Source organism: Ylistrum balloti, unplaced genomic scaffold (genome assembly GCF_031769215.1).
Source record: "Ylistrum balloti isolate Yb309-2 unplaced genomic scaffold, AGI_CSIRO_Ybal_v1 Utg370362, whole genome shotgun sequence".
Lineage (NCBI taxonomy): Eukaryota > Metazoa > Mollusca > Bivalvia > Pectinida > Pectinidae > Ylistrum > Ylistrum balloti.
The window spans coordinates 61,687-114,540 of NW_026782256.1; the positions used below are offsets into that span (position 1 = coordinate 61,687).

The window sequence follows — 52,854 nt, forward strand, 5'->3', positions numbered from 1 at the left end:
GTTTAGCGTGGGGAAGGGGAGTTATGATAATGGCTTAGCGTGGGGAGGGGGAGTTATGATAATGGTTTAGCGTGGGGAAGGGGAGGTCTGACAATGAATGACTTATGTGTTGTTAAGTAACAGAGACCTAGCATTTTACAAGATAACTTGATATCTTATAAACCTTTCAGTTACAGAATATCAAATTCTGATTATTAGTGAAGGTTTAAGGGGTCAATAGGTCAAATTTTACAACTTCCCATGTTTTTATAAGGAATAATCATAGGTGAATTCTATACATTTTCCTGATGGTTGTGTAGGTAAGGAGGTTAAGGTTTGTGAGCCCCTCTAACTTTGTTCTTATTAAAGAATATCTGAGAGAGAAAATTACATAAACAATTTACAGATCTTAAAATATCTTATTATAAATAAGATAACAGAGCATGTTTCTTCAGTGTTTTCTACACAAACTGAGGTAGATATTTATTATTATTTTCTTTGGGACGTGTCTGTGATTTACTGCTGTTTATCCAAGTCAAGTGAATAATTTTCTGGGCAGCCTTCAAATGTGGAATTGCTGTTTCTTTTAATCTTAGAGACATGTGCAAACTGATCTTTTTAATCAAACTGTTGTAAGACATTACTCTGATCAGGTATAAAAAAAACCTGCATGCTATCTGGTGTTCACCAAACGATGATACGATGATACGCTGGGGAATATTTACGACAGTAACATTGTAAGTCGTATTGCCTGGCACAGTCTTGTGAATTTGTCAGATAAAAACCCTGTTGTAGTGGTACTGGCATTGAGGAAGTAGGAGAAAAATAAGCAAAAGCTGGATATGTTTTGCACTGTGATGATAGGCAAAGCAGATAGCTGGAGTGTGAAGTAGAGACAAGAGCTGTAGCTCCTACAAGTAGACAGCCGGGACAAGTATTTAGAGTGTAGACAGCTGTACATAATGCTTCTCTATAATTGTCATGTACTAGAGCCATCACTGCTTCCGACTCTGATTATGTAGCACAGAACCTGATTGGTCATTTAGAATTGGAAACTTGTCATTCTGAATTTGATTGGTTTATTGTCTCATATGATCTGTGCATGGAAAACATGGAATTATGTTTTAATTTGTAGTTATACATTTAAAACATGGATCTTCTCTGTGGAAGGCAAGATTGATGCATTAAAAGTTCCATTATCAAATATTTTTTACTACAGTTAGACAATATAACTAATCTTTGCTACTGTTATTATTAGGACATCAAAACACATTGTCATTGCCTGTTCTAGGATCACATTCTCCAATGTCTGCAGATGTGGGATTTCTAGACACACATTCCCCATTTACCATAAAACATGTAAGGCATGATATAAAATTAAAATGTTATCAGGGAACCAAGTGAATAGAATATCTTAGGTATTTAACACTAAAACATCAACTGTCAAGTTAGCTGTTCAAAGAATAAAAACATGTTCCATATGTAATACACACATGTCTGTTTAATTAAGATCAACCAAATATAGTTTTATAAAAACTTGGATGAACAGATTGCCTGTTTTCTTTCTATGAGAATTTCTGTTGGCATTTCAAGAGTTTTCTCAAACTTTTCTCATTCAGCATACATTACACTTGACAGCCGCATGTCAAAGTGTTTTTTTGTGGCTTGTTGGATTGGAAAGTAGATCAAGGGAAGCAACTCCTACAGGCTTAGAGCACTTCAGCTTTCTTGTTTCATTAGTGGTATTGAAAAAAAAAAGTGAAAAAAAAACTCACTTAATTCATTCAGACTGTCATCTTTGATAGCGTGCCAGACTGCTCTATCATTATATAAATATTCCTATATATATATATGTGTGTGTGTGCGTGTATGTTATAATGTAACTAAAAGTCGGGCAAATGTTGAAATAAATCAGCTCAAAGAAATCGGTTTCGTCTATCAGCGGAGTCTGGCATTTGATGTACAACAAAAAAATTTGTAGTGCCCATTATCTAACACTTTTATAATTTTACTGAAACTGTTTCTTATTTATTCATACAAACATCCTCATAAATATATCACACATATATCTTATCCTTTGGACAGTTCTTGAAAATAAATCACTTTTATTTTGAGATGGAAATGACTTTGATGCTTGAGATCTGTTTTGTTACTGTGGGATTCCTACCAATGATATCAGTTATTGATGTGGTCTGTAGTGTAGTCAGTGAGACATCAGATGGTTGTCGAGATCTAAGTTACACTCAGATTTTTTAAAGTTATACACAAAAGGTCAGACTTGGTTGTAATTCCACTCTCAGCAATAGTGATAAAATCTCTCTGGGATATAAGTGTTTGTTAACATATCAAACTACATATCCAAAAAGAAAAAGAAAGTTGTTTTTCTCTGTGTAATAATTGAAGAATTGATAAGTTGTAAAGTGTTTATTGTGAGAAGTTTTCAGTTTTATCATTCAGAGTTTTGTTGTGGGCATGATGTTGATAACAGTTGAGCAAGTTTTATCAGTATTAATGGTAAATCAGTGAATGTATTTTTACATTATGAGTATACAAATTAAGGCAAATGATAGTTTAGATGATGCAATGCAGTGTTTCATGATAAATTATTTTTATCAAGTTTCAATGAAATCTTTCTTATTCTCTAATTCACTCAAAAAATGTTAATTAATTATGGGCACTTTTCAGCCTCCCTAGATTCAATGAAATCTTTTTGATTTTCTTATTCACTAAAAAGTGTCAATTAGTTACAGGCACTTTTCTGTCTATTTAAATGACCCTAGATATGAATGTTATTCCCAATTTCAAAATTTTCCGAACTTTACCCAATTCAGACAAATTTGGCCAATCAAACTGCCAAATTGGTAAATTTGCTTTCTGTGATTTGTAAATTTCAGCCAATATATCACTAAATCTACTCAATTTGCACTTCAATGTCAATTCCCAAAATGACCAGGAAAGTCACTGAAACGTTTGTTAAAAACATCAGGAATATACAGCTTCATGGATTTATCTTATCATTTGATCATATAAAATGTTTGTCTTTCTTACTAAAAAAACGCCCACTCAGGGACTGAAGCAAGTCTAGAAGAGTGGGGGTAAGTTAGTGTAAAATGTTTGTTTAAGTAGTAACTAGATATATTAGTTGTTAATTGGAAACATTTGATATTAAAGTCCAGATTACTACTGGTGATGTAAGGCTAGGGGTCTGATAATAGTGGAGGGAGGAGGGGGCTCTCTTCACATAGATACAGATCTCACGGAGGCCTCCAGGAGTTGTCTATGCCAGTCATAGTGCCATTACTGTGTAGCATTATCTCTGTACCACGTTCCCTGAAGGTCAAACAAGCATGCATTCTAACAGTGGATTTTATACCTGATTCCTCTAGCGCATTCCCCTTACCTGACTAGTGCGTGTCCTTCTATTACACGACACACTTTCGAACTCTTCTACAAACTTGCTTCACCAGTAAGTGGTAAGTTGTTTTAATTCATTATAGAAAATGTCTGAATCACTTTTTATGATCAACATGATAATATTTATGAAGAAGGTTGGTTATTTTTAGACTCCTGGCAATGTGTTTCGGTAATGCTACAAGTTTTAGAACTTTTCTGTGGTGCTATCCAGTTCTCTGATGTACCTCTCATAGATCAATAACTGTTAATATTACACAGTTTTCTGTTTAGCTCCATAACAGACAGGGTCAGAGGAATTGGAAATTATCATCATATAAGTGTGTGATTTTAGTCAGGTTTATTCTAATTATTTCCTGAACTTTCTGTATCTTTTTTCTCTGGAATGAAAAATTAAGGCTGTTCATACACTTCTACTGCATAGAAATATAATTAATTTGTTTCTGCACTTGGAATTTAATGATTCAGAAAAAAGCCCCAGAAAACCAACCCAACCACTTCATGTAATGTGATTTATACACCAATCTTTACAAACCTTTGAGGATAAGATTTTTTGTACAGAATGAAGATACAGATGTAGAACTTAGAATATTGTGTGATAATAGAAGCTGTATTGGTTACTTATCCAGGTGTATTGGTAGGTAAGTGTGTGAATGTATGGGTTGAAGAAGGTTAGATGTCTTAGCTGGCTACTGTTGAGGTAATTATCATGTTCTGTAGGCATTCTCCTTAATTAACATGGCCAATTACCGCTGGCCAGATAGTCCTTATCCTACTAATGTGTGTTTGGTGTAAATCTATACTCACAAACACACTTCTTAGGGTGGGAACTGAAGGTAATAGATAGATACAGGCAAAGCTATAGTAACACTGAAGATGGGAACTCAATGGTAAAGGGTACTGACCGAGGAACTGTAGACAAAAGTCAAAGGTAAAGACTGAAGATGGGAACTCAATGGTAAAGGGTACTGACTTAGGAACTGTAGGCAAAAGTCAAGGGTTAAGACTGAAGATGGGAACTCAAGGTCTTGGTCAAGGGCACTGACTGAGGAATTGAAGGCAAAAGTCAAGAATAAGAATTTGACAGTGTAAGACCTGAATCTGGTATACAACGGTGGGAGGGTACATTATAAAAACAGTTTGACTGTATTACAGTGTTAGACCTAAATCTGGTATACAATGGTGGGTGGGTACATTATAAAAACAGTTTGACTGTATTACAGTGTTAGACCTGAATCTGGTGTACAATGGTGGGTGGGTACATTATAAAAACAGTTTGACTGTATTACAGTGTTAGACCTGAATCTGGTATACAATGGTGGGTGGGTACATTATAAAAACAGTTTGACTGTATTACAGTGTTAGACCTGAATCTGGTATACAATGGTGGGTGGGTGTTAGACCTGAATCTGGTATACAATGTGGGACCTGACATAGACCTGAATCTGGTATACAATGGTGGGGGTACCTTATAAAAACAGTTTGACTGTATTACAGTGTTAGACCTGAATCTGGTATACAATGGTTGGTGGGTACATTATAAAAACAGTTTGACTGTATTACAGTGTTAGACCTGAATCTGGTATACAATGGTTGGTGGGTACATTATAAAAACAGTTTGACTGTATTACAGTGTTAGACCTGAATCTGGTATACAATGGTGGTTGGGTACATTATACAAACAGTTTGACTGTATTACAGTGTTAGACCTGAATCTGGTATACATGTGTTGGTGGGTACATTACAAAAACAGTTTGACTGTATTACAGTGTTAGACCTGAATCTGGTATACAATGGTTGGTGGGTACATTATAAAAACAGTTTGACTGTATTACAGTGTTATACCTGAATCTGGTATACAATGGTGGGTGGGTATAGTATAGTTTGACTGTATTACAGTGTTAGACCTAAATCTGGTATACAATGGTGGGTGAGTATAGTATAGTGTGACTGTATTACAGTGTTAGACCTAAATCTGGTATACAATGGTGGGTGGATATAGTATAGTTTGACTGTATTACAGTGTTAGACCTAAATCTGGTATACAATGGTGGGTGGGTATAGTATAGTTTGACTGTATTACAGTGTTAGACCTAAATCTGGTTTACAATGGTGGGTGGATATGTTTGTTATCATTATGCTGATCTTTAACAGATACATCCTAGGTAATGGATTAGTTCCTCACTATCCCTAACATCTATACTTTGTTTACTTACACCAGTCCTTGATCAACCATCTGCCTTTATACACACTACTGTCACAGCCAACTTCATATACCTCCCTACCACCTTGTTCTTAATCACAACCCTCTGAAACCCACTTCCAGTACCCTGTCCATAGTTTTACCCCTTCTCCCATCACCCACTCCCCCTCCCAGTACCCTGTCCATGACCTTACCCCTTTCTCCCCTATTCCTCCCAGTACCCAGTCCATAACCCTACCCCTTTCCCTCCTCCCCTTCCCCTCCCACTACCCTGTCCATAACCTTACCCCTTTCCCTCCTCCCCTCCCCCTCCCACTACCCTGTCCATAACCTTACCCCTTTCCCTCCTCCCTTCTCCCTCTCAGTACCCTTTCTGTAACCTTAATTCTTTTCTCCCCTTCTTCTGCCAAATACCCTGTCTGTAACTTTACCCCTTTCTCCTCTCCACCTTCCAGTGCCCTGTCTATAACCTTACCCCTTACTCCCCTCTCCCTCCTTGTACCCTGTCTGTAACTTTACCCTTTCCTCACCCTGTAGGTAACCCAGCCAATTACCTATACCTTGTCCCCACCATATTTGTAATAATAACCTTTGTACTTTTGTACGGAACAGTGAAGGGTTGGAATTATACAGTTGAGATGAAGAAATGGTATTGACAGAATTAGGGCAAGGTGAGATATTGAAGGGGGTTGATTTAGATAGGGTAGGGGTATTGTTAGTGAAAAGAAAGGGTGGGGTCAGATTATAGAGGGGGCTGTCTGTCAGCCAGTACATTTAGACAGGTGAATGAGACAGGTGTCTTGCCAGTGGTATGTTCAGCTCAATTCTCTCACTCCATAATGAGGCTGCTTCTCTGGTAGTAAGTGTTCCTGAAATTCTTTGGACTCAATTTTGAATTCAAACTTATGTACATTGTTATCTATTTCAACTTATTTGAGTTCAACGGTTTTGAATTTTTCTGTTAGATTGACGTTCCAATAAAAATTACATGATGACAAAATAGTAGTGCTGGTAAGTGAAACCTGTTTGGTTTGAGAACATCTACCACACCAGCTGATGATAGTGCTGTGTACTGGCAAAGTTTGTTTATCTTCCTCCTTCTGGGAGCATCAGCTTACATACAAAATGTTCTTCCAAAAATGTCCAATGGAGGCCTATTGAAGGGAAGTATTGAAATAGTGCAGGAATTAGTCACAGTGTTCAAATCTGTAACTACAGGCTTTGTGTACTGGTTCCTGTAAAGATCAGTTAATTCTTACATCTAATTTATACGTTTAGCTTGTATTTATGTGATCAGATTGAGTTACGACTTCAAATCAGAAAATGAGGCCTAAGTCTGGTACTGTTTTTATGGTTTCCCTTTATGAGCCCTGTAATGAATTTAATGTAATAATGAAGAGGGATGCTTTTGATTTATGGGAAAGTGATGTGTAGTGAGAGAAATAAACATTTATGTGTTTATGTACACTGCATTCAGTGACTTGAGTTACTACAAAGATACATTATATATTGACAACCTGCTTCCTGAATTAGTGTGATGACAAGAGGGGAAAGGACTGTTACTTATAGTACACACAGAAACCTACAGTAACCTGTGTGATAGAAACATACAGTAACCTGTGTGATAGTATCTTATAACCTCTGTAATAGTTCGTACAATATGGAAAATTATCATAATAATGATTTTAAATCTGACAATATTGTTGTCCTTGATGCAATACAACATCACAATTGAATTTCAGAATTTTATAGTTTTTGTTTTAGAGGATCCTGGTCTGGATATAAACTGGAGTTGTAATAAAACTTTGGGATATATTAGCATAGAAGTAGGGCAGCTTGTAAATACATATTGGTGCTATATTTACTGGATAACTTGTGCTAAGAAAGTAGTACAACTGCTGATTTAACTTGTCCTAACCCAACCTTTACTAGCCTTTAACTGCCTGATCCATTCCTAGTTAACCTTGTAATTTGTTTATTAACTTTCCAGTGAATGTTCTGTGTAGGGTATAGACAGTGCTGGTATGGTAATGGGGTTATAATGAGATTACTTACCTCAGGCCTGTCTTAGTCTGTAGGAAGTCACATTACCATGGCAACAAGATGTAAACAAATTCCACACAACTATATAGCTTCCTTACCCTAAGTAAAGAGCAGAAAACTGCTCACAACCCAATGAAACAGATTTACATCTGTACTTAGTGGTACTATAAAAAATGTTTGGTAAATTAATTACTTATCTTTTTTTTGGTCATGATGTTTGTTGGTCATTCAAACATGTACTTTATTGTAACGAAACAAAAATCAAAGGGTTAAGGCAAATTACTTCATACAACTTATGATGTCTTTTACTTAAGTTTTTACTATGGGTATAAAGGATTAGGGAGAAAGACACTCTTGTTCCTTTTAACGGGTCCGTAACCCTTGAGAATTATTATTAGTGATACATGTGTTTGTCTGCTGTCAAAACAAAACACAAGCACTGAATGACCTTGATGGAGATTAAGTAGGTCACCAGGTCAAGATAGCTACTTATTTTGCCTTGTGTTACATATTGAGGAATGTCTGACACATGCACATACTCCAAACATCTCTTAAGACTGACACATAACTTTAGCTGACGTAATTACCAAAGTTTTAAGGTAAAAACTTCAGCTTACGTATTTATCGAACTTTTGGGGTAAAATCAAAGTATGGGTGGTTTTCTGTTCGGTAGATTTTATGATGTGTGTGCTGAAGAGCAAACATAGAACTTATAATTAATCTTATTGAGCTTTGAGAATACATTGAAACAGAAAACAATATCTTAATAAAGAAATGATGTCATCCTCTCTGAATGATTATAACAGTCTTTTAAGATGAGAATGTAAAACAAGCTGTCATTATGTAAAGGTTAAATAAAGACCTCCCCCAAAAGGAAAGACAGTATTTGAGGTGACACTTCAGCAAAACAACAATGTCATAATCATTCACAAACATAGATGGGTGACAGGTGCTTCAGAAGATAATTACCAATCTCTGTGAACCATCTCGCTAAGTTTTTGAGGTGCTTTTTATTGAACGAAGAGTTGTCAGCTGAATCAGAGATCTTACCAACTGTGAGAAGAAAAAGCAAGATTTTCAATAATTTGTATGTGTAATCAGAGAATTTATTGTGTAAGTCACCCCCCACATATACAAACCTAATGCCAAAGCCTTGTATTCATTATACATTGACAAAAGGAACAACAGAGAGGTGTATGCTTATGTGTGATCCATCTCTGTCAGTTTGTTTTGATGGTTTGTACCTTGGTCATTCCGATCTCTATTCATGGCACCTCTGATGGGCACCTGAGAGTGTAGAAGTTGTTTTATAATAATGTTTGGCGTCTGAGAAATGAGGAAGATGTAGGCGGATCATTGTTTCTGGTCTGGCCTGCAGGCTGGGATGTGTGAGAAAGGACGGCTATACACACAGCTAAACTACAACACTGACAAAATCAAAAGAATAAAAATGAAATATTATGCAATTTCCATGCAGGCAATAACACGGAGATTCAGTTTACAGAAGTTGTGTGTGCGGAGATTGTTGATATGCTTAATCTATACAGTAATGGTTTTGGTTATTACAGGGTGTAAAATTGTGTAAGACTAATGATAAAGGCCTTGTATTTCTTGGCATTTCACAACAAGGTATATGATATAGAATATTGGCTTCAGCTGTTGTCAACAAAACCATCTATACAACACTGGGAATGTAAGGGGAGTTTCTTATACTGCTGTTCTGAGATGTGATTACTTACTGGTCATATATAGAACCAAAACAAGTCTGTCAAATTCAATCAATCAATCAAACAGAAGTTGCTCAAATATTTTTTGGACAATTTCAGTCGCAGAAGGCTGTGTTAATTAAAGTTGTATTCATTGTAACAATAGTGACTTTATAAATGGAGTTGACTAGGCCTGAATACTGATTAAGCACTGGATATGATAGAATACCCTCCACTGTGGGGGGTTGGGTGGGTTTGGCGGTTTATATGTAGTAATCACTTTGTGTATCCATGGTAACCTCATGAACCCATAGACACATATTCATGTAATTCATATTTATACCATGGCATCATCTTACCAAGGTTTACACCTTATTAGATTATGGTGATCACTGGGTCAAGGTTAAAGGTCAAAGGTCTGAGATATTTCATGAACCCAAGGATAGATTTAGTTCATATCCACATCATATTAGCAAGGCCTACACTTTTTTGGTGGTCAGTGGTTGAGGTTAAAGGTCAAAGGTCACCATCGATCGACTTTGAAATAAAAAGTCTGTGTGCAAGATATCTCATCTGTAACAGTTTAATCCTTCAATTGATAAAGATGAGGAGTAAAAGATAAGGGGATGGGGGATATATCTAAATGTATAACCCTGCATGCTCACATTGTCTTTATTCTCTTCACAAGAGAGTAACAATCAACTGCCTGTCACTGTCAGTAACTGTTCATCAGTATTCTCCCAAACCAGCTTCTATCAAATTTGTGGTTTATAGACTGGTTGCTGTTAAGAATCAGTTTAACCGTGTGTGGAGGGAGTGTCATACTACAATGTCCATGTTTTAATACTCTGTGAGATGATGTTATGAAAGTGATCTTAAGTTATCCCTGAGGTCATCTGTGGATATCCTTGAGCAGAAAACCCCAAACTAACCAAGCAACCTACTGACCAAGCATACATATAGGATGGTAATTCAATACATACTGGTCTTGTTATATCAGTTTATATGCCTTGTTGGATGTAGCCACCTCCTTAGAGAACATGTGTATCTGACGCCATTGAACAAATTGGTACAGACATTTATGGAGCAACATTGAATGCCAGAAATATACAGGGAACATGAAGAATGATCTCTGGGGATGTTACAGTTCTCCTTAGAGGTCTTCAGGAAGTTAGGAGAACACCACACCGTAGCTGTTCTCCTCAGAGGTCTTCAGGAAGTTAGAAGAACACCTCACACAGTCAGTGTTCTCCACACTGTAGATATTCTCCTCAGAGGTCTACAGGAAGTTAGAAGAACACCTCACACAGTCAGTGTTCTCCACACTGTAGATGTTCTCCTCAGAGGTCTACAGGATGTTAGAAGAACACCTCACACAGTCAGTGTTCTCCACACTGTAGCTGTTCTCCTCAGAGATCTACAGGATGTTAGGAGAACACCACTAAGCCACATCTCCCCTCAGAGGTCTACAGGAAGATTGTTGAACTCCTGTACAGGACGTTTGTAGAATGTCTGTCAAAATGAAATGTCCTTATTTGTACAATTGATTAAACCAAATGAAATTTCATAGCCAAATATTCACACTCTGTTGGAACAACCATTGATGTCTCTTACCTAGGTAATCAACTTTTACAACAGGTTGGATAGAAATCCCGCAATTACAACAGCAAGGAGTTGTCATTGCAAAGTTAATTAAATTGAGAATTTATAAGTTTGTCATATATCTGTGTATCCTACATTGTTGGCCCAGTTAACACCAAAGTTTCACTTCTGTTAGGTTTACTTACTTCAACAGGTTTAAGTGTATATGGCTTGAACTGACAACACTTTCACAACTCTCTAGATAAGGACTGGTTGTATTAAATTAGATTTCTTGTACAGTAGACGACACCAGTAGAAACAAATGACATTGGCCATTTGTCAGCAGATATATTCTAACTTCCTGGGTACTAGACTGGACCTCTTCTATGCCTGTGTTAGACAAATTAATTTTTTTCCCCTTTTTTAATCTAGTCGTATTATGATTTTGAAGCAGGATATCTTTGAATCTTAGATGCAATAAGATAGACAATTTTCTAGAGGTATGTGGCTTCAACGCACCTGGGTTTGGATTTTAGGAACTTGTGCCAAGACCATCAATAGGGCCTGCAGTTAGATCATTTTCACTCACGGATTGGTTTCATTTCTGTTACTATTGAATAAGCTCATCTCAGTAACATGAAGTAAAGGAATGAATGGAATTATCAAATCAATGCTGCAACAAAAGTTGTTTATGATAATTCTTTTTTGTTTTTGTTAAAATATTTGTTTTTTTTTCTACATCTTCTTTTAAGCAAAGGGTTTGTATTTTTAGATTTAAGTTGTTTCATGTACGTTTTTTGAAAGAAAGAAGTTCTTCAAGGAAAACCTAGAAGTTATGCAAGTTGGCAGGAAATCTGTACATGTAGGTACTTGGCAATCGTCTGTAATCTTAATTAACAGACAGCGGTAAAAGTAATCACCACAAATATATTTACAGACTAGACCGTATTTTACCCATTGTAAATGTTTCTCTGAATTCTTTTATCAGTCCTGTCTGCGCTTTCGTGTCTTGACTTAAAATTTACATTTTTAGATGTACCATAATGCTTTAAGTTTCTCTTTAGATAATATTAACAAATTCATTAGTACAAAAAAATTTTAAAAGTTTATTGATCGTAAGGAAATATCAGTGAAAATAAAACTCTCATGCAAGTCAATTGTTGTACAGTACGTTATTGTTGATGTATGGATTATTATGATGTTACTATGGTAACATGTACCTTGATGTTTGTCTATGGGTGGATTACTATGACGATACTATGGTAGCGTGTATCTAGATATTTGCTATGGGTGGATTATTTTGATGTTACTATGGTAACCTGTACCTAGATATTTGTCTATGGTTGGATTACTATGGTAACATGTACCTAGATGTTTGTCTATGGGTGGAACCTGTACTATGGATATTTGATATTTGCTATGGGTGGATTATTTTGATGTTACTATGGTAACCTGTACCTAGATATTTGTCTATGGGTGGATTACTATGATGATTATATGGTAACATGTATCTAGGTATTTGCTATGGATGGATTATTTTGATGTTACTATGGTAACCTGTACCTAGATATTTGTCTATGGTTAGATTACTATGACGATACTATGGTAACATGTATCTAGATATTTGCTATGGATGGATTATTTTGATGTTACTATGGTAACCTGTACCTAGATATTTGTCTATGGATGGATTATTTTGATGTTACTATGGTAACCTGTACCTAGATATTTGTCTATGGATGGATTATTTTGATGTTACTATGGTAACCTGTACCTAGATATTTGTCTATGGGTGGATTATTATGATGTTACTATGGTAACCTGTACCTGTATCTTTGGGTTAATCATTACAATGATTCTGATGGAGATGCTGTCTATACCCTGAGTGGGTCTCTATGTACATTCTTTCTAGCCTGCTGCTTTATGAAAGCTTCACCCGTCTTTTCCTCTCATACCTAATTCAAATTACCACTGGCCTAAATTCCTTAACAGCTACCATGTTACCTAATTGGCAGGTTAAAAATACATTTGATTGGATGAAGAATGTGTCAGAAAATAACCCTGTATTAAATTCATTTACAAGTGTTGACATATTTGTGAATTGATTCATATGAACAACAAGTATACAGTTTGGTAGAGTAAAGCATGTGCATGCCTTAGGTCTGTGTGTGCCAAGTATTACACATACCTGTGTACACAGTTGTACACACTTCAACATGCACACAGAAAGCACACGTTTCTTACAACTTTCTGGCTCTGAAAGATAGAGTAGACAGAAAATGTAAGAAAAAACAAACCACTAAAGTCTTGTGGTCTATTGTGTATCCTGAACCAGCAGGCACGGATCTGGTTTTAGTGGAAATTGATGCTGAAGTGTTGTCTGGAAACTTTTGAATTTCAAGGAGCTTGCTAATCAAGGAATTTTACTTCTTACAAGGTAATTTTTGTGGGCTGTTTATCTTCGGTGGACAGACAGATATTTAGAAATAAGCTATATTGTTAAGTAAATTGATTTTCAAGACAAGAGGTCACTGATTGGATGGTTATGTCATATTGTTGTCATAACAATATATGACATCACACATTAGAAAACTCAGTATAGGTACATCTATTTGAAACAGGTTGCTAGTTCATGTCAGAGAGTTTGACGAAACAATATACTACTGTAGTAGTTCTGGGAATATTTCTTAACCTTTCATATTTAATCTTACATCAGAATAAATTGGCTGAGTATAGAAAACATTGATCTTTAAGTCAGGTTTTAGTAAACAATATTTATGATGTAGGACTTTGCTGTATTGTGATATTGAATTTTTTTTTTCTTTGACTTTTCAAAATTTTTTTTTTTCATGAAACTGTTCAATTCTAATTCTTTTTGTTTTGAAATCCATTGAAAGTCTACTGACAAATGAATCTCTCCTAAAGAAGTAATTAAGACAGGACAGTTTAATTTCACTTAAAACTCCGTAATATAGCAGATTGATGCATGCTGTAAAAAGTGATCAAACACTGAGAAATGTACACTATCATTTGATGAGATTGGGGAGATTTGGGAATAGATAAGACTGTAGATGTTTACCAGCTCCCTCAGCCATGTGTGGATCTCCTGTGAGCCAATTTATACCTCCAGGAAATTAGAGGGTTTTGTCTATCAGAGTTTAGCCTGCAGTTTGTCAGGTGCTGTTTATTTATTATATATCAATGGGAGAAAATCTGTTGGAATGGTTATAATATTGAAACAAATTCATAAAGCACATTGTATACTCATAGATAGAGGGTAAGACTGCTTTGTTTGTAAAAATAGGTTCTGGTACTGTCTCAGGAATTTTGACTTTTCTACTCTTATTAGTTAACGTTGCCTTAAACTTTACCAGCCAAGTTTTTTCAACTTATATTAAACAATCTTGTTGGCCTGACTTGAAGCACGAAAGAGCTTTAATTGTGGAAAATTCACATGTTCAGGCAGGTGACCCATACCTTTTCATATCCGTCCACAGAATGGAATCCCAGACATCTATGTTAAAGAGAGTGTTATTTCTACACCACCCACACCCATTAGTTCTACAGACAAATAATAGACACTGTTTATAGAATTTAGAGAGAAGAAATTCCAGAACTTTCTGTTTTTCCTGTTGTTCTGTGGCCTATGAAGTTTCATCCCGTATAAGTACTCCTCCAGATGAGGAGCTGGAAACTTCACCGGAAACCAGCTTTTATTTTGTTGGACTCCGAGACTGAAAGTTTTCAAAAATTGTATATTAATGTCAACCTCAGTGAACTCTAGCTGTGTGTATGATATATATATATATGCCTTCCATTAATGTGCCCTATGTGTCTGACTTTCCTATCAAAAGTGTATTTTATAAAACAGTGGGATGCTGTCACTGTTTGCAACTAAAGGTACAGACTAACAGTGTACTTGCAGAGGTTACAGTGTTGACCTCTCTCTCTCCTCATCAACAGTATGATGTTTAAGACAATACACAAATAACCTTTCAGTCACACAGTAAGATAGAATTTGGATCAGTTAGCCTTCTGAGGGTATCTAAAGGTTATGAAAGTGTGATCACCTTTGATTTGAGCCAGATAAGAGTCGAAGACTTGTGAAAGTGTGATCACCTTTGATAGGAGTCAATGACATGAGATAAAACGTCAAGAAAATACCAACATAGCAACCAAATCATAATTCAAACTCAAATTCCATAAAATTAGGGCAAAATATGAACAAAAGACAGATTTACACAGAGATTCCTGAAAAAGTCCAAGGAGAATAAGACCATGTGTTCTGGAGGAGTAAGTGTCTTTTGCTTCATCAACAACACCCTCTATGTAAACCTTGGTCAATTCCAGTAAGTAATGTCATGTTCTGAAATGAAAACAAAGCATACAACAATGGAACCAACAGGCAAACTAACGAGCATCAAAAACATTCAGCTTCATGTCACAACCACGCAGCTTATCTAGCTCTAAAAACTAAAAGTATGCATTTTCATGAAATATTTATGCATAGGATGGCATCAAAGTTTATATTCCTCAAAGTTATCATAAAGTTTTTACATGTGTTGCTGTCAGAATATCACAAATGTTTAGATATTCTGTCCAGGGCTGTAATCTTCAAGGAAAATTTCCTGTTTTCAGGAGACTTTGATCTCTCAAGAAAATGATATATGTAAATTCTTCAATATCTGAATTTTTTTTAATGTGTGTCCTTTATGATGTTAAAAATCCTTCCTTGTTCTGCGTGAGTTGGCAGTATCGAGATAGTAAACATTTTTTATGTGTTCATGTTGCCGTGGTTTCAAATCAAAGGTCAAGGTCAAGTTCAAACTACCTTAGGTTTTATATCTTTCCAAACAGTTTGTTGAACTTTTAAACTGATTTTGAGGTATATCATCTCTCAATGGAGCAGATGTTTCCAAGGTGGACACCCAGGGCAACTCTCTGTAGAATTACAGTGTGTACTCTAACTAAGTACAACACAACCTGCTTATCAATATCTTGTACTGTAATTGCTTTACTGTGCAAAAAGTGTTTCAGATAATATTACAATGTTGTTCAACATTAAAAGGAATTTTACATTAAATTTGTAAGGTTGAGTCGACTGGCATGGACTCCGTCAACATGGTTGGTGTCCAGTTCTATCGGTGTCAGATATGAAATTATAATGCATAGATATAATGCTTAATTCTAAATCATCAGAATTTTTGTCTGAAATGAAGTTTGTTATCAATGACTTGGAGAATAATGGGAATCAACAAAATTTGTGTTAAACTGGTAATATTATATAAGCAAATTAGAAAGCCAAAATGAAAAAGGAAACATTTTCTCACAAATCTTCAAATGTTAACTTGTGTGTAATATTATAGTACTGTTGTATCAGTGAGACGTCCCGGGGTCAGGACAAAGATGGCTGCTCAGAGTCCTGTAATCAACAGGAAGTAGACACCTTTCATCAACCACTCATCATGTTTTCTGACTAAACCATAATGTTTTGAAATCTAAATAATATTACTTTAAGAAACATTTGTTTTTTTATTCAGTACAAAACATTTATATTTTGTAGATCAGAAGAGACGTGCCAAAATTTGTGTCTGGTTAACATGTCTTTATTCCATAAAGCTAGTCAACCCTTGTATAGTTTAATTCTGTGTTCACTAATGGTTTCTCACTGGGATTTCCTTGACTAAGAATATATTGCTACTGTTCTTCAAGAAGTTCAGGTACATAATGACTAATAATAGCATTATGTACTTTAAGGCACTGAGGTGAGGCCACCAGGTGGCATCCATATACAGGGGTCCAGTTATCACAACTTTTGGTAGTAATATCATTTATGGACAAAAACATGGTGCAAAAACTTTTTTTGGAAAATTAAAACTACACAAGTTAGAATCTTTAATCAGATTTGTGTAAAAAAAGGTAAAATATCATAGACAATGACAAAGGAAACACAATCGTAAAGCTTCAAAACACCTCAAGTTGACAAGGCTTGTAATAAGACTGAGCAATGCATTGTTTAGAATTTCCAGATGTAAAACATTGGGGTAAGAAGTTGCTCAATCTTCTTAGGAAAAAATGTAAGATAAAAATAAATTTGAACATCTGCTTTGACTGTACATATCGTTTTCTTACCTTTATATTACATTTCTGTCGTTCGTTACGTAGAGGCTGAAGTTTTAAGTGTAGGTGTTTGTTACAAACCAACAAAGGAATGGTGATTTCCTCTCTCTATATCTATATCAAGGATGCCAAGTTTTGTGACAGAGTGACGGAAGATCAGGTACCTACTTACTGTTAACATCTCTGACTTTGTCTCCAGAAAAAAACATTTTTGATGAGGCTAAGTCTCGTGGACTGCTGTATCACTTAGTATGAACATCAGCAGAGCACAACAACTGTTTGGTGCTGGATTTGTGAAATTAAGGTGCTTTAGTGCAGTTTCAGTGGACTGAGATGATAGGAAAATAAAAAAGTCAAATTAAAGAAGATGGCTGAATAACATTAAAGAAAAGAAGTATTACTGTACCAGAGGAACAGGAAAGGATGCAGTACTAACTGTATCAAATGAAACAACAACTTCTTCTCTTTTTATTTTTTTCATTACAGTATGTCTGATAATAGATTTAAGGTTTGTAATGTAGTCTGTAACTATGGTAAAAATTATTTATTTTCTTGTTGTCAGGGAGACAAGACCAACATGCCTTCCTACGAAACGATGGACGATGAGGAGGAGCTGCACAAATACGTAAGTACTATACTGCTGGGTATTATTGTGGGACTTGACAAGACGACAACTGGGGACACAAATACATAAGTACCATACTGTTGGGTATTATTGTGGGACTTGACAAGACGACAACTGGGGACACAAATACGTAAGTACCATACTGTTGGGTATTATTGTGGGACTTGACAAGACGACAACTGGGGACACAAATATTTGAGTTCTGTACTATTGGGTATTTTTGTGAGACTTAACAAGACGACAATTGGGGACACAAATTTGTCAGTACCATATGGTAAGGTATTGTTGTGAGACTTGACAAGACGACAACTGGGGACATAGATATGTAAGTACTGTACTGTTGGGTATTTTTGTAAGACTTGACAAGACAACAACTGGGGACATAGATATGTAAGTACCATATGGTAAGGTATTGCTGTGGGACTTGACTGGATGACAAATGGTGATCATTAGTTCAAATATATATTAGCCACATGGAAGTTCAAATTAATAAAGAATAAAAAGAGTTGAGTAAGCTCTGTTTGTACATGTGGGAGTGTTATTGGTGGTTCAAAACAAGCCTGTTTACACCTGATTAATCCTGCTCTGATAAAGATACACAGGTACTGATAGTAAAGAGGTCACCAAGTACAACATCAGTTGCATATAGCCCCCAACAAATATCTCAGGTCACCTGGCAGTCTTAATCTTAGTGTGAAGGTCAGCAGGGAGTCTTAATCTTAGCATGTAGGTCAGCAGGGAGTCTTATCTTGGTGACCCATCATCAGTTTTACTCCTCTCCATAACACCCGAGACCAAGTAGTCATTGATAAGCAGGTTTATGAAACCATTTAAAGTGCAATAAATCTCAAAGCTCTAGTCAGGCATTTTGCATCAAATGAAATTAGAAATTCTTTTTAAAAACCTGAGATTTCATCTTTTGAAAGTTTATGTATCATGTCTAGAAAAGTTTTTTGTTTAAATTACATAAATATTGAAAGAGGTGGTTTGTTTTTCATTATAAATGACATACATATAGAATATGAGGTTACTAAAATCACTATACCACAGACATAGAAATCTCCCGAACTGAAGAAAAACTTTGTCTAATCCAAACGTCTCATATATATGATAACATTATTGAATGGATCGATAAAATCATGTAGGAACTTAATTGTTTTTATTCCTGTCAGACTTGCTGTTCTGAATCTACTGACTCATAATGTTTTGTGTTCCTTGTGGTGATTGGAAAGGTTTTTGTGTTGGGTATAAAGGATCTAGGGGAGAGGGAACTTACATTGATAATTCTTGTTGACTTGGATATAGTTTGTAAGGAGTGTAAATCTAAAAGACTGGATTACGTAAAGTTAACTTTAGACTGACTAACCAGCCCAAAGGTTTTGGTAAAGAATTACCTCCCCTTTGTATGTTTCAAAGCAATCAGACATATCAAAGAGATCAACCAATTTAAGATTCTAGAAGCAGGAGGACTCCATGGCGACTTTGACGTACATGGATAGGCCAGAGACACCCATAGGCTTTAATTTTGTGTCTGATCAGGGGATCTAACACTGGCAGTGAACATATTTTCCCTCAAAGTGTAGTGTGTTATCCACCTGCACAGCCATTCCACCACTGTGTAATACCACTAATGTCTGAACATCACAGAGGTGAAGTCTTATTAATTGTTCGAACTTTTATTCTGAATTAAACTAAGACTTGATCAGAAACTCATTTTCTGTATTTTCCGTTTTAAAAACATTTCTCTTCACCAGACATCACTATGGTATAAGATAGGCCTATCCATTATTTTGTTCTGTGTGGTATTCCGGTTTGTTATACATCAAAGGCCTCGGAGATTGTCTGTCAGCCATCTTGTGTTGTCTGTTGGCCATTAGATTGGTGCCTGCAGTTGGAACATTATTCAGTCTTGTTGCCATAGTGATGATAGCTATCTCTGATAAATGAATCAGCCAAGATTTTCACGGTACAAATTCACCAGTAGTCATGGTTAATGTGGCAAATAGGTTTTATGGTTGGACTACAGGAATGAAAGGCATGTTGAACAGTTGGTTTTTTATGACATTTTTGGTTAATGTTGGCATTTTTTCAGCATTGCTTGGCATTTCACAAAACTTTTGTTCTACATCATAGATCTGTTTTGCTTTTTCTTTCTAAGTCATTCTATATATTCTGTGGTAAAGATTTTACCATTTGCCCTGTATATACATTAGTCAGTAAGGTAAACCTGTCTCTCATTGTTACCCTTACCCATTAGTTTTTGCCTTAGCTTTGAAGCTGTACTTTTACCAACCAGTTCTCTTGTCAGTGATTGGGGGTTGAGACATCAACTTGAGGGTTGGAATCTGAGGCCTTGTGTCTACTATTACTTCAGCTCCCCCTACATGTCTTACTACAAAGTCAAGTGGACTTATATAACTATGTATTAATGCTTGGAACAAATCTGGTACCTACAGTATTCTAAGTAAACACTGGGAATTTGCTTCCTAACCGACGTCATAGTCAGGAGAGTAGACAGTATGTAATGAATAGAAGCCAGCAGTACTTTTATCAGTGTCAGTTGACATTGCACAATGATCACCTCTCCCAAGTATAATAAAGGATCCCCAACCCCCGTTGAGTATATCACAGGATTACCTCCCCTGAGTTTAATACAAGTTTACCTCCTCTGAATATTGTACACAATAACCTCCTCCGAGTATAATACAGGGTTCCCCCCTCCCACTCCATTCAGTATATTACACGATTACCTCCTCCAAGCATAATACAAGGTTCCCCTGCCCTCATACCCCCCTGCCCCCACCCCCATTTAGTATATCACAGGATTACCTCCCCTGAGTTTGATACAAGTTTACCTCCCCTGAATATTGTACACAATTACCTACTCCAAGTATAATACAGAATTACCTGCCATAGTATAAGACATTATCTTCTCTTGAGGTTAATACATGATTACTGCCCCTGAGTACATTGTATAATACAGGTTACCTCCCCTTATTATAATACTGGATTAAATCCCATCCGTCTAGTACAGGAATAACCTTCCCAAGTATAATACAAGATTACCTCCCCTGGGTATAATACTGGATTATCTACCCTGAGTGTTACACAGGATTTCTACCCTTAACATAAAACTGGATTACCTCCCCTGGCTATTATAAGTTATTATCTCTAAGAAACTTCATTATAGCATTTCCTTTGCTGATGATAACACAGGAATACTTGGAATGTAATATCCTGTACATTCCTACATTTTGCTACAGAAAATATTGTTTGACAAGCCGCCCTGCAGACTAGATTTTGTGATATACTCATTAACAGAGTACAATTTTTCCCCCTTATTCAACATAACAACATATCTGATTTGGTCGGTTCATCTCTGCTTATATTACATATCACAGATTTTCATTAGTGTGCTACTCAACTGTAACTTTCAGGATGTATATATAACAACGAAAAAACACAGATTTTTGTGGAGTGAATATGTATTTTTGTATCCGTGGGAATAAATATATGATTAATTCTTGTGTTCTTCTTCAGTGTGTTGATATTTTCTTCAGATGTTGCGGTCTAAAAATAAGATTAGGGTGTTATTTGTAGTATGTTCATGATGAAGACTGTCAAACACATACTATTGTACCCTCCTGATCATTAAAGCATGTATGTCTGTTGGTATATCAGGAACATTGTGTTTAGTAAGGAATGAGCAGAATCACTACCATGGAATTTACTGTATTTTGTATGTTACATCTCCGACAACATGAATGTCTGTGGTTTAGGTAGTGTGATGTAGGTAGTGGTGATTTTTGTTGACAGCAGAATATTGAGGTGGATATTTTGCCGTTCAACACTTAACTGTTCTAATACCCCTGTCACAGGTAATTAAGCGATACATTGTAACGGCCACTACAGGATTAACTGATGCTAAAACGTCCACGATTTACCGGGGTTCTGTAACAAATAATTACCATATTATTATGTAAGACAATTTGGTGATGATATTCTTACATAACACTTATTAGAGGGAGAAGAAAAAAGAAAATTGATACAAATATACTAGAAAGAAGATAAAAAACATTACACAAGTGTTAAGTATTAGTGTTGTCATTCCTGATCCTGATGCTAAATAATAACAATACATCAGTGATGTCATAGATTCAATGCACAATGTGTATATGTTGAAGAAAGCCTGTCATAATTTGTTCCCAGATTGGTACATGTCGTAAGGTTATACAAATTGTCCTGCGTACATCACCATGTTTGGTTGGTTAAGAAACACTACATCTCATCAGAAAATTTTGTTTCTTCTGAAATTCTATAAATCTTGGGATTTATATTGATAATATCCTTATTATAATGTGTTAGATTGACTTCTGAAAATATTCATTTGAGTTCTGAACATTTAAAAGGCCATGACAAGCAGCAATGCACAAGAATAATCCACAAATATGGACATTTATTACAATATAAACACAGGGTTCTACCTGAAGGCATGCTTTTATTTGTTCAACTTGGTAAAATTTTATATCAATTTTATTGATATGATGTATGGCAATTACTGAGGGGAAAGTTGAAATGTACTGCTCTTGCTTAGAATGACATCAGACTTTGTATACTGTATGTAGAGCTCAGACTTAGAATGACATCAGACTTTGTATACTGTATGTACAGCCCAGACTTAGAATGACATCAGACTTTGTATACTGTATGTACAGCCCAGACTTAGAATGACATCAGACTTTGTATACTGTATGTACAGCTCAGACTTAGAATGACATCAGACTTTGTATACTGTATGTACAGCCCAGACTTAGAATGACATCAGACTTTGTATTCTGTATGTACAGCTCAGACTTAGAATGACATCAGACTTTGTATACTGTATGTACAGCTCAGACTTAGAATGACATCAGACTTTGTATACTGTATGTACAGCTCAGACTTAGAATGACATCAGACTTTGTATACTGTATGTACAGCCCAGACTTAGAATGACATCAGACTTTGTATACTGTATGTACAGCTCAGACTTAGAATGACATCAGACTTTGTATACTGTATGTACAGCCCAGACTTAGAATGACATCAGACTTTGTATTCTGTATGTACAGCTCAGACTTAGAATGACATCAGACTTTGTATACTGTATGTACAGCTCAGACTTAGAATGACATCAGACTTTGTATACTGTATGTACAGCTCAGACTTAGAATGACATCAGACTTTGTATACTGTATGTACAGCCCAGACTTAGAATGACATCAGACTTTGTATACTGTATGTACAGCCCAGACTTAGAATGACATCAGACTTTGTATTCTGTATGTACAGCTCAGACTTAGAATGACATCAGACTTTGTATACTGTATGTACAGCTCAGACTTAGAATGACATCAGACTTTGTATACTGTATGTACAGCTCAGACTTAGAATGACATCAGACTTTGTATACTGTATGTACAGCCCAGACTTAGAATGACATCAGACTTTGTATACTGTATGTAGAGCTCAGACTTAGAATGACATCAGACTTTGTATACTGTATGTACAGCTCAGACTTAGAATGACATCAGACTTTGTATACTGTATGTACAGCCCAGACTTAGAATGACATCTGACTTTGTATACTTAAGTACAGCCCAGACTTAGAATGACATCAGACTTTGTATACTGAAGTACAGCCCAGACTTAGAATGACATCAGACTTTGTATACTGTATGTACAGCGCAGACTTAGAATGACATCTGACTTTGTATACTTAAGTACAGCCCAGACTTAGAATGACATCTGACTTTGTATACTTAAGTACAGCCCAGAATGACATCAGACTTTGTATATTGTATGTACAGGCCATACTTAGAATGACATCTGACTTTGTACACTGTAAGTACAGCCTAGACATTTTATGTACCTGAAATTTTTGTGAAGCCTGGCTTGTCTAACATACAAATTTAAAAATGAAGTGTTTTCTGCTGATATCACATGATAATATATTGTCAGAGACACAGTCACATGACAAAATTAAGCCAGTCACATGATGATAAATATATAGCCATAGACAGTCACATGATTCTATCCAACCTGATGATTATCCTTCCTCTGTTCTCATCAACAGCTCTCCAAGACTGAGGACTTTGAGGAGAGGAAGAGAATTCGGACCAGGATGAGAGAGCTGCGTGAAATTAAAAATAGTAAGTAGTTAGATGTTAAACATGAAGTTGCTGATTCATATAATGTTTGAAACATGATCTTAGCTATCAACATCTTCAGCTTTAGATCAAATACCAACTTTGTCTTCCAACTTTTGTCAAATCAGTATATAATGGCTTGTCAGTCAGCAATGATAACGTCATCTCCTAAATTTACTTCTTTTTGTGTATCACAGAGGAAATTGAAGCACGCAGAATCCAGCGAGAGAAAGAAAACGAAGACATCATCAAACGCAGACATGAACAAGCAGACAAACAGAAGGCTAAAACACTGGCCGAGTTTGACAAGATGGCCAAAACAGCATCTGAACAGCACAATAAGACACTGCAGGCATCAGAGGCAAGTCTTAAGGAGAAGATACGTCGTGCTGATGAAGACAAGGCAAGAACACTGGCCGTGTATGATGACCTTGCAAAAAAGGGTACAACCACCACATCCACCGTCTCCAAAACAGAGGAAATACCAGGTGTGTTGTCTTGTGTGATTAGTAAAACTATATTGTAGCTTTTCCTGTGTTACAGATCGGTTTGCATTTTGTATAAGGTATTTTGGTGTTCAGGATCTGGTTCTTTGGTGCTCTTGAGTTCTAGCTAGAACAGCTGGTGTGTTAGTCAGTTTGGTAATAGTTCATCATATACCCTGTAGGGTGTTGGCATTGGTATTAATACCTGGGTGATAGTATTTTAGAGATCCTCCGGGGTAACAGCATTTGGTAACATTGGTCAGTTGGCTTATGTGCCAATGGGCACAAGCTGGATAGGTGAAGTTAGGTGAGTCAGTTGGCTGCTACCACATTGCAGTCAATGAATTTATCAACTTATTTGGGGATAATACATTTTACAGCATGCCAGCAAATATTAAACTACCAAGGAGTGATTGTAGTCTGTGACATGTCCACCAATTGGTTGGTTACCTTGGGGACAATAGATTAAGGCTGGGTTGTAGTATATCATATGGCCTGCTGGGTGGTAGTTTGTTATATAATCAGCTGGGTGATAGTACATTATATGTCCTGCTGGGTGATAGTACATTATATGGACTGCTGGGTGATAATAAATCACATGTCCTGCTGGGTGATAGTACATTATATGGCCTGCTGTTTGATAGTACATTATATGTCCTGCTGGGTGATAGTACATTATATGGCCTGCTGTTTGATAGTACATTATATGTCCTGCTGGGTGATAGTACATTATATGGCCTGCTGGGTGATAGTACATTATATGTCCTGCTGTTTGATAGTACATTATATGGCCTGCTGGGTGATAGTACATTATATGTCCTGCTGTTTGATAGTACATTATATGTCCTGCTGGGTGATAGTACATTATATGTCCTGCTGGGTGATAGTACATTATATGTCCTGCTGGGTGATAGTACATTATATGTCCTGCTGTTTGATAGTACATTATATGTCCTGCTGGGTGATAGTACATTATATGGCCTGCTGGGTGATAGTACATTATATGTCCTGCTGGGTGATAGTACATTATATGTCCTGCTGGGTGATAGTACATTATATGTCCTGCTGGGTGATAGTACATTATATGTCCTGCTGGGTGATAGTACATTATATGTCCTGCTGGGTGATAGTACATTATATGTCCTGCTGGGTGATAGTACATTATATGTCCTGCTGGGCGATAGTACATTATATGTCCTGCTGGGTGATAGTACATTATATGTCCTGCTGGGTGATAGTACATTATATGTCCTGCTGGGTGATAGTACATTATATGGCCTGCTGGGTGATAGTACATTATATGTCCTGCTGGGTGATAGTACATTATATGTCCTGCTGGGTGATAGTACATTATATGTCCTGCTGGGTGATAGTACATTATATGTCCTGCTGGGTGATAGTACATTATATGTCCTGCTGGGTGATAGTACATTATATGTCCTGCTGGGTGATAGTACATTATATGTCCTGCTGGGTGATAGTACATTATATGTCCTGGGTGATAGTACATTATATGTCCTGCTGGGTGATAGTACATTATATGTCCTGCTGGGTGATAGTACATTATATGTCCTGCTGGGTGATAGTACATTATATGTCCTGCTGGGTGATAGTACATTATATGTCCTGCTGGGTGATAGTACATTATATGGCCTGCTGGGTGATAGTACATTATATGGCCTGCTGGGTGATAGTACATTATATGTCCTGCTGGGCGATAGTACATTATATGTCCTGCTGGGTGATAGTACATTATATGTCCTGCTGGGTGATAGTACATTATATGTCCTGCTGGGTGATAGTACATTATATGTCCTGCTGGGTGATAGTACATTATATGGCCTGCTGGGTGATAGTACATTATATGGCCTGCTGGGTGGTAGTACATTATATGTCCTGCTGGGTGATAATAAATCACATGTCCTGCTGGGTGATAGTACATTATATGGCCTGCTGGGTGATAGTACATTATATGGCCTGCTGGGTGGTAGTACATTATATGTCCTGCTGGGTGATAATAAATCACATGTCCTGCTGGGTGATAGTACATTATATGTCCTGCTGGGTGATAGTACATTATATGTCCTGCTGGGTGATAGTAAATCACATGTCCTGCTGGGTGGTAGTTTATTATATAATCAGCTGGGTGATAGTACATTATATGGTCTGCTGGGTGATAGTACATTATATGGCCTGCTGGGTGGTAGTTTGTTATATAATCAGCTGGGTGATAATAAATCACATGTCCTGCTGGGTGATAGTACATTATATGTCCTGCTGGGTGATAGTACATTATATGTCCTGCTGGGTGATAGTAAATCAGATGTCCTGCTGGGTGGTAGTTTATTATATAATCAGCTGGGTGATAGTACATTATATGGTCTGCTGGGTGATAGTACATTATATGGACTGCTGGGTGATAATAAATCACATGTCCTGCTGGGTGATAGTACATTATATGGCCTGCTGTTTGATAGTACATTATATGGACTGCTGGGTGATAATAAATCACATGTCCTGCTGGGTGATAGTACATTATATGTCCTGCTGGGTGATAGTACATTATATGGTCTGCTGGGTGATAGTACATTATATGGCCTGCTGGGTGGTAGTGTGTTATATAATCAGCTGGGTGATAGTATATTTGATGGCCTGCTGGGTGATAGCATTGGGTGACACTAGCTTGCTGCTGGGTAAAGTGCATCCTATATCCTGCTAGGTACAGATATTCTGCATATGATCTATGTACATCTATATCTATCTTTGGCTGTTATGTTATATATATCCTAGTTATATATACTGTGTGTGCTCCTTTCTGCTTATTCTATAAACTACCTATATACATATTGGACATATTGACTTTCCTGATCTCAATATTTCCCCAATAACTAGACATCCTTGCCTGAGAATTATCCAGATCAGTTGACTAAGTTGATCATTGTATCTGGTATCATTGCTGATCATGAGGCTAATGATTTGATAGTGTGATTAGTCCAGGGATGTTTTGTCCTTGACACCAGACAGTCATATTACCAAAGGACTTGTCTGGTGTATATATATATATGGATTTTTATCAAAATTTACTGGAAGGGTCTGCTTAGAACTGGCTAAAGCTATACACCCTGTCTCATCCTACTTGCATAGTTAAACTTATGTTATAAGCTGTAAATTTATGATTAAAAAACAAAAAAATTCTTTTTCTTTTCTGAAATTGTATCCAGCAGCACATGATATGAAAGAAAAAATTATTGAAAAAACAAACAAACAAACAAAAACAAAATAAATCTTTAAAATAACTTAAATGATATTAAGAAACTAGAACCAGACTGAATACCAGATTCTAAGGTCTCTGTGAAGAATTGTCCAGTCAAGAGTTTCTCCTAGGTTATCTCCCCTTATCTTGGAGGTTAGGATAATCTCAGAAATCCTGAAGTCATACCTATTTTTACCTCATTTTTCTTCCATTCAGGATTCTAGGAGACAACTTTAGGCTCTCCATTTCCTTGGAGATTAAAATCCTAGAAATTTGCTGCCAAACCTGACAAATGTTCACTAAATCTCATACTATCCTTTCTTGTAATACATCGGATGTGGTAGTATTGTTTTTCTCACATACTGGTAGTATCCTGTGTGTGCTATAATGTATACATGTATTGACTTGTATAAACATAGATGTATATTCTAGTGTAGATACTGTTCAACACTGAACCTCAATTATCACCTCGAGCTATCGAAATTGTTCTTACTCTAATTCTGTGGTCTTTTGATGCAGTTTTGCATTCGAAGTTCATTTTCACTAGAAGTTAAAGATATTTCAATTGATGTTGAGGTTCTACTTTACAGTGAAATCTGGTCACATTCTGACTGCAAGTAATTAAATGGAAATTAGAAAAATACGGTTGTGTTTGACATACAATTACACATGAAGTAACACATTCTTAACAACAATCATCTTTTTTTTTTCACAAATTTAGAAATTAAAAAGTATCCTGCTTGTATGTTTAATTTTCAAGGAGTTTCAATAAACCATAAAAGTAAATTTGTCTAAAGAATTTATAGAATTTGTTTATTTTTCCGTTGATATTAAGAATTTCAAATGAAAAAAAGAAATTTTGGATGATAACTTTTTCAAGATTTTGACCAGATATCACAGATACCATATATGTAGATTTCTTTGCTGCTTGCTTTATATGAAGCTTCTAGACTCCATGCTTGATTGCTTCCTTCATTATCGTTGCTTCTTAGGGGGAACAAGAACAACCGTTATTAAAAAAACAGAAACAAGTGCAGGGTTCGGAGGCGTTGCTTATGGTGCTAAGCCTTCAGCAGGTAAGCGTCACATACACTGGTTTATTTCCGCAGCCAATGAAAATCTCTGTTACAGGTGTCAGTGAGGAGTATTAATGCATGTTTGATTACAAGCACGATGGATTCCATTGTATTTATACCCTCCACCAACTCCCTTCCACAAATGAATTGAATTTCCTTGCATATTTTCTGAAGATTGGTGGATCTGTGTTTATGCTGTTTCCATGGTTACCACTTTCATGTATGTTAATGAAACTATTAGCCACCTGGCTATAAGATTGCATGAATAGAGTTACACAAAAATTTGTAAGAAATGCGTGGCTGTTCTGTCCCGTTGATGATGTGAGCCATCAATATAGATACAAATATGTTAGCAAGGTAATGGCAGGCTCGCTCCCTTTAGAGCTCTCCTGGAAAAAAAGGTTAGGAATGGTGTGTTTTGCCAGAATTGATATTTTTTTACCATAATAACATCTATAGTAAGAATGTCTCATTACAGTGGGATGGGTGTAACTAAACGAGAAAAATGATAGAGAATAGAAAGGGGTGATGGGAGAGGGAAATGAAGACGAGGAAGGGAGAGGGAAATGAAGACGAGGAGGGGAGAGGGGTTTTTGATTTATTGCTTTATAATAGTGAACATGTCTACATATTGCGTCTTATCACAAATCTCCTCAAGCTAAAACATCTTTTGGAAAATAAGGTTAGAGAATATCTGAGTATTCTGGCATGTTGTCATGACATAAAATCTTTGTTATCTCCCTTGGTGCTTTCGGTGTTTGCACCTGGTTATTTTTTCAACAAATTTTTAAATTAAGTAACCATTGCAATGATAAAAAAAATTAATAGATTTATTCAATTTAACCTTTCACCTTAAAAATCTATGTATGATAATTGCAAGATGATATGAGTTTAGAAATAACAAATTGCATCTTTGAAGATTTTGTGATGAGAGAAGTTGCAAGTTTTTTTTGCATTTGTCTCCTCAAATTATGATTTATGTGAATTATTTGTGAATGTACACTATGGATGCAGCAACCCCGTTTGTTGTAAGGTTATGACCCCTATGACCCCTGTGACCTCTAGGACTTAATGCAGTGATCATAACTTTGTGTCTTTTGAAATGTTTTTGTGATTGTCCTGGAATTTTATTTCTTATCCCTCCTTTCAGATCAATTTTCATGTTTTCTAATTTGAAGCCATTTTATTTCTTTATGTTGCTTTCATATGTTTTCACAATTTTTGTTACACACTTAAGTTTACAATTTATTTACAATGATTTTTGTGTTTTTTGCTAATACCTTTTATAAAGTAACATGTGGTTATATTTGCATTTTAGAATTAATGTTTTGTGTTACAATGTATTTAATTTTGGCGTTTGGTTCTAATAGAAAATCCATTCATTTCATTCCATTCACTGTCTAGAACAAGCTGCCAAATTTTTGACAGAGCAACTTAAAAATGCATCTTGCATCGGAACCGAGGGTAAAATATCGGTGAAAACCGAGAGCTGGAGCAGTCGAGATGGAGTCACACACACATCCCAGAAATCTGAAGCTTGGGGAGGTAGAATTTCCTATCAACACCTTGCTCCCTATCATGTACACTTGCTTAAGGTGGTGATAAACATCCCATCTCCTACTAACAAGTTATCTCCCTTTTCTGAACCAATTCTATTTCCAGTTATAGCGAACTTGATAAAGTTTATCTCCTATAATCACCAGTTTTTTTCATCGACTGTTGCAAACCTTTACTGCAAATTTTTACTGCTGATTTTAGATGAAAGTTTTTCAATATATACAAATACATTACCCTGTTATCCTCCACCTGTCATTTATTTTCCCAATCTGTAAACTTGCTGTTAAATTTTTATGAAAATTAATGTTTTCCTTTGATCAAATATTCATTCATCTCATCATGCTCATTTTCTTCTAAACTTCCAGACATCGTTCTCTTTCTTTAACCATTGCCAGTGAGAGCCTATTATAAACACAGTTATCTGCCCTTGACTTTGGTTCACATTTTATAGATCTCATCTATCATATTATCCTCTCGTCCTTGTGACATCAAAACCAGTCACTCCAAAGCTTAATAGTATATAACACTCAGCATGACAAAGTATATATGGCTAACAACTCTCACACACTGTTACCATGGAAATGATACAATATAACTTACGACTAACAACTAACTCTCACACACTGTTACCACGGAAATGATATGATATGATATAACTTATTCTAGATATAGACTCCTTACATATACTTACTAGGATTTCAACAGGTAAACAATTAAAAAGATAAAAATGTCATGTGAATAGTTGATATACTCACGGATAAAAGGAATTATTTTACAAAGATAAGCTTCTTATCTCCCAACTGATTTAAAGTCAAAATGAACTAAGAACAGTTTTGGTAATACTTCACATCAGAGGTAATACTGGAGTGAGTTTATATATTTATAGCATTTCATTACTGATCACTGAAGTGAATGAAAATTTAAAGATGTCACTTTCTACATCTACAAAATAAATGTCTCATTCTTGCATGTTATTCTAACACTAGATTAGAAACTTCAACAACTGCCTGACATATAATATACCGACTTAAACTAATGATAAGTATTGTCAGCAGCAATATATACTGACATGAATGCATGCTTCTTTGCATGATTTGGATACAGATTTTTAGCTAGAATTGTTGATAATACATGCATGAATTACGATTGGCTACCCTGAGAAATGTAAGTGAAGAGTGGTGTAAGGGAGGTAATTCCTACTAGAACTAAGGGAGTTGGCTGTTGTGAGTTAACTTTGTTAAACAAAAAATGGAAAGTTTTGTTTTAGCTTAATTGAATCAACCCTCTGGCAATAGTCCAACTTTCCTTAAAGTTTCTGTAAGATTCTGAAGGCCATTAAAAGCCATCTTACTATGACTGAGCTGCCATATGATTGTGTCTATGTCTTCAAGTAAAAAGCTGCTCGCATAAATATCTGTTTTTATAAGATATTTCTGCTATTTCAAATATGCACCGTAAGATTGTTAACAGAAGTTCACAAAAATGTTCTTCAATAATAAACACCATCTGTATGCAATCTTAGGAACTCTCTAATGTTTGAAGGATGAAAAAGTCTGTTATGTTTGAGTATCTTGTACGCACAATACATGCAATATCAATGGAATCAATTTATAGAAAATTATCTAGTATCCAAAAGTAGTTCCGTGAATCACGCGGAGGAAACATAAGTGTATTGGCAGGTGAATATTGGTGGCTGCTTGCTTTCGTATTTACACGTCGTGTACAGAAGAGAGATAGTGTTGATTATATTCTGTAACGTAAGCAGGGACAATTAATTAATTTTATGTGTATCAGCCAAGGATCCTATTAGAAATTTCAGCTTTAGAAACATCTTGAAATGATCTATATATAAAGAGAGTGGCTTTTATTAATGGATTTTAAAAACTCTGTCTGGATTTATTTTCTTTACATTGTAAAGGAATGATAAACAACACACCAGATGTGTTTCATGCAGTTTAAAAAAAAAGTGAAATGAAATACATTGTTCTTGGTGTTCATATGTTACATATGTATTGACATTTTGTGTAAATCTATTTTAATTTCATCCTCCCCCTTTCAGCGAAACCAGGAGCTGGTGGTGCAATGGCTGCATTTAAAAAGATGGATTCTGCATCAGCTCCCCCTGGTGGTAGTCGACCAAAGTAAGTATTTAGACTTGGATAAGTCTTTGCAGGCAATGCCAGTTACAATTCAAAAGAAGCAAGTTTTTCATTGTCTTTTTTTGTGAAATTTTATAAATTAAATTTGCAAGGAATTTGGATTAAATTCTTGTCATTTAATTAATTTGCTTAACTACAATATTCCATTTATTAAATTTGACATTATCAGAAGTAAAAGTGCTTAATACATGCATTGTTTATAAAGTATGATAGTAGTCTACTATAATATTTGTTATGTTTTGTGTGAAACCAATGAAGTATATATCTGTTTCCTTGACTATAAATAAGCATGCTAAATTAAATATAAAGATAAAATGCTACAAACCTGATTATTTTTGTTTATCAATTTTGGATTTGACTAATTTTGTTTCTTTAATATCAGGAAATGGGTTTCACATACAGAAGGAAACCATTCAATTCTGCTCACATATCTCATCTTCTATGTTTGGCATTAGATGATGAAATTTGATGTGATCATCTTATAAACATGTTGCAATCGACATTAATACATATAGGTTTTTACTTTAATTTTGCCTCTGTTTTTACTCTCTATTCTAAATAAATAATTTTGAAACCTGTTTCCTGAAATCATTTTTGTGTGATGAATATCAATGCAGTGTTTGAACATTCTATCACACAATATCATTTAAATTGTTCTTAGTCATTAGATTGTTATTATTACTGCGCATGTATTTATTGAACAGTAATATTGAACCTCATTCTTATTATCAGAAGATCTCATTATCTTCTAACTGGAGTGCAGACTTTATTCATCTGTGCTATGTCTTAGTTTATAAGATTTTAGGGGAGTATTCAACTTAACCTTACACTAAAAACCAATGAAGTTAAAGAGTTATCTCCCTTAAACTTGAGTTAGCATCCGTAGACTTTCCTGGAACCTAGAGTTATCTCCCTTCCCCTGGGCTAATTACTCCAGACCCGGGGATCAACACCCATAGACATGCATGTAAGAAAGATATTTTCTTTCAAATGTCACTATCACTTAAAATTAGAGGGAAATATCCCAAATTGCAAACAAAAGCCTCACACAATGTGTCCTGCCACACCAACAGACATAAAAATAATGTCAAAATAGAATTCCTCAATTGCGATAGATATTGTACCACAATTTGTAAAAAGTATAGACATATATGTTATAGTTAAGTCTAGAAAAATTAATGATGATGAATTTTTAATGGATGCTGAGTTGTCTCCCCAACCCTAAGTTAATCACACTTGACAATGGAATTAATGTCCATGAACTTTCAGTGAAAGTTGAGTTGTCTCCCCTACTCTAAGCTAATCACCCTTAATACTTATTGGACCTGAGATTATCACTCTATTAACTTATCGCTCTTGACTCTGGAATCAACACCTATCAACATTTTTTCTGTCCTAGAGATTTTCCTCTTCACATAAACACCCTAAAGATTAAAATTAATTCCAATGAATTTAGAGTGTCATTCATGTTCTGTAGGATGTTAAACAATATGAAACCAAACCTTTCTGAAAGGCCAAAGGGTAGTAATAATGAATGTAAAAGCTGTTAATAAACTAATAATTAACTCTTGATTCTAGAGTTAAGTCCCCTTAGTCCAGAATGCCCTTGATGCTTGACTTAAGTCCCCTTAGTCCCGAGTGTCCTTGATCTTAGTCTAAAGTCCCTTTAATCCCGAGTGTCATTGATCTTAGAGTTAAGTTCCCTTAGTCCTGAGTGTCCTTGATCTTAGAGTTAAGTCCCTTTAGTCCTGAGTGTCCTTGATCTTAGAGTTAAGTCCCTTTAGTCCTGAGTGTCCTTGATCTTAGAGTTAAGTCCCCTTAGTCTTGAGTGTCCTTGATGCTAGACTTAAGTCCCCCTTATTCCCCTTTGTCCTGAGTGTCATTAATGTTGGGGTTATCCACTTCACCCACATGGTAAGTACTCAGACTTTATAATAATCACTATAAATGCCAGAAGTTATTATTCCATATCATAGAATAGTCTCCCTTGTCCTAAATTGCTTCCCTTTGATGTAGATTTGACAAGGAGTGAATGTTATATTAAGGTAGTTTGTATGTCAGTAAGTGATCATGTTATGTATATATACATACAAGATATCATACAGTTGTCAGTTTTATATCTATGTACAAAATGTATGTTTTGATTTTGCATAATACCGGTAACTAAACAATTTTGTTGTGTATGTCCAGTTGCTTAAAATGCTTACAGATTGAAGACAAAAATTGCAGTAAAAAGTTGTATTGATGTTTTTTTTTTTTTTTTGTTTTTTGTTTTTTTTTAAATGAAAGTTAAAGAAATTTAAACATAGGAGAGAAAGACTGAATAAGACACCTGTTAATCTGTAGGCAGTTTAAACACCTTTTGTTTGTGTGACATATGTATTGTTGTGTTTTTTAACTATCAGTGGTTTATTGGCTGTATCATATGCAAAGAAGGCTGCCACGACGATGCGCAGAAACGCTGCTGTTATCAAACAGGAAATTCTCTCATTTGTTAGAAAGAACACGGAAGCGTATGAGGTATACCGAGTCAATAAATTACTTTTATTGGATCTAGTTAGTGTTCACTCACCGTTTTTTCCAGACCATTATTTGTATCCATCTCCTGCTAACATGTGTGCTGTTTTTATAGTACAATTTCAGTTAAACATATCAACACTACATTGTAGCTTCTTTGTACTCGTATTTTCTGTCTAGTTTATGAAATACAACTTACACATCATATTTATATGACTGGGTACATTATAATCAAAACACTGAAAGTAACAACCTAATATTACCGTGGAAATCTTATCAATTATGTTTTTAACAACATAATTTCATATTTTTTCTATGTATATCAGTTTAGATTTTAACAGTTTACTATATATACATATAGTCTGCTTTTTCTTCTTAAATAAATTAGATAAAGATACACAACTGAAAAATCCTTTTTTGATATTCTGACAAACCCTAATGAAGTGGCCATTGACATGCTAGTCATTATCATTGCACCTTCAACCATTCAATATCAACAAGCAGTCACTGAGTAGGGATTAGTGACCTGCTGTCTGTCAGCTCTATGTATGTACATGCACTGTCATGTCCACATGGTCAAGTGCTCATTGTCAGTATATTCACCATCACATCCACCTGAGTTCGATGTCAGTAAATGTACAGTCACATCCACCTGAGCTCATTGTCAGTAAATGTACAGTCACATCCACCTGAGCTCATTGTCAGTAAATGTACAGTCACATCCACCTGAGCTCATTGTCAGTAAATGTACAGTCACATCCACCTGAGCTCATTGTCAGTAAATGTACAGTCACATCCACCTGAGCTCATTGTCAGTAAATGTACAGTCACATCCACCTGAGTTCGATGTCAGTAAATGTACAGTCACATCCACCTGAGCTCATTGTCAGTAAATGTACAGTCACATCCACCTGAGCTCATTGTCAGTAAATGTACAGTCACATCCACCTGAGCTCATTGTCAATACTGTTGTGTCCACCTGAGCTCATTATCAATACTGCCGTATCCACCTGCTAACCATTTGCATGAGCTTTGTTTCCCACTTTGTGTGTCCAGTCACCTTTAACCTGCCAGATAGCTGTCAAAAATTCACTAAAATTATTTCTACTTCTTTTACAGATCTGTCATCACAAAATTCTACAAGACCATTTTTTTGCTTCACTTTATTGGAACCTCTTGTTTCAGGGTGCATGTTTTATATTGTTTATCAAATCTGTAATGCTGAAGGGTCATTAAAATTTCCTACGGGATAGTTTTTGTTAAAATTCTAATTTTTTTGATATAGAGATGCCATCATGTTTGATATCTGAATGTGGCTGTATAAGTTCCTTTAGAAATAATTTTAAGATTAAGCAACTTTTGAACTCTACGTTATCAGGAATAAATGTCTTATCAAAGTGCCGAGGTCAAAGTTCAACCTCTACCCTGCAAGCATTACACATTTGACTCCCACTTTTGTTGTTGAATCCAATAGCAAATTGTTGCTGCAAAGATGGAGACCAAAGGTGACCTCTGGTGACCTCATGTGACCTCTGTCAACCTCTTGGTTTTGCATATTATTATTTATACACCTTATTATCACATGAACACTACTGTTTTCTCCTGCAAGCTTCATGGCGGCTCAAGGTCGCGGGGGAGGTGGCGGAGGCAAGGTCATGCGTAGTCCCAGTGCCATCAAAACTATGTTGTTGGAGTGGTGTAAATCTAAAATCAACCATTATGAGGTATCCTTGTCTGTTGTCATGGTGTCATGATTGACACTGACTCGACACTGTAAACATGTATCAATATCCACACATTTACACTTTCCACCTCCTAATATGTAAAGGAAGAAAAAAGTCACAAATCCAGATTTTGTGGGGTTTTTTTTTTTAATCTATTCTAATTTATAAAAGAAAAGATCTGTCTTTAGATAGGTTTCATTATGGCTATATTCAGAAAAGAAAAATAATTAGCTATTTTTTGAGAAAAATTAAAACGAAAAATTTTCAGATCTTATGAAAAGATAACTACACCATAAGGGCTAATTTTAGAAGAAAAAATGAAAATTTTTTATTGTTATATTGAGAGAAAAAAAATTGTGTCAGTCTCAAGTTTGATTGATTTTTTAATTAACTGAAAAAGAATTTGTGTGATCACAAAATCCTAAAAATAAACTGTAATAAAGCATTAAGTTCGAAATGTCTGTGGTATTAGATACATTTACAGTATAACGATGATGTTGTCACATGACTTACGACAAAATAATCTTCTGGGATGTGGCTGAATGGCATGGCTTAATCTATAACAGGAATGGTGTTATGTTATGTAGTGGAATGACACAAGATGTGATTTGGCTGTGGTGTACTGATCTGTAATCAAAACTACTTAAGTTTGCACATGCTCACTGAAATGAATTGTGATTTGTAGGTTTTTCACTATCTTGTCAACCATTGATGTGTTCTCTGCTCTGAAATTTTCACGCTGCTTTTAAAATAAATTCTACTACTTCATTTTGATAATTATCTTATTTTGATATCTTAAACTCGCTGAAAATAATTTTGCATGTAAAATATCATATTGTAACTAACGATAAATAAATTAAAATCATACACAGAACTGAAAAACTTCACAACGATCTCCCAAAGATTTTTTTTTTATATATTTAACAAATAATTCATTACAATAGTTGTTCAACCAGTAGAAAATTTAAGTGTGATGTTTCAATGACAACACCTTCACCTTCTTCAGATATTATAGAACTTCTTATTTATTGACATTACTATCTTAAAGAAAATATTTTGAAATATGTAAATAATTCATTTATTAAGAATGATTTGCATAAAAACCAAGTGTAAAAAAAAAACATTTTCAATGTAGCCATATTCAACAGTATTGGTAAAAGAAATTCAAACCTTAACTGTCGGTTGGTAAAAAAAATGCTTTCCATGTTTTAATGGGGGTTATAAATATAGACACATTCCTGGAATATTTAAGGTGTGCATGTTATTCTTACAAGGTTGGCTTGATGCATGTTGACAAGCAAATGATTCCTCCAAGTTTTCTGCTATAAAAAAATCTGTAGTATTTATAAGGATATACAAGTATTAATCCAGATTTAGTATAATATAGTTTATCTGTCAAACTTTTCTGCGCATGAAAAGCTGCATTGTCGGTGTTATTCAGAAAAAACGCTGTTTGCATGTACACCAAATTCTCATGTGGAAGTTACAGGTAGTGATTGTGGGGGAACAATGTGATAATTCTCTTTAAATCTGTAGATTTCTGGTTAAGGTTCATTTCTGGAATCTTCAGGAAACACCTGTACTTTGATTGGTTGTATGGTATGCCTTTTGCTATCCTAACAGGCTGGGTTCAATCTTTTACATTGTATCTGTTTGTTTTAAGTACAATCTGTTTAGAAATAATGTTAAGTAAATGGGCTGGTGTATTTCAGAATAATGATTTACAGAAGATGATCAAAAGATAATCCATAGTAGCTTGTTACATTAAAAACCTATTCTTACATATCATTAAATGAATATTGTTTTCAGTATGAAGATACTATCAGATTGCTTATCAAAGAAATATTGTATCAGAACCTTCAACAGAGAAGACTATACATAGACTAGCTGGTTCTTTGTTAAATAAGTTGCCTTCAGATGTGCAATAACAATATGACCTAGATTGTTCTTTGGATTTCGAAAACAAATAATTCCCTGATGGGTTATACAAATGGTTGTTGGGTCAGATTGTTTACAAATGTTTTAAATATTAACAGATTCCTGCTGAAAGGAATTTTTATATCATATTATACCTCAGCAATTAGCTGGAAAATAAAAAAAATATTTCAAAAAAGCAAATTGCTTTTGGAGAAATGGATATGTGATTGCTGATGTTTAAATTGCATGATTAGTAAGCTTAGTACTCCGTAGTTTGATGGTAGAGGTAGCTGCCAGGAATGTAATATTCTTTTTCAGAGTCAAGCTTGACAAACAAATGTACAGATATTTCATTTGAAGATTTTATGTAACAACTGCAATGTTAACTTTATTTCTTGTAATATAAATTAGAAGTCATGATACAATTTATTATAATATCAGTTTTATTAATACAAAATAATTGCAATCATTATAGTGATTGTGATGATAAAGACCCAGTTTCCTGTCACATTGGAATTGGCAGAAAACTTATACTGTTTAACGCTTTACTTAATTAAGACTAAATTATCTCTTTGAACATTAATTCTCTGATTGATAGTTCACATGGTGATGTAACACCTGAGATGGTAAAATAATTTAATAAAATCATATCATTTGATTTATAGGAAAGTTGTTTTGAAAAAACACAAAGATGATTAGAAAATTTAATTTGTTATATTTTCATTTTAGGGAATTGAGGTGACAAATTTCTCCAGCAGTTGGAACAATGGGATGGCATTTTGTGCCCTGATCCACAATTTTTACCCTGATGCATTCGATATCACCAAGCTGAACCCCAAAGCCAGACGGGCCAACTTTACCCTTGCGTTCGATACAGCAGAGTTAGTATCTACATAAATTTGAGCCATATTTTTATACTTCATTTCTGTCTCCATGGCAAAGTTGGTGGGTTAACTGAAATCACTTTGTCGCTAGTCAAAAGAATACATGTACATCAAGTGATTCTGATAAAAAGACTGATACTTTTTTTCTAAATCTTGTCATCATACCCTTGTATCTTTTGTTAAACATTGTGAGAACTTCATCCTTAACATGAGCTCACACTGAAGTCATGTTTGATTTATCCCCCTTAGTGTTTTAATGGCTGTTCTTTTTTAATTTCATATCTTAATGAGTTTCATCATTATTTCCAATTTATCACGTTATTTATTAAATTGTTTAAAATCTTAATTTGCAATTTTGATGAAGTATTTGAAATTGCCCCAGCGAGAAAAGAAAAGAAAAAAAAAAAAAAACACAGCAAAATAGGTAGTTACTTCTCTTACTGAACTTACAAGCAAGAATGAAAGTAACTCTTCCGATGGCCAAGTATCATATCCTAGAAACCGTTTTTGTGGCTTAATTTATACAGAGTTATGGCCCTGTATTTAGTTTTTGATTAAGATTTCTTTTTTCTGGAGATAAGAGACTAAAAACCAATGACTAAAACCTGTTTTACAAAAATACTTTACAGGAAGTTAGCAGACATTGCTCCACTTCTCGATGTAGAAGACATGGTACGCATGAAGAACCCCGACTGGAAATGTGTATTTACATACGTACAGAGTTTCTACCGCAAACTCCACAATCATGAGGCCAACAAGGCCAAACAGACATCGGAACAGTAATCTCTGTGTGACCTACATGACTGCATCACTGTTACATGTAGAGAAAACAAAACTGATGTTCATAGAAGTATTGGCGATCACAGAGGAAACGGACCCGGCTGGAATTTATTGGCGGCTTACGTGACAGTTGATGACCTTTGCATCCTTCAATATTTTACAATTGTCACAACAGGATGGCATTTATGCTTGTAGTGTGATCTTAATAACTCAGAGGTCAAAGGTCAGTGCATCTTTGAAATCAGTAGTTCGTGAGAAAGACTGGAATGAAGGCTTATTTAAAATACTCAAAATCAGATAGTGTTTACATATATGTTTACAGCCTTACAACAGCAATCATAGTTTTTATCTTCTACTGTCAATATGAAGCACTTCGATGATTAAACTGGATTAACGTTAGTCTGCTGATTATTTAAACTCCTGAAGGTTGGAAATCTGATGTTTTCAAACTTTAGAAGTAAATTCATATTGTCAATGAGTAAAAGTATACACTTGCTTTTCTCGAGAGTTGTGTAACGAAAATAGACGTAAAATATTACTTGAATGTTTATACTCAATTACAGTACAATATAGATTTTTGTTAACTCTTGATAAAGGAATTGTCCAGTAGAACATTACATATTTACTGTGCCAAAATATACTCTCATCTCATGTCAGATATAGATGATAGAGACTCATTGAATATTTACATTATCACATGTCTAGTGTACATACTTTGTACCACTAATCTGCCATCTTGGATTGAATATTGTTTTTACGGTAGCATGTAGCGCAGTCAACCGTAATTGCTTTTTTGTTGGCAAGAATATGCGACTGCTTATATATTGAATTTTACAATTTTTAAATTGTTACCATATATTTATCCTAGTTACTACTCAAATATTTGCAAAGTGACAGAGGGTAACATGCTATAAATAATTACTGTTGAAGGTCATTGATTTGACCCTGTTACGGGTCAAGGCCATATAAAAATCAATAATTATAGAATGTGCAGGATTTCCAGCAACACAGTGAAATACCAATCAGTGGTTTTAAACAGCTTATTGTGCATATATGGTTCATTTGGCTAATGTGTTACCTGCAGCTTTCATGACTTTGTTTTATAAGAGATAGTTGGACTTACGATAACCACTGATGTTAAACCCATCAATAAGTCTGGAGGTGTGGAATTGGGTAGGGGAAAAAACCAATACATTCTCATAACTAGATATATTGATTTATTTTTGTAAAAGACAAACTGGGTTGAATGATTACAAAAGGTCAAGGTCACAAACAGTGTACTTAAGTTCATGACCTTTATGAGTGAAAAGAATACCCTGATTTAGTCCCACAAAAGCTTCTTATCTCCGTCCAGTTCCTAATCCTAGGCAGTTCATTTATTAAGTAGTTAGTAATACTAAAACAAAGTTAAGAATAAATTACTTAGAGCTTTCAGTTAGGCCTATGACACGAGATAAGAGTATCCAATTTGACCCTGACTTTGATTGGTAGTGTCCAAATTGACCCTTGACCTTGATTTGGAATGTCCAACAAAATCCTTGACCTTGGGTAGGAATGTCCAGTTACACAAAAATAAGATACTTGAGTAGAAAAAAAAGTGAAAATGGATTCAATTTTTTCCTAAACAAGTATACAGCTAGTGTAAACATCCACCCCTGCAGGTCACAATGGATCAGCCATAGGAGAATCCATTGTAGATTTGTAGGGGTGTCTGGGCTCTCTCACCCTGATTTCCAATGAATCCGTACAAAATCAGGAGGTTTGAGAGTGTTGACTATATATATATAGGTATATAGTATGTAAGTCGTTTAGCACTAGTTGGTAATTATATATAGTGATATATGCAGCAGAGCTTGTGTGTTACTGTTCATGTGTGTTATATAAATAATTCTTTATTTTTAATTCAGTATATGAGTGTTACGCTATTTTATCATCAGATGTTGTGATGCAACTTTACATAATTTTTTTTATATCTATGTTCTGTGTTTTACTTTAGCCCAAGTGATCTGAATATTATGCAAGTCATCTTGTAGACTTTCCACATTTTTGTTGTATTTTATCAGTACAGTTCCATCTCTTTACCTGATCTGGTTTAAACCATCCACTCTGGTTTTCTACTTTTAAGTGATATAGTCAATTTGTAACTTTCAAACAAACAATTGTAACTGTTAGTCATATGTATGGTGCTCCAGTCTGTGTCGATCGCCATAGAAATTTAATCCATGTGGAGTGTCAAAGTGCAGGTCACTTGTCACTGTTTTTCTTCTGTGTTTTTAAAAATCCTCTTCCGATACTTTTGACATGTTTTACAAATGTATTTCATGTTTTACAAATGTATTACATGTATTTCATGTTTTACAAATGTATTACAAGTTGTACACATGTTTCTCATGTTTTACCTGTGTTTTTCATGTTTAATGGGTGTTGCACACATTTTAAAAGTGTTGTATCTTGTTTTACAAATGTTTCGCACTTTTAGCATGTGTTTTACACATTCAATAGTTTTTTAACTGGTGTTTTTATCAACAGGTGGCTTTTCAACAGGTGTTTTACACATTATCTGGCACTTTATGCATTGTCGATGCATGCTATTTAATAGAAAAGGAACTTATTACATGTGACCATGTTCATTATATCCAGACAATGTAATGGTGTATTAAGGTATTGTGCCAAAAACGGTACCACCATGTGGACAGAGAATCCTTATTTATAGATACGTTTTGATTTCTGGAACAAATTTTTGGTATAGACATTCTCAGATCATCAAAAGAGAATAAATCTCTCGGCAATAAAGTCTGACTATGGGAGAATTTGTTCACACATTTTCACAATTGTATGCAATATTCTGATCTTTACACCATACACGGCTTGAGTATACTTACAGGAGGAAGGCCAGCTTCCTCTCTGGTTATAATACATATAAGTAAAAGTTTTGGAAAATTGATCGGACTGTTTTGAGAAGATTGAGGGATGACCTCTTTGTATGAATAATGAAACCACTGCAATATTTTCTGTGTAAGGTGTATCTACTGATATTAACAAATAGTTATCTCTCTTGTGGTGAGAACCTCCTATACATCCTAACTTGCCATTCTCTATTTCTGACATATTACTATTGGTAACATGTAGATTTTGTGATAATTTGCTTTAAATTTATTGAACATTTATTGAATAAGAATTAAATAAAAAATGACAAAAACAATGATGGATACAAGGTGTTGTGTATTTATTTCGGAAAGAAATATTTCCCTGCAAACCTGTCTAATGTTGAAAGACTTGATGAATCACTTTAATACCAATGAGTGACTACAGCCAGTCAAAATGGTGTTTTCCACAATCTTTTGAATTTTTAGAGGGATAATACATACATCATAGATCATTAATTAAGTCATTGAACCAACGATTAAATTAACTGACAATTTGTTTGTTAATCGGTTTTAAAAGTTCACCCAGTCTCATGATTTGTTCAAATCATAACATGTTGAAACAGAGAGAACTTCCATGGTTTGAGGAAGTACAGCTGCAGTGTGTAAATCTGTTAATTCTCATTCAGACCATGGATGTAATAGTGAAGGATAAGAAGCTAGGCCCAGAGGTGACTTCTCTGGCGTTAGTTTTTTGATCACTGATCCGTGAAGTTGTCATTTAATCATCACAGACAATTAGCAATGACACGCCTGACTAAAGCAGCTATAGATGATCTCACTTTGGTAACAAAAATAATACTGAAGTGAGATATCACAAAAACTTACTTAAAACTATAAAAAAATGCTTTTTATCATTATTTAAAGTTGATTTCCTTCCTGAGAGTGGTTTACAATTTAGGGTGGTATATCAGCTGCAAATAGGTTATTCATGAATTTCGTTTAACAAATACCAAAAGTTAACAGAAATATTTGTAACTAATCTAAGTTACCACAGTTAATTTGAAATTTATTAAATTTGCTACTGCTGTTTGTTTTGAAAAGATTATCTTTTTACTGCCTGAGAATTTTTTGTTAACACAGCAAGGCTTGCTAAGTAAAATTTCTTCGCTGTAGCATATATTGTAATATGTATGATTCGTATGGTACTGATCTATGAATTTGGGGAAGGGCGATAACTCTGTCAGTCTTTTAGCAATAAGTTGCCTTAAGAATTCGGTTTTTAGGAGGAGAAATTGTAGTTAGTTGGGAGTTTGAAGAAACATCGATCACGTGGACCGAAACAAGAGTTGATTTAATCTGTTAATTTTATCTAATTCTGAGCTAAATCCATCCCTTCCCTCAAACTCTACACGGTAGAGAATCCTAAGTTTGTGTCCGAAGTTTTTAAAAAAAAATATAAGATGATTACTGACTGTTCATTACGAACAAATTGCGTTATTTAGCGATTATCGCTTCGCTGGGGCGAATTGTCCTTACACGTTACTCGAGGATCGACACTGCGTTACCACGTGATAACATTACATATTGTTTTGAACATAGCAAAATACTGTGTTTAATATATTGTTCCGACAGTTTTGGAGATAGAACAACAAATTCTCAAAATCAATTCATTAGCAATCTTTGTTTTCGCCACCATTCCACCTTAAGGCCGAGATGTTCCAGAGTACCCTAAAAAAATCATACCTAAAACTCACAACATTATGTTATGGACATCAACGAGAGTTCGAGGAATTTGTTATGAAGCTGAACGACTACATCTCGCCTTTCAACAATCAGCGAACGAGAGCACACTTGGCCCTTCATACCTCAGGTCACATGGTAGGATTGCCTTCATCCCAAACAGTCTTCTGATCGCAAATGTGTGACAGGAGTAAGTTTTGTCTGTTTCGCCAAGTTACCCATAAAGAAATGAAATTAGTTGAAAGCTCACATGCCGACTAAATTTTGTTGATAGCTAATTAACTGAATAATCAATTAACAAACGATATTGCAAATTACCTGTCGAAAACCCACCGGCCGACACAATGACCAATTTTGTGTGCACTATTGTATTCATTACATTCCTATCTCGAAAGCCCAAAGATCTATCGAGCTCTTCCATGTTCCTATCAAAGTTTTGAATGCTTCGTCCTTCCCGGTAACCAGTTTAGAAGAAACAACCCTGATTCACTTTGCTTACACGTCGGTTGATGATGAAAGTTCTCATTTGTCAGATAATTTTATTCAAAATACCCAACCCAGCGCCAGCCAGAATAGTGAATCAGATGGCCCTTTTTCTAACTGACATACGTTCTTATTTGTTTGCACAGGATCAACTGCAGCTCATAAATATTCATAAATTGAAACATAAAGAGTTGTTTTGTCACTGCAAGCCTGACAAGCACGGTGTTTTGCGACACCAGTTGGATGAACTCTTGCGCCAAGGAATAATCGCACCAGTTAACGAGGAATTATAACAAGCAATGCAGTTCTTGTTTTCAAAGCAAGGCAAAGAGAACAAACCAAAGCAACTAGTCACTCAAACCTTTCCCAGTTTCGATTTTGTGTTGATTTTATATGAACATTTCGGTATGCGATGCCCTAAAAGAGCTCTCTGAATCATTCTGTGGCCAATATCCTCAATTCTGTACTTCTAATCATCTGTCACATTGATGTAAACGACTATGGACAATAGAACGGACTCCTCTGTGTCAGATATACATTTTAAGACAGATGACATCATCGACTTCAATATCGACAAAGCAGTAGGACCTCATACCATCAGTAATGACATGTTAACAAGGACCGTTCTTTCGGTTTCTGTGCCGTTATCTGATATTTTTTCGAACTTCTTTAGATATCGTAAATTTTTCTAGAGCTTGGAAACATGCTCTAGTTACGACACATCTAACTATCATCCTACTTAATAGCTTAGTACAACAGACATGTCCCATCTAACTGTCGTCCTATTTGATAGCTTAGTACAACAGACATGTCCCATCTAACTGTCGTCCTATTTGATAGCTTAGTAAAACAGACATGACCCATCTAACTATCGTCCTATTTAATAGCTTAGTACAACAGACATGTCCCATCTAACTATCGTCCTATTTAATAGCTTAGTACAACAGACATGTCCCATCTAACTATCGTCCTATTTAATAACTTAGTACCACAGGCATGACCCATCTAACTACCGTCCTATTTAATAGCTTAGTACAATAGACAAGACCCATCTAACTATCGTACTATTTAATAGCTTAGTACAACAGACATGTCCCATCTAACAATCGTCCTATTTAATAGCTTAGTACAACAGACATGACCCATCTAACTATCGTCCTATTTGATATCTCAGTAAACAGACAATACCCATCTAACTATAGTCCTATTTAATAGCTTAGTACAATTGGTAAGGTTTTAGTCACTAACTAATTACATAGTTATTGCATAGAAAATTCACATGTTTATAAATATCAGTAAGGATTTCAGACACGAAACCCAACCGTATACCAACTTATTCAATAAAATGTGTACATGGTGGCTAATGGGCAAAGTTCACCAGTTCACCACCTTATTGATTCATCAAGGATGCACGGAATGCCGCTTTGATAGACATTTCATATTTTCAAAAAACAATTTTACCTGCTCCAGAATTTAATGACATTTTCAATATTTGAGGTACATATATTTAGCCAAAAATATGTAAATATTTTGGGTGAACAGCAACTGTAAGTTTGTCAAACAGTTTTCAAAAAACAAACAAACAAACAAACAAAAAATAAAAAAACAACAAAAAAATAATGAATGGAATAGGTCGAAACAAATCACCACTAATTACTGTAAATAAAATTAATAATGATCTTTCTTTAATGTAAACATGGGCAAAAATTGTTAGTCAAATCTTATCAAAATAATAGAAGTTCTGTTTGATTTCTAACAGGGATTTAGAACATGCCAATAATATTAGTGTAGATTTGTTTAACATTATAAGCATTTGAGGTGAATTTGTCGATGCCAAATATAAATGGAACTATCATATCGAATATATATCCAAAAAAGCTGTGAAGCAAATAAGCATTTTCCCAAGGTTAAAATATATTTTAATTCGCCAGACGTAGAACAAAATTTATAGAACATTTACACTGTCACCTTTAGAGAATTGTTGTGAACTGTTGATGGCAACAAGAATAGTTACTGAATTTTCATCCAATTCTAGTAACATAATCTATATTATGAAATAGACTATGATTGTGATTATAGCATTTTGCGAAGTAAGGATTACATATATACATATTACTTATATATCAGTTTGGCATCTGCCGAATTGTAAAAATATGATTGTAATCATGTCTTATATAAATCAAATAATTTGTGGTCAATCCCTATATTTTAAAAATTAAAAAAATAAATTAGATAATTGTCTGTATGAAACGGTATCTGTCCTATTTGTATTGGTAAAGTTACATCTTTGTCTGGTTAGCGTTGTTTGTAACGTGATTCGAATTAAATTCTAATGATGCAGAGCTCTCCTAGTTGGGTCGTGTTTTGTCAACAACACGTTTCCAATCGATTGCAGATCATATCACTGGAATGGTTTCCATTACATTCTACGGTCTAGATTAGATATAATTACAAGCTTCATGACACTTAATTTATGTACGTTTCGGAAAAAAAAATTAATTTATAGTTTAGTATTTCAGAAATAATCATTAGTGTGATGTGGCGTTTTATTTATAATTAATCTGACGGATACCTGTTTGGATCCAACATCACTGAACGAACATTACAAATGATCCCTATGAGACTGCAGTTAATCTAACATTTACATCATTAAATGGATTTATGTTCACGACACAAGAAGTGTTTTTCTCTGAGAGGCCTTATTGTGTCGATTAATTAGAATTACTTGTGTATTCTACATTCAATCGACGATCAGAAAAAATGAAATTTCATCAAGTACTGACCATCATATTGTGTTTTATCTCGTCTTTCGGACAAGTATCCTCATCATGTCGTCACATTGATCTCGCAGTGGTCAAACGAAATACGGTGGTTGATGGAGATGTGTTTAAAATATTGTTTGAAACGTCGTACAGTTTATGTATGAAGACATGTTTGTCGTTTGCTGCTTGTGAGTCTATTAATATGTATCCATCAAGTCTACGTTGTGAATTGATCCTTCTACCAGCCGATCAGGGAGTGAACAAAAAGGTGACCTCGAATACTGGTAATACCGTGGATGTAACAGATATTCCAAAGGTAGGTTTACAGAACAATTAATAATCCTTAAACAGGAACACGTAAAGAACAATTAACAATACTTAAACAGGGACACCAATTAACACTACTTAAACAAGGGACACGTAAAGAACAATTAACAATACTTAAACAGGGACACCAATTAACACTACTTAAACAAGGGACACGTAAAGAACAATTAACAATACTTAAACAGGGACACCAAATAACAATACTTAAACAAGGGACACGTAAAGAACAATTGACAATACTTAAACAGGGACACCAATTAACAATACTTAAACAAGGGACACGTAAAGAACAATTAACAATACTTAAACAGGGACACCAATTAACACTACTTAAACAAGGGACACGTAAAGAACAATTAACAATACTTAAACAGGGACACCAATTAACACTACTTAAACAAGGGACACGTAAAGAACAATTAACAATACTTAAACAGGGACACCAAATAACAATACTTAAACAAGGGACACGTAAAGAACAATTGACAATACTTAAACAGGGACACCAATTAACAATACTTAAACAAGGGACACGTAAAGAACAATTAACAATACTTAAACAGGGACACCAATTAACACTACTTAAACAAGGGACACGTAAAGAACAATTGACAATACTTCAACAGGGACACCAATTAACAATACTTAAACAAGGGACACGTAAAGAACAATTAACAATACTTAAACAGGGACACCAATTATCACTACTTAAACAAGGGACACGTAAAGAAAAATTAACAATACTTGAACAGGGACACCAATTAACACTACTTAAACAAGGGACACGTAAAGAACAATTAACAATACTTAAACAGGGACACCAATTAACACTACTTAAACAAGGGACACGTAAAGAACAATTAACAATACTTAAACAGGGACACCAATTAACACTACTTAAACAAGGGACACGTAAAGAACAATTAACAATACTTCAACAGGTACACCAATTAACAATACTTAAACAAGGGACACGTAAAGAACAATTAACAATACTTCAACAGGGACACCAATTAACACTACTGAAACAGGGGGCTTTAGAACATATTTTCAGCCATTGCTATATGACAGTTTAGTCCAATCTACCCGGTATCGTCACGAGACATTTGGCGCAAAGGGGCGTCTTAGGTAACATCCAATTGTGTTTCTTGCGTTAAGCCGGTTTTAAAGGGTTATAATCTGGTGGAATTTGATTATTTAAAAAGAGCTATTTTTCAAATAGTTTTAATAGTTTTTTATGCAAAAATATACGAGAAATACAGATATTACCAATAAAAGGTCGATATCTATTTATCAGGCTGATATTCTCTAATATACTATTGTCTTTTCCATGAATGAGATTTTATTACAGAATGCCAAACCTCTACAGGTACCAGATTCTATTTATCATTTCTCGGAGACAGACTGCAGGATTTGTGGGATGGACATGTTTTGGACTAGCGATTTTGGTGGTGAATGACATCAGTAGGGCTGCATGACTTAATTACTGTACTAAGGTACTAATGTTTAGAATCGAGGTTCTTGTGAAAGGTGGGGTTTCCAGCAATGCTAATTTCCCACAGAGGTCGGCCTAAATCTTTTCCACCCTTCGAGACCACTCACCAATACATTGCTTTGTGCCATCAATGCTGGTTTCCATGGCTTATCCAAATTAATCTATGATGCAATTGCGTAACGATATTAAATACCAAAACACTAAAACAGTAAGTATATCGCCGATGTGATTGATTTTTTAAGCAATTTGAGGAAAACGTCAATGTCATTTTCAGCCCATTCAAAAGTATTTAGCTTATAAATAGCTTTATCTCCTTACCCCAACCCTGACCAAAGATCAAAACTTCACCATTTTGTGCTAAGTGTTGATTTTTGGCTGTGATGTATATCATCCCAGGGACTTGTCGAACGATCGTGGACATTGGAGCCACCCTGTAACACTCCAAACCTTCATGTCCACAAATGCCATTTCTAATATATAACAACCCCTAACACGCATACAAGTGATGTCGAAATGCCCTTGAATGACAATATGTGTCAACTATAATTAGGACGTTAAAACAATATATTATATGACTAATAGTTGCTATACAAATCTTCCAACAATATGTTATATAAATCCATACACCCCAATATCATCGACGAAGACTTTAAACATTTAATACAGCACCGTTCTCAAAATGAGAGGTAGATCTGTAGGAGTGACAATAAAACTAAGAAATCTGCTAGAAATATAAGACTTCCCAAACACAATTGGTTGTTTGATGTTTTAAAATCAGATAACTTTGTTTAATAATGATCAAGAAATTGGTATGTGTGCAAAATGTTTTTAAAAATATCACAAAATAAAGCCTAAATCTGAATATCAAAACTTTGGTGTTGATGGAGATAGGTGTCAGAACATCACACTATTATCCATGGTGTGAAATGCACACTAGAGATTCAATCAAAACCCTTTCATCACAAGCTGTGGTCTCCACAAAAACTGAAATGGCCAATCAGATTCTAGGACGAAGGCTTAATGAATTCCAAATTAAGTGGTTTAATGTGTAAACCAACTTAAATCTATCATTTAGCACTACTGTTAGCATATAGATTCAGCAGTTGTAAGAACATTTAATTTTATTGGTCCTTCGACGGGTATCCCGATATTCCCTGAATTTCCTCCATTCATGTCGTGCGTAATTGCCAACATACAATACAAACGTAATAACAGTAAAAGCATACAGCTGTAGAAACATTTATCTATTGGGTGATTTGGCAAACAAAACACATTCCCATACAAATGACGCCATTATCATCTTCTTGATTCATTTTTAATGCGAATACGGTAAAATCATCTCTTTTCATGCGTCTCCAATTTCTTGGTTGAAATAAAAACACTATATCACGTACACTTTGATTTGTCGATAGATAAACATCAACAAATAGACTTGCACTCATTTCAATAGTTCATGGACATATGGATTCGTACACAAAAAATCAATCAAAATATATTCCCCACAAAAATGAATGATTACAGAGTAACTATTTTGCGATTTACTTTTGTCTCTATAAAGATAATTCAGTTTAAGGACAGACAAAGAGGGGTTTTCTCTAATAGTGGTAGGTAGATTGTTCCACATATGGACAGAAGAAGGAAGGAAGGAGTTTTTGTAGAAACTGGTATTGGTTTTAATGGTAGATAATTGATTTGGTTGTCTAGTTCTCATATTATGTATTTCGGAATTTCTCCGTGGAAGTATGTTAGAAAGAGAAAACGGATCATGGTTATAGACCATGTTATGGAGCTTGATTATCTTATGTTTTTCCTGCCTTCTGTCCATGCATCCCAACATGTATCTTTAGATAACAATTCTATACTTACTAATTTTGTTGCTCCTTGATGATTCCTTGTGAATAGATTCTAATTCATTAATAAAGACAATTGGCAGAGAATCCCAAACAACATCAGCATATTCAAGGATCGGTAAAATGTATGAGAAATATATACGTTCTAAAGTGCTATGGTCAAGAGGAAATTTGAGCTTCCTTAGGGCCGATACTGTCAATATGATTAGTCCAACTTAATTCTTCATTGATATATACACCTAGATGTTTGTGTTCTATTACTTGTGTGATATTTACATTATCCATACTAAGTTATGGAAGGAAAGATTTCGAAGATTTCCTACTGGTTAGTAAATTAGCATTAAACGTAACTAGCCATTGATTAGCCCAAGCATGAATGTCAGATAAGTCGTTATTTATTACGTTGACTGAGCTAATAGCGTTGTCTACTACGAGATAGAGGGTAGTATCATCTGCGAATAACTGTATAATACTAGTAATGTCAGAAACGATATCATTGATAAATATCAGGAACAATAAGGGCCCTAAGATAGAGCCCTGAGGAACTCCAGCTTTAATTGGACTATAATTTTAGAATTCTCCGTTTACCAAAACTCGTTGTTTCCTATCAGAAAGATATCTTTTGAACCACCCAAATAGCGTTCACTTAATACCTGCTTTGTTTGATTTATAAAGGAGACCCTTATGCCACACCCTATCAAATGCTTTACTTATATGTAGGAAAATAACCTGCACCTCCTTCCCACAATCTAAAGCTTTACCAATATCATTTGTAATAGTCAATAGTTGATTTATAGCAGAATCACCTCTTCTAAAAGGTGTTCTGTGAAAAAAGACGAATCTCGTAAAAAATTATACACGTTTTAAAAAAAACACTTTTCCTATTATACTAATACGTGAAATCTATAATAAATAATTTGAAACTAGACTAGGGTCGTCTTTTTTAAATATAGGAATAGCATTAGCCCTTTTCCACATTTTGGGATAAGATTGAATAGACTGTGATTTGTTAAAAAGATTACAGAGAGGCCCAGTTAAGTGATGTTTACCTTCTTTTAAAAAATTCCCACTTATTAAATCAGGCCCAGGTGCTTTAGATGCATCAAGTATGTTAATAGCATC

At 35.0% G+C, this 52,854-nt stretch overlaps 1 protein-coding gene across 5 annotated transcripts; it reads left to right on the forward strand.

Moving 5' to 3' along the window:
* Positions 1-3,252: 3,252 nt before the first annotated feature.
* LOC132553875 (smoothelin-like) lies at positions 3,253-43,410 on the forward strand. Of its 5 annotated transcripts, none has more exons than XM_060218157.1 (10): positions 3,253-3,445; positions 17,606-17,668; positions 23,784-23,859; positions 24,054-24,344; positions 28,587-28,670; positions 30,075-30,215; positions 32,287-32,368; positions 36,513-36,627; positions 39,274-39,425; positions 40,058-43,410. In XM_060218157.1, exons 2-10 carry the CDS (start codon positions 17,621-17,623, stop codon positions 40,209-40,211), a joined length of 1,143 nt encoding a protein of 380 aa, XP_060074140.1. In that variant the 5' UTR covers positions 3,253-3,445; positions 17,606-17,620; the 3' UTR covers positions 40,212-43,410. The 5 variants fall into 5 exon arrangements, with proteins under 5 accessions (XP_060074140.1, XP_060074138.1, XP_060074142.1 ...); XM_060218155.1 differs by having other exon boundaries at positions 3,254-3,452; XM_060218156.1 differs by lacking the exon at positions 3,253-3,445 and adding an exon at positions 13,176-13,360.
* Positions 43,411-52,854: the final 9,444 nt, after the last annotated feature.

Bases quoted from the DNA above. Each gene is read 5' to 3' on its own strand.
- LOC132553875 (XM_060218157.1), top strand. From the start codon at position 17,621: ATGCCTTCCTACGAAACGATGGACGATGAGGAGGAGCTGCACAAATAC. The intron at 28,671-30,074 runs GTAAGCGTCACA...TTCACTGTCTAG, and splicing joins TGGTGCTAAGCCTTCAGCAG to AACAAGCTGCCAAATTTTTG. The intron at 32,369-36,512 runs GTAAGTATTTAG...TTCTCCTGCAAG, and splicing joins CCTGGTGGTAGTCGACCAAA to CTTCATGGCGGCTCAAGGTC.